Source organism: Solea senegalensis, linkage group LG8, assembly GCF_019176455.1.
Source record: "Solea senegalensis isolate Sse05_10M linkage group LG8, IFAPA_SoseM_1, whole genome shotgun sequence".
Taxonomy (NCBI): domain Eukaryota; kingdom Metazoa; phylum Chordata; class Actinopteri; order Pleuronectiformes; family Soleidae; genus Solea; species Solea senegalensis.
In genome coordinates this window covers 26595020-26655967 of record NC_058028.1, presented here as the reverse complement: position 1 = coordinate 26655967, position 60948 = coordinate 26595020, and the positions used below count along the sequence as shown (strand labels likewise).

At 40.8% G+C, this 60948-nt stretch overlaps 3 protein-coding genes across 3 annotated transcripts; 2 read left to right on the top strand and 1 right to left on the bottom strand.

The window, feature by feature from the left end:
- Nucleotides 1–357: 357 nt before the first annotated feature.
- Nucleotides 358–10963, top strand: LOC122773223 (extracellular calcium-sensing receptor-like). Its single transcript, XM_044031732.1, has 9 exons — nucleotides 358–611; nucleotides 688–982; nucleotides 1146–1232; nucleotides 1431–1700; nucleotides 1950–2156; nucleotides 2233–2508; nucleotides 7359–7586; nucleotides 8696–8819; nucleotides 8898–10963. The coding sequence occupies exons 1-9, from the start codon at nucleotides 364–366 to the stop codon at nucleotides 9806–9808; spliced, it is 2646 nt and encodes an 881-aa protein (XP_043887667.1). The 5' UTR covers nucleotides 358–363; the 3' UTR covers nucleotides 9809–10963.
- A 4884-nt stretch (nucleotides 10964–15847) lies between these two features.
- Nucleotides 15848–28996, top strand: LOC122773226 (extracellular calcium-sensing receptor-like; the record flags this gene model as incomplete). Its single annotated transcript, XM_044031735.1, has 10 exons — nucleotides 15848–15893; nucleotides 21869–22022; nucleotides 22104–22398; nucleotides 22563–22649; nucleotides 22844–23113; nucleotides 23290–23496; nucleotides 23568–23843; nucleotides 24540–24767; nucleotides 27157–27280; nucleotides 27359–28996. Coding segments are annotated over 10 exons (2598 nt in total), but the record flags the coding sequence as incomplete, so codon positions are not given.
- Nucleotides 28997–32060: 3064 nt separating this feature from the next.
- On the bottom strand, nucleotides 32061–34335 carry LOC122773674 (PWWP domain-containing DNA repair factor 3A-like). The gene is made up of 6 exons (XM_044032506.1): nucleotides 34266–34335; nucleotides 33496–33646; nucleotides 32845–32940; nucleotides 32578–32763; nucleotides 32365–32453; nucleotides 32061–32252 (listed from the first exon to the last, which is right to left on the bottom strand). The coding sequence occupies exons 3-6, from the start codon at nucleotides 32860–32862 to the stop codon at nucleotides 32126–32128; spliced, it is 420 nt and encodes a 139-aa protein (XP_043888441.1). The 5' UTR covers nucleotides 32863–32940; nucleotides 33496–33646; nucleotides 34266–34335; the 3' UTR covers nucleotides 32061–32125.
- Between the last annotated feature and the right edge of the window lie 26613 nt (nucleotides 34336–60948).

The window sequence follows — 60948 nt, the reverse complement described above, 5'->3', positions numbered from 1 at the left end:
TTTTGATGTTTACTTAAATTGTTGAAGGACAGAGCAAACTTATCAGGTTTATTACAAACAAAAACATAGTTGCTCAATAATATAAATGGCTGTTATTACAGATATTATGAAGTGTAGATTCACAACATTATCATTATTATTATTATTATTAGTATTTTTATTATTATTATACACTTTTTTATTGATTTCATTAATTCATTTACAAAACATCTTTGTGTGACTAAAAATACTGGATAACAACAAGTGAAAGATAAAACAAAAGTATATGTAAATGACACATGACGTTGCTGAGGACCTGCCCCTACTCCTTGTTATTCTGCCCTGATAGGTGATGTGCAAGAATAAGTTGAACTCAGTAAAGGGATGAACCAGAGCAAAGTCATGAGGGCATTTTTAGAAAACACCTTGCTCTCACTGATGTTGTATTCCTGCTTTTCCTCTGATGTGTCCTCTCTTTATTCCTCCTCTTGTCAGTTACAGGAACAGTTTCATCTAAATGGGATGCACAAAACTGGAGATGTGATTCTTGGTGGACTTTTTGCAATCAACTTCTTTTCTGATGATCTTAGCCTGACTTTTACCTCTAAGCCACAGCTGCCTCCCTGCTATGGGTGAGTCTGACAGTATCTGTAGGTGTCTAACAGACTGCATAACATATTTTGAAAAATAAACGTGTTATATTCTTAGTTTTGATGTTCGAGGATTTAGACAGGCTCAGTCCATGGCCTTTGCTATTGACGAGATCAACAACAAGTCCAGCCTGCTGCCTAATGTGACTCTGGGATACAGTCTGTATGATAACTGCTTTCAACTAGGAATTGGATTTCGTGCAGCACTGTCCTTAGTCAGTGGTCAAGAAGAGCAAGTTACATTAGAGGAGAACTGTGTAGGAACTCCTCCAGTCCTAGGGATTGTGGGAGATACTACCTCTTCCAATTCTATAGCCATTTCTACAGTCTTAGGTTTGTACAGAGTGCCTCTGGTAAGTTTTTAATTATTTCAATTCAATCATAATTGTCATTAAATTGATACATAATTTAATTCAATGTCTGAAACTACATTAATGTTTGACAGTTGACCAATCTACCATAAATGTTTTAAGAAAAAACATTTTTTCATAATACAGTATGTGAATTTTTTTGCAGGTGAGTTATTTTGCCACATGTTCCTGCCTGACTGACAGACACAAGTTTCCATCTTTTTTTAGGACGATCCCAAGTGATGCTTTTCAGGTGAAAGTCTATCTAAAAAAATGAAAAGAGTGTGTCACCAGTCATTTATATTTATCATTGACAGAGTTGTGTGGTGTCACATATTCAACACTTAAAGACAGTGATTAAACATGAGTCTTTGATGAACCTGTTTAACAGGATTTCTAGTAAAGATGATTCCAGCCTGTGCACTAATCCCTCTGCTCTGTGTCCACATAGGTGAATGCTATGATTCAGATTCTAAAACACTTTGATTGGACTTGGACAGGTCTGATCATCAGTGATGATGATTATGGAGTCCATGCTGCCCGATCCTTTCACTCTGATCTGGGTCCAGCTGGTGGAGGTTGTCTGGCTTACACTGAGATTTTGCCCTGGGGTGATGACCCTGCTGAAGTGAGGAGAATAGTGGATGTGATGAGGAAATCTACAGCTCGAGTGGTGATTGTGTTTGCACATAAGAGTCGCACGATTAACTTCATGAAAGAGGTCAGTCATGAAATAGATATGTACCAAAAACATTTTAGCCTTGGAAAAAGAAATTTCATTACTAATGTTTCACCTTTAAATAGTTGAAGCTGTTTTAGATTAAAATTGATTACCAGGACAAATTTAAATTTGTCTGTAATCCAACACAGGTTTGTGAATGACACTGTGGAATTTTTTTTTTTACATTTTGCTTTCCTCGTATTGAATGAATTGAGTGAATTTATAAACTTGTCATAATACAATGTAAAGGTGGTGAGACAAAAAGTGACAGGCCTGCAGTGGATTGCCAGTGAAGCCTGGTCATCAGCTGCTGTGCTTCAGACTCCTCACTTCATGCCATACCTGGGTGGAACACTGGGCATCTCCATCCGTCGAGGAGAAATACCAGGACTCAGAGACTTCCTGTTACAAACACGTCCTGATCTACATCACAACAACACTGATGGAAAAAGCATGGTGAGAATTTCCCTCTGATTTGATATTTGTAAGAATAATATACTGGCATTCCTTTAAAAAGTTAACTACATTGCAGGTGAATCAGTTTTGGGAACACACATTTCAGTGTAGATTTGCACCACCTCCAGCGGGTTGGGTGGAAGCTGGAGGAGAATTATGCACTGGACAGGAAGTTATAGAGAATGTGGAGAATGAATTGGTGGATGTTTCAAACCTCAGACCAGAGTATAATGTGTATAAGGCTGTGTACACTCTGGCGTATGCTCTTGATGACATGCTGCAGTGTGAGCCAGGGAGAGGACCTTTCAGCAACAACACCTGTGCTCATTTACAAAGACTGGAGCCATGGCAGGTGAGATATCACTTTTCACTTAACTCTTAATTTCACTTAATCCTTTGTATTTCTTTGAGAGTTTAATGACGTGTATGGAAATATTAGGAGTGATGTGCCTTAAGAGAAAATGCTTTCATAACGCTAAAGATAGATGTTTATTTCAAGGTACTTCTGTGTTCACAAATATTAACAAGGACTGCACACAAGGTATCGGGTATCAGAAACACAACTTGAACATGCAATAAAAATCCAAGGTTTTGGCAGGAAGTGGGAATCTGAAATGAGGAGATTTGAGCGACATAATATGAAACAGGAAATGACGTTAAAAATATGCAACAAAATCTAACCATCAGGATGAAATATGAAGTTTCCTTATAGTTAAAGTCCATGTAAAGTCTCTTCTCACTGATAAAAGTGTGCTACTAACCACCTTGCCAAATTTAAATGATAAAAGTGTAAAGATTAGGTCTAAAATCATGTAAAATTCAGCAACAATTGCTCTTAGATGGTTGGGGTGTGTTCACTGGATGAGCTGAACATGCAGTTACACACACATTCTGGACTATTCATTTGAATCAGGACAAAAGTTTTTCAGTTTTTGTACCTAAAGTCTCTATAAGTCCATGTCTGCTGACTGCTACACACATTATGGTCTACTCAATTAAATGCAGCACCTGCTGCCTCACAGCAGGAGACTGCTCTTCTTTCTGTTCATCTCTACTTTACATTACATTACATTACATGTCATTTAGCAGACACTTTTATCCAAAGTGACTTACAATAAGTGCATTTAAACATTTGGGTAAAAACAAGAGCTAGAAGTAAGTAAGAGCTTCAAGTAAGCCAAACTAAAGTGCTAGTCATAAGTGGGATGTATAAGCAAGAGTTTTTTTGGGTTTTTTGTCGTCGTCTTAGTCGACGGTAGAGTCGAAATAAATGTGTTTTTAGTCGGCGGCGGAAAATGCTGTCCGGGTGTCTATGGGGAGCTTGTTCCACCATTTGGGAGCTAGGACAGCGAACAGTCTTGAGTTCTGTGAATGCCTTTGTGATCCTCTTAGTGAGGGGGCAGCAAGCCGGTTTGCCAATGCAAAGTGGAGGGGGGCGGTCTGGGGTGTAGGTTTTGATCATGTCCTGGATGTAGATGACTTTATTTCCTAATCCTCAGAAATTTTAATTAGATTACAGCTTTTCTTTGTTTTCACTAGTAAACAATAAACTGATTGTATGTTTTTATATTGTTAAGCTATTTAAGAAGGAGTTATGAAATTATGGTTCCTGTGCATCATGGAGCCATAATTTTAGACACGCCCAAAAATACCTGAACAGAAGATGAAAGAGAAAACTTTTTTATGCTTTACTCTATTATACTTATTTCCAGATTTTGTAAGCCACAATTGTCTATAGGGTCATTAAATAACATACTAAATAGATATAATTTCCATTTGTACCCTTGTTTTCAATTTGAATTAAGATAAGATAAGATAACTTTTTATTTATCTCACAGTGGACAGAAAACGGCGTTACAGCAGCTCAACAATAGATAAGAAACAAACAAATAAACAATATACAAGTAAGTAATACAAGTAAGAAAGAAATTATTTACATATATATAAATATAAATATACATATGTAATAAGGTGCAGTTTCTCTCAATAGTAAAAATATACAATGAATGTAAACATGGCGTTATGGCAGACCAAAAATGAAACATGATTACAACAGGGACATAAACATTGTTATAATATTTATACACTGTTGTTGTAGAGTCGTACTGCAGTTGGAATGAATGACCTGCGGAGGCGCTCTGTCCTGCACTTAGGGTGCATCAGTCTCTGACTGAAGGAGCTGCATAAGGCCCCAACACTCTCGTGTAGAGGGTGTGAGGTGTCCATGATGGCCGGTAGTTTGGCCAGGGTCCTCCTCTCATGGATGACCTGAATGGAGTCCAAAGGACAGCCACAGACCGAGCCGGCTATCTTTATGATTCGGTTCAGTCTGTTTTTTGTCCCGCACAGAACACCCCCCTCCCCAACACACCACAGCAAACAGGGCTACTGACGCGATCACAGTGTCATAGAATGTCCTCAGTAGTTTCCTGCACACCCCAAAGGAACGCAGTCTCCGCAGGAGATACAGACGGCACTGACCCCTCTTGTAGAGTGAGTCAGTGTTGTCAGACCAGTCCAGTTTGTTGTTTAGGTGAACACCCAGGTACTTGTATGTCCTCACCCTCTCGATGTCCAGTCCCGACCCCACCCCCCCGACACACACCCCACGATATCGGTGTCGTTTCAGAACTTTTGGAGGTGGCAACTGTCTGTGGAGTACCTGAAGTTTGAGGTGTACAGGGTGAAGAGGAAGGGGGAGAGCACTGTGCCTTGGGGGGCTCCCGTACTGCAGACCACCATGTCGTGATCCATGCAACCAGCCGGTCGCTGACACCTGCTCTCTCCGTCTTCACCCTGAGTAGTGATGGTTGTATGGTATTAAAGGCACTGGAAAAGACGAAGAAAGTAATCCTCACGCTGTGCCCTCCAGGTGGGACAGGGATCTCTGCAGTAGGTAGATGATGGCATCATCCACCCCGATGCCAGGCTGGTACGCAAACTTCAGAGGGTCCTTGCTTGGGCTCACCAGAGGGTGGAGGTGATTGAGGATTATCCTCTCCAGTGCCTTCATCAGGTGTGATGTCAGGGCCACAGGTCTGAAGTGGTTGAGCTCCTTGTGGTGCGATGTCTTGGGGACGGGGACCACACAAGAAGTCTTCCACAATGTGGGGACATTCTCCAGAATCAGACTCATGTTGAATAGGTTGCAGACAACCTTGCAGAGCTGGTCTGCACAGTCCATGAGGAGTCTGGGGCTGATGCCATCAGGACCCGTGGCTTTCCTTGGGTTTATTTTCCTCAGCTGTGCTCTCACCTCCTCCACCACCGCCGTGATAGTGAAGGGAGGAGTGGGGGGCAGCAGAGATGGGGGTGATGGTGAGGGGCCCAGAGGTATTGGTGATGGTGACGGGGAGGGGGACAGGAAGATAAGGGGAGCTGGGTGTTATCAGGTCAGTGCACAGGCCGGAGGGGGAGGGGGTGTGAGTGGCGTTGAATCTATTGAAAAACAGATTCAGGTTGTTGGCCCAGTCTTTGTCTTCAAGAGCAGGGTCCCTCATCCTGACCTTGCTCTGCCCCGACATGGCTTTAAGTCCCCTCCAGACCTCCTTGGCGTTGTTCTGCTGCAGGTGGTCTTCCATCTGCTTCCTGTAGTTGGCCTTGCACTCCCTGGTCTTCCTTCTCAGGTCCTCAGTTCCTCTCGGTCTCCAGATCTGAAGGCTCTCCTCTTTTCCAGCAGCAGAGCTCTCATTTCTGAAGTCACCCAGGGCTTGTTGTTGGAGTAACACCGCACCATCTTGGTGGGTACGTAGGTCTCCTCACTGAAGTTCAGGTAATCTGTGAAGCATCCCAGGACACCGTTGAAGCCACCATTATCCTGTGGGTCACAGACATGGTGTCGAAACATTACATTACATTAAATGTCATTTAGCAGACGCTTTTATCCAAAGCGACTTACAATGGAATTAAGTACAATCAGCCAGGGGTGGGATCGAACTTGCGACCCTACCCTTCGCACACAGGGTAGGGTCTTAACCACTGAGCCACTCCACCCCCTAGAAACAGTCCCTGAGCACTTCACTCGTCTCCTAAGACCACAGCTTCACACTTCTTTTGGTGGGGGGAAGTTGTTTCACCATGGGAGTGTAAACAGGACGGAGGTGGACGAGGTTGTGGTCTGAACGACCCAGCGGGGGGAGGGGGGAGGAGGTTTGTTTGCATACAGCAGGTCCAGGGTTTTATTGTCTATGGTGGGGCAGTCCACGTATTGATGAAAGTTGGGGAGAGTGGCAGACAGGGAAACGTGGTTAAAATCCCCGGAGATGATGAAAAAGGCTTGGGGGTTGGCTGTCTGTAGCTGCGACACAACACCGCATAGAAGCTTGCAGGCAGCAGCGGCATTGGCCAAGGGAGGGATGTACACAGTCAAAGCAATAACATGTGAAAACTCAATGTCCCTTGTACACAGCTGCTCCTTCACGTGAATGTGTCCAGGGTGGCACCACTTGTTGTTGACAAACATCGCCAATCCTCCGTCCTTCTTCTTACCACTCTCCTGTGTGTCTCTGTCGGCTCTCGCGAGTTGAAAACCATCCAGCTGTACCAGTGAGTCCGGGGTGAGATCGGTCAGCCAGGTCTCCGTGAAATGAATGAGACTGCACTCACGGTACTCCCGCTGTAGCCTTGTTAGCGCCGCCAGCTCTTCCAACTTGTTTTAGAGATACCGCACGTTCCACATGACAACAGATGGAAGGCATGGTTTGTACCGTCTTCTCCTTTCACAACGTTTAACTCCGACTCTACATCCCCTCCGTCTCCTCCGAAGTTCTGCGGGGATGTCCAGTCTCTCCTCGGGTGTTAACCTAGCATTGCTAAGCGCTAACAGCTGATCTCGGGTGTAAACAACAGCACCGTGTCTGAGTGTGTTCGCAACAGTTCGTAACAGAAGTCTCACCAGCGTCACGTGGAGGGTTGGACGTACACCAGATCGACTACTGAACATAAATAAACAATAAAAAAAGCGCTAGAAGTGCACATAGTTCACTTCTAGTTGGAAGAAAGTACGGAACTGCTGCAACAGGCTGCCACTCAGGCGGCGCCATCTTAGAGCTTATTTAACACTCTTCAAATTACTTTTAAGTCACCATGCAAATGTTATATGAGAACATTTGGAACCTGTTTTTCAGCTGAGGCAAACGACTACTGCACTAATTGTAATCGTCTTTCTTGTTTTCCTTATATGTCTGATTCTCATATCCAAAGCTTGTGTATTACTTGGAAAAAGTCAACTTCACAACAACATTTGGTGATCAAGTATCATTTGATGACAATGGGGATGCCTTACCTATATATGACATTATGAACTGGGTGTGGCTCCCTGATGGAAAAACTAAAGTTCAGAGAGTGGGTGAGGTTAAGAGGTCAGCCTTCAAAGGTGAAGAACTCACACTGGATGAAGACACAATCTTCTGGAACTTTGAGTCCAAACTGGTAACTTCATAATTGTATTACAATTATTATCTTTTTGGGGTAGATATGCATGTTTCCCCTAAGTCCACAGAGATTTGCTATGGTCCATCTAATGTGAATGTGAAAATCCACCCATGTGCGTGATGGTACTGGCAAATCCTTCATGAACATCCTCATCCTCATCTACTTTTTTTGACAGTATGCACCAAATGCTCAATCTCCATGTAACACAACTCTTTCCAGTGTAGTGGTGGGACCCTGTTGTTTTGGCTGAAGAAGAAAAAAATAACCATGGACTCTTGTCTGAAGATATGCAAAGATATTTGTTGACCACTGTACATCCCATCACTCAAGAATACAATATTATAAACATAGGGCTACACATACTGTACATTTGAACACAAGATTACACAGACCATTTTTTTGTGAATGGAACCTCTGCCAGACAAAGCAAAGATGGACAGCTAGTTAACAGTGAGTGAAGTGCTCCAATAATCTTTACGGGTGTAACTTTTCTTCTGTTTATTGGAGATGTTGTTATTAATAAGGAACATAAGGAAAACAAGTCCCACAGGACAGCCATTTCTATGACATTAAGCAAAACAAACTGTCCAGCTTTGGTGTTGGGCAGCTCCTTTGTCCATATTTGTTGACTCTGAATAATGGTTAAGTACTTTCTCTTCCTCTTTCAAAAAAACAGCATCTGCGTCTGTAGAATATGGTAGCAGGGGTCTTGCAATTAACTCATTAACTTTATATGTGAGTCGAGTATGCTGAGAATTAGGAAACATTGTGTCAAGGAGGATGCACAGCTTTCTTCTCTGGGCAGCAGAATGTGACAATGGAATGTACCATCTTCCTTCCTTCGATCAGATAATGTGATGGTAGGAGGTAAGAGGTCACGTAAAAAGCTGGGTCAACACCTCACTCTGCACTCAACTCCCCATCAACACCTGGACATGGAGGTGGTACTGTTCAGTCAAGCATGATGGTGGTGTTATGTACAAACACCACCATCCACAAGATCACTTTTCAATTTTCAAAACAACTTTCTCTGTGGACACAGAATATGGACAAGTATGGAGGAGCCCTCATAAGATACAATAACAGACTGATATTTCTCCACATAGCCTCCTCGGTCAGTGTGCAGTGAGAGTTGTCCTCCAGGTACCCGCATGGCCAGAAAGAAGGGGGAACCTGAGTGTTGTTTTGACTGTGTCCCTTGTTCTGAGGGAAAGATCAGCAATACAACTGGTGAGTGTAAAGTTTTAAACACTACAGTTCAGAGATGATGTACAAACATGTATCCCATCACTTTCCCTCTTTTCTCAGACTCCATGGATTGCACCAGCTGTTCAGAAGATTTCTGGTCCAGCCCCCAGCGTGACCACTGTGTTCCTAAGAAAACAGAGTTCCTCTCCTACCATGAGCCTCTGGGTATCTGCTTGACAACCACCTCACTGTTGGGAACATTTATCTGTGTTGTTGTTCTGGGCATCTTCATCCATCATCACAGCACACCTATAGTTCGTGCCAACAATTCAGAACTTAGTTTTCTTCTCTTGGTGTCACTCAAATTGTGTTTCTTGTGTTCGTTGCTCTTCATTGGACGACCCAAATTATGGACTTGCCAACTTAGACATGCAGCATTTGGCATCAGCTTTGTGCTTTGTGTCTCATGTATCCTGGTGAAAACCATGGTGGTTCTGGCTGTGTTCAGGGCCTCCAAACCAGGAGGTGAGTCCAGTCTCAAGTGGTTTGGTGCTGTGCAGCAGAGAGGCACAGTTCTGGTTCTGACTTCTGTTCAAGCAGCGATCTGCACTGCCTGGCTTGTCTCTTCTTCACCAGTGCCTCATAAAAACACTCACTATCACAGTGACAAGATAGTTTATGAGTGTGCAGTTGGGTCCACTGTTGGTTTTGCAGTTTTACTTGGTTATATTGGTTTACTGGCTGTCCTCAGTTGTTTGTTAGCTTTTCTAGCAAGGAATCTTCCAGACAGTTTCAATGAGGCCAAACTCATCACTTTCAGCATGTTGATCTTCTGTGCAGTGTGGGTGGCCTTTGTCCCTGCTTACATCAACTCTCCAGGCAAATATGCAGATGCAGTGGAGGTATTTGCCATCCTGGCCTCCAGTTTTGGCCTCTTGGTGGCACTGTTTGGTCCCAAATGTTATATAATCCTGTTCAGACCAGAAAGAAACACAAAGAAAGCCATCATGGGTCGTGGCACCACAAAGTAAAACTGTCAGCACAGCTGTTTCTCTATCCTCTGTATTTTAGAATTGAGTGGTAATGTTAAGATCCTAATAGATGCAATAAAAAAGTAGATAAAAAAGCAAATCATTTTCTTTTATTTTTCGATAACAGCTCATTTTTTACAATAGAGCTCTGGTAGCTGATGTCAAAAAAAGCAAGGTAACGCCCCCTGGCAGGGTACGACACGGTTCACCTCTTTTGACGTAAATACAAGTGTTGGGGATCAGCTCATTGAAGATGGAGTTGCATGCATCTTGGGTGGAGACCACATGGCCCTTTGCTTAAGGACAAAGAGGGTCATAAAACTCAGTCTCTAAAGATCCCTTATCTTCCACACATCAGTGGGAAACCCACCTCCTTCTTTCTCTTCTCTTCTCCATCTCTCCGGAGGACACATGCTCCTCTGCTCTCCCCTGCCCTTCTGGGTGCAGGGAGGACACAGACATCAGCTCTTCAACTGAAGACCCTTCAGCACAGAGCTCAACAAGCAGCATGGGAATCCTCTCTGCTGATCTTCGAGCAGGCCTGCTCATAGCAGCCTGCTATCCTCCCATTCGAGGCAGTGACACCAGAGCCTGCCTAAGGATCAACCAAGGATCAACCAAGGATCCAGAGCCAGGTTAGCTCCAACTAGCTAACTTTGTAAGGGGGAACCTGAGCCACAGACACCAGAAACACAGTCAACCATCTACCGTTCCTGGACCAACAGACCATCTTTCCAGGACTTGATAAAGTAACTGGGCCTAGCATAGCATCACACTACTTGGCTAAGCATAGATGAAATGTTGTATTGAGTTTGCTTGCTCACACATAGTGTTGTTGCCATGTCTAGATTTAGGTTAATATGATGTTAGTAATGTCCATGCTTCTTAGCTTTCAGCTCTAGATGTGTTTACAAAACTGGTTAACAAAGAAACACAGCAGCCATGCGGTCAAGAAGCCATCTTTGATTCCGCCATCTTGTTGTAGTTTCTTTGACAACCGCCATCTTGATTTGTAGTCTACCTATAGCTGACTTGACCATTTGACCTGTACACACACAGACCCGCTCTCTCTCTTTTTTACACACACACTGTCACATTTAATAGATATTGTTGTTTCAAGCTTTGATGTCTTTTTAATAAATTATTTCTAAAATATACAGTCTGGTCTGATTGACTGGGCTGACGTGAATGACGGGGCGGTAACGTATTGTGTCACTTCCTTTTCTTCCACTGTGTGTCTCCTGCACTCTAACTGAACAAACACTTGTTTTATTACCAATACTAGTACTAAGACTAATACTTTCACCCGCTACTTTTGCTTAAACTCTATTGTTTACGTAGATCACATACGGTGTTTCTTTCTTTGCTAGCGTAAAGTTAGCTTAGCAGTGATGGCTTCCCCCTCTCCCTCTCCTTCCCCTGCTCTCTCCTGTGTTGTGTGCCACATGTTTAGCTACTCCTCTGCATCCTTTAGCAATAAAAGTACTTGTAAAAAGTGTAGCTTACTGTCTAGGGTGGAGGTGAGGCCTCGTGAGGTAGAAACTCTGCTCCGCACCATAGAAGCTAAATCAGTTAGCCAGTCCCTGTATTTGGTGCGGACCACATTGCATTAGCTCCCTCAGTAGCTCCCATGCAGCCGGGAGACAAACAGGGCAGCTGGGTGACTGTCCGCAATAAGAGGCGTAGTGTTAAGCCTAAGGTGACTCTGTCCACCACTCTCTGTCCACCACCAACCTGTTCACACCTCAACCAAGTTTTCCCCTCTCAGCACCACACAGACTGAGAAACCAACTCTGGTAATTGGTGACTCCATCCTGAGGAACGTGAAAATAGCGACGCCAGCGACCACAGTCAGGTGTTTTTCTGGGCGGGCGACATAGAGTGTTATCTGAAACTGCTGGCTACAGCTAATCATAACTTCAGTAAAGTTATTATTCACGTCGGCAGTAATGACACCCTTATTATGCCAATCTGAGGTCACAAAAGTTAATGTTGAGTCTGTGTGTAGGTACGCACAATCTATGTCTGACAGCATAATCTTCTCTGGTCCTTTGCCCAATGTAACCAGTGATGACATGTATAGCCGCATGTCGTCATTCAATCGCTGGCTGTCGAGTTGGTGTCCAGAAAACCACAGATAACTTTTTAGATAACTGGCAAACCTTCTGGGGGAAACCTGGTTTCATGAGGAGAGACGTCATCCATCCCACTTTGGATGGAGCAGCTCTCTTATCTAGCAGCTTAGGGCATTTTATTAGAAACCCATGACAATCCAGAGTTGAGACCAGGACTCAGAGTTGCAGTCTTTCATGCTTCTCTGTGCTTCTTTTTGAGCAGTCACCAATTAAAAACCCCATAGAGACTGTGTCTATCCCTCGACCTAGTAAAAACTAAAGTAAATAAATCAAATACAAACAGAAGAGGAGTTTGACATTCTAACTTAATAAAGATTAATACCAACAATAAAATACAGTCAAATAATACCACTTTTAAATGAGGACTATTAAATATATGGTCACTTTCCTCAAAATCTGTTTTATGATCTAATTTCTGACAATTGTATTGATTTATTCTGTGTAACTGAAACTTGGTTACATGAAGAAGATTACGTTAGTCTAAATGAGTCAACTCCACCCACTCATGCTAATACCCAGAGTCCTAGAAGTTCAGGCCGAGGAGGAGGAGTAGCAGCCATTTTTAATACTAGATTATTAATCAATCCCAAGCCCAAACCAGGATATTCATCGTTTGAAAGCCTTATTCTTAATCTATCCCATTCTAGTTGGAAAACACAGAAACCAGTTTATTGTCCACCTGCACCTTATTCAGAGTTCCTATCAGAGTTCTCTGAGTTCTTATCTGAGTTAGTGCTTAAGACAGATGAAATCATAATTGTAGGGGATTTCAGATGTTGACCGTGATAGTCTTAGCTGCACATTTAACTCGCTGTTGGAATCAATTGGTTTTATTCAACACGTTAATAAACCAACTCATTGCCTTAGTCACAACCTTGATCTGGTTTTAACTTATGTTATTGATATTGATAACTTAAACATAGTTCCTCAAAACCCTCTTCTTCCTGATCATTATTACTCACATTTGATTGTACAATAATGAACTACAATAACATAAATAAGAAATACAGCTACAGCCGGTGCCTGTCTGATAATAATATTAATACATTAAAAAAATAATTAAAAATGCTGCAGCACGAGTTCTGACAGGAACTAGAAAGAGAGACCACATAACTCCAGTGTTAGCTTCTCTACATTGGCTCCCCGTACAGTTTAGAATTAAATTTAAAATCCTCCTCCTCACCTACAAAGCACTTAATGGTCAGGCCCCTTCATACCTGAAAGACCTTGTCTTACCTTATCACCCTAACAGACCACTTAGGTCGCAAAATACAGGTTTACTTGTGGTTCCCGGATTCTGTAAGAGCAGAATGGGAGGCAGAGCCTTCAGTTACCAGGCTCCTCTCCTGTGGAACCAGCTCTCAATGATAGTTCGGGAGGCGGACACTCTCTCTGTATTTAAAGTTAGACTTAAAACTTTCCTTTTTGATAAAGCTTATAGTTAGAGCTGATTCAGGGAAACCCAGACCATCTCTTAGTTATGCTACTATAGACCTAGACTGCTGGAGGATTTTCCTGTGGTGCACGCACATTCACTCTCTCACCCTCAGGGTATGAATGTGACTATTTATATGTCATTAACCTTGTCTCTTTCTCTCCCTAGTTCGTGTCTTTCCTTCCTTCCCTCTCTCTCCCTCTCTCTCTGTATTCTCATCTTGCAGGTTGCGGGATCAAGATCCAGTTTTCAAGGCTACCCATATCATATATATCATTACTATTATTATTGTGCTATAAATAAAAGTCAATATCATTGACTGTATAAACTTGTGACTTGATAAAGTTGTGCCCCTGGTCTCTCAATCTCTTCTGTCTCTACCTCATCTCCCTCTTGTCCTTTCTCTCCCCCCTTTCTGTCCCCCACCTATCCACTGTCCCCCATTTTCCTTTCATCCCGACCGGTCGAGGCAGATGACTGCACATCTCTGAGCCTGGTTCTGTCAGAGATTTCTTCCTGTTAAGAGGGAGTTTTTTCTCTCCACTGATGCCTAGTGCTTGCTCATTGTGTGAACTGTTGGGGTTCTCTGCTCTTGGCTTGTGCCATTACGCACTTTGTGCATTATTTCACCCCACACTTCAAACTCTGTCGTTATGTAAGTCATCCTTTTTTAAATACAGAGAAAAGGGAATTTGAGCATGACAAACCATTACCTTGCAAGTACCCAAGTTTATCAATTGTATTGAATTGAATTGAATTGAATTGAATTGAATTGAATTGAATTGAATTGAATTGAATGACTTTATTCCTCCCCCAGGGGGGAAACACACATTCACAACAGCTCAGTTAAGAAAATGAGAATAGAATAAAAATGTAAAATTTCAAAAAATAAAAAGTAAAAAAGATAAAATTTACACTCTAATATAGAGTAGTATCAGGGGTAAGTAGGAAAGTGAGTGGACATTTACGAAGAGTTAAATATCCGAACGGCAGTGGGGATGAAGGACTTTCACTAGTGCTCCGTCCTACACTGAGGGTGCCGGAGCCTGCCGCTGAAGGAGCTGCCAACCTCCTCCATAGTCAGGTGCAGTGGGTGGAGTGTGTTCTATATGATGGAGGACAGTCTAGATAACGTCCTCCTCTGTCCCACCGATTCCAGCGAGCAGCCCAGGACAGAGCCGGCCCTCCTGACCAGCCTGTTCAGTTTCTTTCTGTCCCAGTCTGTGCTGCCCGCTCCCCAGCAAACCACAGCATAGTGGATGGCAGAGGCCACCACAGAGTCATAGAAAGTCCGGAGTAGAGGTCTGCACACTCCGAAGGACCTCAGTCTCCTCAGGAGGTGGAGGCGACTTTGACCCTTTTTGTAGAGGGTGTCGATGTGAGTGGTCCAGTTCAGTTTATTATTGAGGTGAACACCCAGGTACTTAAAGTTATCCACCAGCTCAATGTCCGAGCCCTGGATGCTCACCGGTGGGTGTGGTGGGGTCTTTTTCCAGAAGTCGATCACCATCTCCCTCGTCCTTCCGGTTTTCAAGCACAAGAACTTGCTCTCACACCAGTCCACGAAGTCCTTGATGACCGACCTGTACTCCAGCTCGTCCCCCTCAGACACACAGCCAACAACAAAGCCACTCTGTCTTTCCGACCGGGCTCAAAGAACCTGAAACCGGACTCTCTGTCCGAAAGTTTGCACCAGAGCAAGCTAACCATGAACCCAAGCCCATCTTGCCTGCCAGTTGTTTTGTGTCTGTCCTTACCTGGGAGATAGAGGGCAAAGGGCAGCGGCTGAAGGTGTCTCTGTTCCCCCCGGTTGTCCAGAGGACAAGCTGTTTGTGGAGGACCTTCGGGGGAGATCTACGATCTCATCCAGAGCATTAACCCACACTCCACTGAAAACTTAAGGAAGGCCTGGGATTCTGATCGCGGAGTAGTTTTTAGAGACGATCAATGGGATTCAATCTTAAACGTGATACACACATCATCTACGTCTGCTAAGCACAGTTTAATCCAACTGAAGGTGGTACATAGAGCTCACTTTACTAACGCCAGGCTGGCAAGGATCTATCCGAATGCTAATCCATTATGCCCCCAATGTAGGGTTCAGCCTGTCTTACCAGCTAAAGCCTATGTTGTTATACCTTTACCACACTCCTTGCGAGACGTTTGATCCTTTTCAGATGGAAACAACAAGCTCCTCTATCCTTTTCCCATAAGGTCAATGATGTTATGTATTTTTTAAAGCTATAAAAAATCAAATACACATTCAAAGGATCCTCTCAATCTTTTTTTTCAAAATATGGAGGCCCTTTCTCAACTTTTATGACTCCTTGCAGGAGCCCCTTGACAATGAATACACGACTGATCGCAGCTGTGGACACTCCCCCTCCCTTTTTATTTTTTGTTTTTATTTATTTAATTTTATTATACATGTGTATATATATATATATATATACATATATATATGTATGTATATATATACATGTATGTATAGATATAGATATATATATATTAGTTAGGCTGTTTTTGCTTTTGTTGTTGTTGTGCTTGCTTCTGTTTCGTTATTCTCTTTTCTCTCTATTTATGTTTTCTTACTCCCCAAGTGTGCTTTATATCCTATAAACCTATGGAAGGGTGGGTTGGTGGGTGGGAGGGGATGGGAATGGTGAAGTCACTGTGTCAATGTATCTGCTGAACAATGCTCTGTATTTTTCATCTCTGTGGGATAATAATTGTAAAAAAACAATAAAACATATTTACAAAAAAAAGTTTAGAGCACTTTAGTTGCCTTTTTAGCCTGCATACATGGATGCAGAACTTCACAACTGCCACAGGAATAGGCTTCATCAGCAACTTTGACTATTTCTGGACAGAACAGGACCTGTTTAAACGTGATGGGTTACACTTAAATAGGATGCGCACCAGCAGGTTGATTGACAGTAATACACAGAAATTATTTTAACTATTCTCAAGTTCCGATTGGCTGCTTCTCTACATTTGAGTGTCTTAGCTGTATTTTAAAGATTAAATGACCTATTCCTGGGTGTCTTAATTTACCGACCCCCTAAACTCATTTACGGTTTTATTCAGGAATTTTCAGACCTGTTATCAGTCATCATGTTACAACATGACAGAATTCTTATTCTTGGTGATTTTAATATCCATGTCTGTTGCCCTTCTTCCTCCTCGTTTACCTTGGATTTTATGAAACTTTTAGATTATTTTAGTTTGACCCAATTTGTGAAGCAGCCCAGCAAAGATAAAGGGCACACACTTGACCTTGTGCTCACCCTCTGTGTAGATGAAGTGAATTTGGTTGATTTTCTCGTCTCCAATCACAAGGCAGTGCTTTTCCAGGTTCCGCTCCTCTCTCCTGACCCCAAACCCCCACACTGATTCACTCCCGCCCCCTAAATTGACTGTCTGTTCCTCGTTTCAGCCAAGCCTTTTTGTCCTCAAGCACGCTTAATGCAGGTGAACTACACAGCCTCACAATAGAGGATCTTGTAAATGGTTTTAACAGCTCTTGCACAAATATTTTAGACTCTATTGCTCCAGTCAGACTCAAAAAGCTGAAACCAAATCCTCTGCCTTGGCTGAACGAAGGACTATGAATTTTAAAACGATAATGCTGGGTGGCAAAAAGAAAATGGAAAAAGGATAAACTCAGAGAGACACTCTCTTGCTTCTCTCAAAGAGCTAATGTTCACTTATCAGTGTACAATTAGAGAAGCAAGGAACAACTATTTTTCTGAGTCATAATCCCAGAATTCTTTTTTAATTATGTGATTGGTCCCCCACCCAGCCAGCCAGTTGAATCCTCTCCAGACAAATGTGAAGAATTTCGTAATGATTTTGTTAACAAAATAGTGGAGATTCGGCAGAATTTTAACACCGACTTCAGAGAGATGGTAGTTGACTCCTGCCCACTCTCAACCTTAACCCACTTGAGTGAAATCTCTGTGTCTACCCTAGAACGTACTATTGCATTTACAAAATCATCCACCTGCCTTTCAGACTGCATTCCTACTTGGTTTTTAAAAGCTGTTTTCCAGACGGTTGGTCCAGACATCTTAGCCATTATCAACTGTTCTTTGTCTACTGGTACTTTCCCCTCCTATTTTAAACATACCACTGTTTACCCTCTTTTAAAGAAACCATCTCTAGATCTCAAAGCTGCCTTTTTTATACAAGATTTTATAAAAAATAGTCTCTACTCAACTGATTTCTCTTATGAATGACAATCATATTTTTGAAAAATTCCAATCTGGTTTCCACTCCCTTCATAGTACTGAGACTGCACTGGTCAAGGTCACCAATGACTTATTGCTTGCTGCCGACTCAGGCCTCTATTCAATATTAATTCTCCTTGACCTCAGCTCAACTTTTGACACAGTGGACCATAATGTCTTAATCAGCCGTCAATTATGTTGGTATCAGTGATGTGGCTCTGGATTGGCTCATCTCCTATCTGTCCAACAGTTCATTCTCTGTAAGGCTTGGAGAAGCCTCCTCTTCTTGTGCCCCTCTCTTCTGTGGGGTCCCTCAGGGGTCTAATTTGGGTCCCCTCCCAATATTTTCATGTTACTCCTGGGACAAATCAGCCTGATCGCTGACTGAAATCCTCCAGCAGGGCCCTCCTAATGGTTCCAAAATCTCGATTTGTTGTCAAGGACTATGGCAAGGCAGAACAAAGGACTCAAATGCAGGATTCCAGACACAATTCAGTCACAGTAAAAGAGGCAGTAACAGAGGCAGAGGTACAATAAACGTCAGGCAAAAGGCTAGGTCGAAAAAGGCAGGCAAGTTTCAAAACACGGAGACTATGGCTGTGGAAAAAGTGCTGGGACGTGAGCTAGAAACTACAACAAACTGGCAGCGAGACAAGACACAGGGGAATATAAGCAGTGCTTGACTGGGGAGTGATTGCATGCAGGTGTGGGAGACACAGTCAGGAATCAGGTGCATGCAGACGAGGAAGGGGGCGGGGCAGACAGGAACCTGAAACAGAGACAGGGGTGAGTGATCACAAAATAAAACAGGAAGGCAAGACATGGAACATGAAGGGAAAAAGCAAAGACACTTAACTGAATTGACAAATCCTGACAGTACTAAATTGGGAGAGGATCGCTCCAACACCAATGTCCGAAGCGTCTACCTCGGGCGGAGGTGAAGCTCCTCTTAAGGCTCCTCTTGGCTCCATACACATGGTCTGTGAGGAGAAGAAAGATCGTGCAAGGGTGAAGTAATGGTGCTGTAATAGCGAATGAATTTTCTGTAAAAGTTAGCAAAACCCAGAAACCTCTGAACCTCTTTATTGGAAGTGGGGGTGGCCCAATCCGCCACTGCTGAAACCTTCTCAGGGTCCAAGGAAGAAGACTGAGGACTTGTGGAACTCTCACTTTTCCGCTTTCACAAACAACTGGTTCTGGAGTAACCACTGAAGCACAGCATGGACATGGTGGGTGTGACTCTCCTCATCGGGAGAAAAAAATCAGGATGTCGTCTAAATACACAAAGACAAAAATATTAATCATATCTCGAAGAACATCGTTAACCAAATTTTGAAAAACAGCTGGTGCATTTGTTAAACCGAAAGGCATGACCAGATACTCATAATGTCCAGTTGGGGTGTTGAAAGCGGTCTACCACTCGTCCCTCTCTCTGAACCTGACAAGATTCAGATTCATCAAGCTTGGTGAATATCTTTGCCCCCTCCAACAGTTCAAAGGCTGTGTAGATGAGGGGGAGGGGGTACCTCTTTTTGATAGTAATGGTGTTGAGACGACGGTAGTCTATGCAGGGTCGGAGGGTCTTGTCCTTTTTCTCCACGAAGAAGAATCCAGCTCCAGCAGGGGAGGAGGAGGGACGGATGAGACCAGCGGTCAAGGAATCCCCAACGTAGTCCTCCATGGCCCTACGCTCTGGGGCTGAAAAGGAATATAACTTGCCCCTCAGGGGGGGTGCTGTCTGGTAGAAAGTCTATGGCACAGTCATGTCATAAGGACGATGAGGTGGGAAGGAGGTGGCTTTTACCTTGCAGAAAACCTCGGGCGTGGGAGCCCCCTTGAAGTGAGCACTCTCAGTCCGAAGTGAGCACTCTCAGTCCAAGTCTCCTGACGAGGAAAGAGTTCATTATGTTTGCATCTGCACCAAGGTCAATGAATACAGGCAAGAGCATAGTGCCACAGTCTGAAATAACTTTTACGTGAGGCTGGTGCAGACCGGAATTATTAATGACAAGGCCCTGACTCACCGTGAACAGTTTCTGCAGCTTTGCTCCGCCCCCTTGATGTGGCAGGCACCCACCATGTGACCCATCTGACTGCAGTGATAGCACCTTCCATCTCTTTGTCGGCAAAGGCGCTCCTCAGTGGAGAGATGGGCGCATCCCAGTTGCATAGGTTCGACATGGCTTGGCCAGTCCTCGGAGCTGCTTCTCCAACCCCAGTGAGGTGAGGAACGTGCCCAAAGACGTCCCTGCTCCTGGTCCCGCTTGGGTTGGTTTTATATATTTCCACAAAATAGATTTAACGATATTTGCATCAAATCAAGAATACACATTTTTCCTCTAAAACAATCAGTCATCGGTCTACTGTCAATCATGTATTCACTTCTCCCTTAAACACATGTTATCTTTTTCTCCTCATCAAAAGAGTATTTTAAGTTCTTACTTACTATAACAGAATAAATCTCCTTTGCAGTTAAACTATTTTTACACATACAAACATGACTGAAACAATCAAAATGGCTGACTCATTGCTTGCCGCTATGATCCATGAACTCAAACTAATCATTGTCGCTGATTCACGTGCGTCCTTGACTAAGGCTAATCTTAATCTGCACATTATCTTTAGTTTACACAGTTCAGACAATGTAACACACACAACTCATTTTCATACATAACCCACAAATGCCCAGGAGCCGACCAAGGCGTCAGACGCCATTTTTCCAATTACACCAGTCACGTACCGTGACACTTACATATTTACACACTTAAAACACTTTTAAGACCACATATCACCGGGGATTCATATGACCATATCCTTGTAAACATCTGAAGTCACATAAAAGGTGAGTAACGGACCTGAAAGTATAATAAAGAAATCAGCGACGCAGGATAACTGTTGCTCATTCTCCATTCAACCGGATTATGAGCTCCATATCCGCGACGCACTATTAGGAGTTCCAGTGACTCTACTCGTCAGTGCTGCCACCTGCTGTCCATTTTGTGCAACAGCATGTCATTGTGTGCTTCTATGTAACTAGTTATGCTGACTGACAATATACAATACAATTACAATAAACCAAAAAGTGACTCTCACAGGAAAGAAACACAAATAAATAATATCTCAACAAAATTATTATCACTTATTTTGTGAGTATCACACTTGCAACAGGCGTGTACATTACTATACTGTAAGAGTATATACTAAGTATAGGAGTGTGGAGTGACTGTCAATACTATTCATAAAACATCCATTTTAAAAAAGTTGACAAGATGATAAACATCCCTATGGGTCTCCACCCTGGACTGGCAACCTGTCCAGGGTGTACCCTGCCTTTTGCCCTATGTCGGTTGAGATTGGCACCAGCGCCACCGTGCAACCCTCATGTAGAGGATAAAAGATATCAATATAAATACAATCCCAAATACAAATAATTTATAGGGAGTCATTTAAAAGGCAACAGGGGCTTTTTGTCTGTCCTGCATTGTATCTGTGGTCCAATAAAGAGATAAACTCTCCCTGTGCAAGGCTTGGTGTAAACATATACACAGGGCTGACATTGTTATTTTAGTGCCCCACATAAGATTTTAATTTGATGCTCTAGCCAGCACAGCACAAAAGCATCACCAAAGTGTTTTCCAAAGACATAATGGGAATTTTTATTTCTCTAAATTCAAATTACTTCTCAAACATGTAAAGCTACTTTCCCATGGATAGGTTTAAAACATATACTGCAGAAAGCAACAGTTTCCTTGACATTCATGGTTCGGAGTGTTTAGATATCTCCCGATGCTGAAGCGCATTCGATATTTTTGATGTTTACTTAAATTGCTGAAGGACAGAGAACGCATATCAGGTTTATTACAAACAAAAATATAGTTGCTCAATAATATAAATTACTGTTATTACAGAAATTATGAACTTTATATTCACAATATTATTATTATTATAATACACTTTTTGATTCATTTCATTCATTCATTTACAAAACATCTTTGTGTGACTAAAAATACTGGATAACAACAAACACATTTACGTAAAACTCAACAAGTGAAAGATAAAACAAAACTATATGTAAATGACACATGACGTTGCTGAGGACCTGCCCCTACTGCTTGTTATTCTGCCCTGATAGGTGATGTGCAAGAATAAGTTGAACTCAGTAAAGGGATGAACCAGAGCAAAGTCATGAGGGCATTTTTAGAAGACACCTTGCTCTCACTGATGTTGTATTCCTGCTTTTCCTCTGCTGTGTCCTCTCTTTATTCCTCATCTTGTCAGTTACAGGAACAGTTTCATCTAAATAGGATGCACAAAACTGGAGATGTGATTATCGGTGGACTTTTTGCAATCAACTCATTTACTGATGATCTTGACCTGACTTTTACCTCAAAGCCACAGCTGCCTCCCTGCTATGGGTGAGTCTGACAGTATCTGTAGGTGTCTAACTTTACAGACTGTATAATATATTTTGAAAAATAAACGTGTTATATTCTTAGTTTTGATGTTCTAGGATTTAGACAGGCTCAGACCATGGCCTTTGCTATTGATGAGATCAACAAAAAGTCCAGCCTGCTGCCTAATGTGACTCTGGGATACAGTCTGTATGATAACTGCTTTCAACTAGGAATTGGATTTCGTGCAGCACTGACCTTAGTCAGTGGTCAAGAAGAGCAAGTTACATTAGAGGAGAACTGTGTAGGAACTCCTCCAGTCCTAGGGATTGTGGGAGATACTACTTCTTCCAATTCTATAGCCATTTCTGCTGTCTTAGGTTTGTACAAAGTGGCTCTGGTAAGTTTTTAATTATTTAAATTCAATCATGATTGTGATTAAAGTGATATATAATTTAATTGATTGTCTGAAACTACAGAAATGTTTGACAGTTGACCAATTTACCTTAAATGTTTTAAGAAAAAAAGAAAAAACTTTTTTATAATATGTGAAATTTTTTGCAGGTCAGTTATTATGCCACATGTTCCTGCCTGACTGACAGACAAAAGTTTCCATCATTCTTTAGGACGATCCCAAGTGACGCTTTTCAGGTGAAAATCTATCTACAAAAAGAAAAGAGCGTGTCACCAGTCATGTTATGTTTCATTTACAGTTGTGTGGTGTCAGATATACAACACTTAAAGACAGTGATTAAACATGAGTCTTTGATGAACCTGTTTAACAGGATTTCTAGTAAAGATGATTCCAGCCTGTGCACTAATCCCTCTGCTCTGTGTCCACATAGGTGAATGCTATGATTCAGATTCTAAAACACTTTGGTTGGACTTGGGCAGGTCTGATAATCAGTGATGATGATTATGGATTCCACGCTGCCCGATCCTTTCACTCTGATCTGGGTCCAGCTGGCGGAGGTTGTCTGGCTTACACAGAGATTTTGCCCTGGGGTGATGACCCTGCAGAACTAAGGAGAATAGTGGATGTTATGAGGAAATCTACAGCTCGAGTAGTGATTGTGTTTGCATATAAGGGTCACATGATTAACCTAATGGAAGAGGTCAGTCCCTTATAAAGTTATGTGACCAAAACCTTTTAGTTTATTGACATACATGCCTATAATTTCGGATAGTTGCTGCAAAGGTTTTGCTTATGAAAACAAATAGAATGTTGCTTGTATACTGTGTGATCACAATTTACTGGTATGAATTTAGTTATTTATAATACAATTTACAGGTGGTGAGGCAGAATGTGACAGGCCTGCAGTGGATTGCCAGTGAAGGCTGGTCAGCAGCTGCTGTGCTCCAGACTCCTCACTTCATGCCTTACCTGGGTGGAACACTGGGCATTGCCATTCGTCGAGGAGAAATACCAGGACTCAGAGACTTCCTGTTACAAACACATCCTGATCTACATCACAATAACACAGATGGAAACAGCATGGTGAGAGTTTTTGATTTGATATTTGCAAGAATAATATACTGGCATTAATTTAAAAATGAACTTCATTACAGGTGAATGAGTTTTGGGAACACACATTTAAGTGTAGATTTGCACCACCTCCAGCAGGTTGGGTGGAAGCTGGAGGAGAATTATGCACTGGACAGGAAGTTATAGAGAATGTAAAGAATGAATTGGTGGATGTTTCAAACCTCAGACCAGAGTATAATGTGTATAAGGCTGTGTACGCTCTGGCGTATGCTCTTGATGAAATGCTGCAGTGTGAGCCAGGGAGAGGACCTTTCAGCAACAACACCTGTGCTCATTTACAAAGACTGGAGCCATGGCAGGTGAGATATCAGTTTACACTCAACTATTTATTTCACTTAATCCTTTGTATTAAAAGAGAAATGAAGAGTTAAAGGTTTTGATTAATGAATAAAAACATTGCACTTTCCTCATAAAGTTAAGAGATAATGAGCAGAAGTAAATAATGGTAATTTGATGTGACGTAAGTTAAAATGCTTTCATGGAAATGATCAAACACATATAGTATAGTACTATACATGTATAGTAACATGTATAGTAATTAATAATACTTTCTTTATAGTCCATGTAAAGTCTCTTCTCACTTTGTCAGCCCACAGAAAAGTGTGCTGCTAATCACCTTGCCAAATTTAAATGGTAAAAAAAGTTCCTAAGTGTAAAAATTAGGTTGGAAATCATTTAAAATTCAGCAACATTTGCTCTAAGATGGTGGGGGTGAGTCCACTGGACGAGCTGAACATGCAGTTACACACACATTCTGGACCACTTGCTTAAATGAGGTCAAAAGTTAGCCTATTACATATTAAATAGATGTAATTTCCATTTGTACTTTGTTTTTAATTTGAATTATTTAGTTCTCTTCAAATTCCTTTTAAGTCACCATGCAAATGTTATATGAGAACATTGTGAATCTGTTTCTCAGCTGAGGCAAACAACTACTGGACTAATTATAATTGTCTTTCTTGTTGTCCTTTTATGTCTGATTCTCATATCTAAAGCTTGTGTATTACTTGGAAAAAGTCAACTTCACCACAACATTTGGCGATCAAGTGTCATTTGATGAGAACGGTGACGCCTTACCAATATATGACATCATGAACTGGGTGTGGCTCGCAGATGGAAGAACTAAAGTTCAGAGAGTGGGTGAGGTTAAGAGGTCAGCCTTCAAAGGTGAAGAACTCACACTGGATGAAGACAAAATCTTCTGGAACTTTGAATCCAAACATGTAACTTCTTAATTTTGTTTTAGATTATTTTGTTGTTAGAGATTATTATCTCTTTGCCTCACTCATTGGACTAGATTAATATTTTCCCCTGAAACCACAGAGGTTTGTTGTGGTCCATTTAATGTAAATCCACCCATTTGCGCGATAGTACAGTACCATTGTTGTTGGTGAGACCCTGTTGTTTTGGTTGAAGAAGACACATCATTTGGTGATCACTGTACAACACATCACTTAAAGATTACAAGAATGTAAACATGGGGCTGATCTGATTGTGAGAATCCACTGCTATTGTGATGGGATGTGAGATCAACTACACATACTGTTTGTTTGAACACCGACCCACATATTTATTTTTGAATGGAACCTCTGCCAGACAAAGCAAAGCTGGACAGCTTGTTAACAGAGTGAAGTCCAATAGTCATTAGGAGTAACTTTTATAATGTTTATTGGAGATCCAACAAAAGACAAAAAGCAAAAAAAAGCAACAAAACCAGACATTTTTTTGCTAAAAATGAAGAGCAACTAAAGCAAGCAGGGGCATAGGCAGTGACTGGTCAGGATGAGTTATGGCAGAAAATGTTTGTTTCCAGGCTGAGAAACAGGCAGGAAGACTGCATCAGGCAAGGCTTGTTTACCAAACAGGAACAAAAGTGAGCTGAACCAAAAGATGAGCTCTAAAGCGCAGTAAAAAATGTGTAACCATCACAAAATCTGACTAAATCTTAAACTAAAATCACTTGTGCTTGACATGTACGAGATAAGGTAGCTGAATGATTTGGCGAATTTTGGAAACTGAGAGCCGGGTATTTGAGCAGAGCAGGAGTGGAGTCCTGACAGAATGATGAACTGCAGGTGTCATGTTCAGGAGGGTTTTTAGGATATAGGTCAGTCCATAGCTCAACCACTGAGCAGAGATGGAAACACATATATGGAGACATATATACAACAAAGAGAAATAAAAAAAACACAGAAAAAAGGGAGGCGAACCCTAACTAACCATGACAGTCTCATGAAAATACTGACATGCAGGGCAAAGCAGGCAGTTATGAAGCTATAGTTGCTAAACTTAATTAAACTTGCCAGAATCATAAACATAGCAAATACACATTAAACAACAAAGGTGCATAAAAATCACCAAAATATTGATGAAATGCAGAAAATTAGTGGCCAAGGCAACAACATATCACATGATTTGCAGCAGTAGCAGGAACAGCCCTCTCAAAGACTAAGGGCCACTCCGCACTCAACTCTGCATCAACACCTGGACCACGGCATTGCACAGTCCCACAATCACCCACACATTACGTAATACCATGACCGTCCACATGATCACAGGGCTGAACACAACCCCCTAGGACAACCATATCGGAGATAGGTCTCAGTAATGGCGTATTTCCACCAGCTCTACACGCCTCGCCTTGCCTCGCTCGGCACAGCACAACACAGCGCAATTGGATTCATTCTCCACTACAAAAAAAGTACCTACTTAATGTGGGCAGAGTCATCACTGCACGGCTGAGTGAACTGCGGTGACGTTTTATACACGATACACACACACAAGTGACTAGTGGCTTTACACCAGACTCCTAGTAGTTTTTGGAGATTAACCCATGTTTTTGGGATTGTCAAGTAGTTTTAAGTGATCTACAGTTTGGCGCTGTTCGGCTTGACTTGTGTGCGTCTCTTCCTGTGACGGCACTCTGGCCATTCACCTACAGCATGCTTTTGGAACCTCGCTGGAGCAGGTACTAAAAATAATACCTGGTACCAGGTACTACACTAGTGGAAATGCTACTTAAACTGTGCCGTGGCATAGCAAGGCGAGTAGAACCGGTGGAAATGCGCCATAACACCCTCACAGTCTCGTCTTTTACTGTCCTTCTTTGGAAGCCTTGTTGTCATTAATAAGGAATATGTGCACAAGTGCCACAGGCCAGCCATTCTGGTGACCTTAAGCAAAACAACATGTTGGGTAGCTCCTTTGTTCAAATTTGTTGAGTCTGAAGAATTGTAAAGTACTTTCTCTTCCTCTTTCAAAACAACAGAAAAATGTTGAACCTGGTTGAAAGTTTTTTTTTGGAGCTCAAAACTACAATAAGGTGCTGTTAGAACAATTGTCCTTTCAGTTAAAATAATTGCAGGTATGAGGTCAGTTAAAAAGCTGGGTCAACACCCCACTCTGCACTCAACTCCCCATCAACGCCTGGACATGGAGGGGGTACTGTTCAGTCCCACATCCAGTGAAAATTCATGTACAAGTACCACCATCCACATTATCACAGACATGCAACTAAATTTTCAAAGCAACTTTCTCTGTGGACAAAGAACATGGACAAGTATGGAGGAGCCCTAATAAGATACAATAACAAACTGATATTTCTCCATACAGCCTCCTCTGTCAGTGTGCAGTGAGAGTTGTCCTCCAGGTACCCGCATGGCCCGAAAGAAGGGGGAACCTGAGTGTTGTTTTGACTGTGTCCCTTGTTCTGAAGGAAAGATCAGCAATACAACTGGTGAGTGTAAGGTTTTAAACACCACAGTTCAGAGATGTTGTATAAACATGTATCTCATCACTTTCCCTCTTTTCTCAGACTCCATGGAGTGCACCAGTTGTCCAGAGGATTTCTGGTCCAGCCCCCAGCGTGACCACTGTGTTCCAAAGAAAACAGAGTTCCTCTCCTACCACGAGCCTCTGGGTATCTGCTTGACAACCACCTCACTGTTGGGCACATTTATCTGTATTGTTGTTCTGGGCATCTTCATCCATCATCACAGCACACCTATAGTCCGTGCCAACAATTCAGAACTCAGTTTTCTTCTCTTGGTGTCACTTAAACTCTGTTTCCTCTGCTCGTTGCTCTTCATTGGACGACCCAAATTATGGACTTGTCAACTAAGACATGCAGCATTTGGCATCAGCTTTGTGCTTTGTGTCTCATGTATCCTGGTGAAAACCATGGTGGTTCTTGCTGTGTTCAGGGCCTCCAAACCAGGAGGTGAGTCCAGTCTCAAGTGGTTTGGTGCTGTGCAGCAGAGAGGGACAGTTCTGGTTCTGACTTCAGTTCAAGCAGCAATCTGCACTGTATGGCTTGTCTCTGCTTCACCAGTGCCTCATAAAAACACCCAGTATCACAGTGACAAGATAGTTTATGAGTGTGCAGTTGGGTCCACAGTTGGTTTTGCAGTTTTACTTGGTTATATTGGTTTACTGGCTTTCCTCAGTTGTCTGTTAGCTTTTCTAGCAAGGAATCTTCCAGACAGTTTCAATGAGGCCAAACTCATCACTTTCAGCATGTTGATCTTCTGTGCAGTGTGGGTTGCCTTTGTACCCGCTTACATCAACTCTCCAGGCAAATATGCAGATGCAGTGGAGGTATTTGCCATCCTGGCCTCCAGTTTTGGCCTCTTGGTGGCACTGTTTGGTCCCAAATGTTATATAATCCTGTTGAGACCAGAGAGAAACACAAAGAAAGCCATCATGGGCCGTGGCAGCACAAAGTAAAACTGTCAGCACAGCTGTTTGGTAATTTTAAGATTACAAGAAAGAAATCGATTTAAAAATAGTAAATAATTCTTCTATATTTTTCTCTAACGCCTATTTTTTCCAATAGAGCTCTGGTAGCTGATGTCAAAACCAAGGTAACATACATACATGTATACACATTAAAGTAATATAATATGATATAAAAGAGAGTGGGAGAGAGTTAGTCAGTGTGTGTACAGACCAACAATGGCAGAGTCAGGTAGAGGTAGACAAAGATGGCTTCCTGATGGTTGCTGTGTTTCTTCAAGGCCACCTTTGTAGGATGAGGTGCCAGCTTAGTAGAATGCATGACCAGAGCTGAAGCTAAGAATCATGGACATCACTAACATCATATTAACCTAAATCTATACATTACAACAACACTGTCTAAGCGAGGAATCTCAATATAACATTTCATGAGGTAAAACAGTCTATTCTTAGCCAAATAGTTTGATGCTATGCTAGGCCCAGTTACAGTACATACCAAATCTTTGAAAGACGCAAGATGTGTCCTTTTCTGTGATTCTGGTGTCTCTTGTTCAGGTTCCTCCTTACAAAGTTAGCTAGTTGGAGCTATTATTTGGCTCTGGATCCTTGGTTGAAACTTAGGCATGCTCATGCACCTCTCCAGTCTCCGTTTTTGCTTTCACCATAACCTGTCTTGGCAGATGCTGCACATCTTTGAGTCTGGTTCTGTCAGAGATTTCCTCTCCACTGATGCTTAGTGTTTGCTCATTGGGTAAATTGTTGGGTTTCTCTGCTCATGATGTTGTAAGTACAGTGCCTTGGGATAATGTATGTTATGAGTTGGCGCTATACAAATAAAACTGAATTGAATCGAAATTAATATCTGTTAGTTATGCTGTTTGTTCTGTGGGGCACTCACACGCACTCTGTCACATTCACTCTCTCACACAGAGTATGAATGTATTTATTTTCTTGATATTCACCTTGCCTTTCCCTTCCTAGTTTTTGCTGTTCTTTCCTGTCCTCTTTCTCTCTCTCTCTTACAGGTGACCCCTAGGCTGCAGGATCCAGATCCAGTTGTGAGGCCATTATTATAATTAGGGTTTGAGCACAAGGTGCGCAGAAACTGTAAGTTATTCTTATTATTATTATTCCTCCAAATGAAGCTGAAAATGAAATTGAGCACCTGAACATACCCCAAAACTCACAAATTTTTGCAACCGCATCAGACCTGGTGAAAATTTACTGAAATTGGTTTGGGGAATGCGCGTCAAAAAATGAAAGCGCGCGGGGCTAAAAACTGACTCAAAAAAAACCTGTATTAGGTCATCTGCTTAGGTCATGTTTAACATACATGAGTGAAACTTGGTACACACGTTCATTAAGTGGGGACAGTCAAAAAAGTCGATGATGACTTTCCTGTGAAACCTACAGGAGGGCCTCCCATCTTGGATTGCACGCCAAATCGGAGGCGATTTTGGCTATTTCGCAATGGTATTTGAACAAACTTGTCCTACAGCTTCCGTGTAAACACCTTCAAAGTGCAGTCACTGTGGACAGCTTACGATGCTTATGGTTAGTAAAAATGACACATGGCGTACGAGAACAGGGCCAGCAAAGTTGCGAAAATTTCGAATTTCTTGCAACACACAACAAAACTCTTATAATTTCGTAATGGAGGTCCGATCTCAACTAAACTTGCGATGATTGATAATGGGTCATTGCTGGAGATGTCTATGCAAAAACTGTCAAGTTTGAAAACATCACTCCCTGGTGGTGGCAGAAAATAAACAAAAAAAAGTTACTTTACGATTTCAGGAATAACTTTGAAAGAGATTATCATATCAAACGCAACATTGGTGCAAACTCTCTAAACACATGGTAGATGGGGCATGCTGAATATGATTAATATGCAAATTAAGATTTTTGCGACAAAAAAACACACTGTCACAACTTAGCGAATTCTGATGCAATCGGGACCAAACTTGCTAGGATTGATGATAGTCCGGCCCAGAAGACGTCTGTATGAAAATATTTAATTTCGAAAAAAGCGCCCCCTGGTGACGGCAGACAACATGACATTTGGTATTTGAACTAACAACTCCCAGCTTTTGGGCGATCACCTTCAAACTTGTCAAAGTCACAAGTTGACGAGCTTAAGTTGCTGAAAGTGTTTTAAAATATCGCACGGCATACAAGATAGGGAGCGTCAAAGTTGGGGCAAATTCAGATTTTTCGTGACAGACAACAAAACTCTTATAACTTTGTCATGGAAGGTCAGATCCCAACCAAACTTCATATGATTGATAATGGGTAGTTGCTGAAGACAACTGTGTTGCAGAAAACGGTACATTTTTACAACAATGCCTCCTGGTGGTGGCAGAAAATACTAAAAAAAAGAAATTGTTACAACTTTGCGAATCCTGGTCCGATCTGAACTAAACCTGCTCGGATTGATGATAGTCCGGCCCTGAAGCCGCCTATATGAAAATATTCCATTTCAAAAACAGCGTCCCCTGGTGATGGCAGACGGAATTACACTTACAGTTTGTTGTGTATTGTTGTGTCCACCTGAAAACTTGTGGGACCCCAGACCCGTCCTGAACATCTTTGTAAAAGATGACCTCCCTACAGGAAGTGGAACTCCTGAAACAGGAAGTAAAGTCTAACATTGTCCGATCTGCACAAGTAGGTCCAGCTGCAGACCCGCAGACCACTCAACGAAACGCCCCTTCACTCAACGAAACGCCCCTTCACTCAACGAAACGCCCCTTCAAACTACACGACACTCTGATTGGCTCTCAAGAGACTGCGTCTGAAACGTGATGACGTTTACTAACGTGATGACGTTTACTAACGTGATAACGTCTTCTTTTATTGAAACTTTATTTACACACGCGTATCTCATAGACACTTGTTGACAAGAGACTTTTATCCCGGTGTGCGACAGGAAAAGAGAAGAATAAATACTCGTGTTGACTTTTATGAACACAGAAATGTACTTTGTGTGAAATTTGTGAATAATTAATGTCACTTTGTAATGTATGAAATGTTATAGCCAAACTGCTAAAATATATAAATGCCGATTGGAAAAGTTCTTTGAACATCACGTTTACACAATATAGTATCACGTTTTTGTAATATAATTATCACGTTTATACAATATAGTATCACGTTTATGTGATATAATTATCACGTTTATACAATATAATATCACGTTTATGTGATATAATTATCACGTTTATACAATATAATTATCACGTTTATACAATATAATATCACGTTTATACAATATAATATCACGTTTATACAATATAATATCACAAATTCCACTTCGAACTCACACTTTGAATAATTTCATTTGTTTTTGCAAACTTCCAACATCATGGCAACCTGTATGTTACAAAAAGGTGTGTTTAATATAGGCCTACATTTATTGAATGTCTTATTAGTCTGTAGTTTGACATGTTGTTCAACTGGACAGAACAACGATTAGAACTAATAAAAGTCTACTTGATCAGGTTTTTAACCTGAAAGAAACCCTCCTTAAATTCTGTGCTGGTGTGGTCCAGGTGGTGGTAGACAGAAGTTAAGTAGACAAGATCTGCTGAGTATGTCATTAAGGAGATACCTTAGAGTTACCTATTTCCAGGAAGATATGTGAAACATTGGTATCTGAATCAAACCCAGCCAGTTGGACATCAGTAGGTCTTTTGATGAAAGTAAAACAAATGCACTGAAACCCTTGATTCTGCACAGAAAGTTGTATAACTTTCAAATCCATGTAATGAATACAAGTGATGAATGATATATTTTCTTTATTTTATACACAACAGACTATCCAGCAGACACATTCACTACCCAGGGATTACAGGCGCCTGAGGAATTCCTCACACTCCAAGGCTTTCTTGTAATTGCTCAGGAAGCTATCCAGTTTCTGCCTCGCTTTTGAGGAAATGTGGCTCTGAAGCTGTTCCCCAAGCTGGGTTATCTCGCTGACAAGACAAAATGATATTGCAAAATAATGAAGTCGTTAAAGACACTCAAATACATAATAAGATATAAACAGAAAATTGGATTAACAGTTTCCTAAACTATCCGGCTTACCTTGAGTCAAACTCTGTGCCACGCATGTACATCTCCTTGGCTTTGTCCAGGGAGATGGAGTGAACAGCTCCGAGGGCGTGTACTGTTGCCTGTGGCATGAAGATTAAGATTTAAGATTGTGTTAGACAGTGACCATGTGTTAAAAGGAGACAGACATATGCAGTCATATAACACATGTAGTCTACAAATCAGTGTCAGTGTCTGAGATCTCACCTCTGGCAAAAGTACATCCATTACAAACGCCACTGGATCTGCAGACTTCTTGTCTGTCTCAGTACGTTCAAGTACTTCAGACAAGAAGTGCATGACTTTGTCCACTTGTTCATCATCTTCAAAAAGAAGGATGACCCTGTCCTGTTTCTTGGCCCAAGGAGACACCGTGTTGCCTGTGATGATGTTCTATAAAAATTGTTTAGGATTTTAGTTTGGGTATTCAAATACAAATACACAAACACCACACTAAATGCCATTGTCACTCACTTTAAGGTGTTGCAGCATGCCCTGATCCTCTGTGATTACACTGGTTAACAGACAACATGCCTCGCGTCACTTCTGTTGGGATTGTTGGGCCCTTTCCTAAAATTAAATTACACATAATATGCAACACTGAATACATGTGATTAAGAACTTTGAATAAGACATTTTCTTTCCCTGATTATTTGCACTTCCTCTGATAAGAGGTGTCATCCTGGCTGGCAACTTGTTTGGCCACAGTAACATCACTGCCCTAAATGGATATACAGATAAGCCTGTCTGAGAGGCAAATTGTTACATTACTTCTGAGAACAATCATTATTATCAGGGGCATCTATAAAAATGCAGGAATCTTGAAACTTTTTCTCAATATCTAAATTCTCAACAAGAGTGAAAATAAAATACACATTGACTTAAGATTCTACACACATGAAGTACAGTACACATAGATGAAATGGCTCCAGCATTAGTTTACTTTACTTTACTTATTTTGAGTTTCTGATACTCAAATGGATGAGTTGAATAGTTTGATGGTCACAGTTATCCATGGTCAGGACAAACAGAAATAACATCACATTTAATAATACATAAGGCTCATGGGGAAATTAAAGCCTTTCAGCGTTGAAATGAAAAAATATTTGATAATTTAGGACTTACCACCGTACTCCACCATTGACCTTTGGTGTCCCTGCAGATGAGACACAAGCTTTGCATAGCTCCCCTTTTTTGTGCAGATCAGACACTGATAAGTGTCCGAGTCGCATCTCCTCAGCTCAGGGTCTGCTCCTTCACTGAACGTAGTGTTGCTCTATAAGAGAAAATGTAAATGTAAATTAAAATTGTATTTTGTATTTTTAACATGGAAACATTTTCAATCCAGAATCAAGTAGTAATACACTGGACTGCATTAGCCTGTAAGACTTTCCCTGTCCTAAAATATATGCAGGCTAACTGAAATAAATCAAATCAAATGACACTGTTGACTGTGATTCAACAGAACTTCTCATTTCTAAACATGAAAAATATTATTCATCATCAAATCTTTTATCTTAACAATTGTAGAACTGAGGTTACACGTTTTCAAATGAGCAAAGCTGTGTGCAACTTGTCAGAGTCATTTAAAGATTAAAAAACAGATAAATACTAATATATAGAGATCATATAGTTTATCTTATACGTTTCTTGGTTGAAAATGAGACAATGTTATATTGTCAATGTTATAACCTGTACATATAAATAAAAGAAAAAAAGGAAAAAAAGAAAAAAAAGGGAGAAAATCGCTGCGTCTTGCTTACTGTTACAGTCGCTATCGTTACAGCATGCAGACATTACTGGTTAATAAACTGCACTTAATTGATTTAACGGATACAAATAATGACTATTCATCCAGTGTTCAATATCAAAATGTGTTTTTTATCCATTCTTACCTTTTCCTCCGTCATTTTCCCGTGTTTTTCCCGTGTTACTTTTTCGGGTTCTCCCTTCATACTCGGTCAACGTAAACTTCATCACGTTTCAGACGCAGTCTCTTGAGAGCCAATCAGAGCGTCGTGTAGTTTGAAGGGGCGTTTCGTTGAGTGAAGGGGCGTTTCGTTGAGTAAAGGGGCGTTTCGTTGAGTGGTCTGCGGGTCTGCAGCTAGACCCTTCTCGATCTGCACAACACTTGATACGCACTTGTTCCCTGAACACGTTTACGGACACACCTTCCAGCCAACAGGAAGTTGGCCATTTTAAACAGGAAGTGCTCTCTAACTTTGCTGTACATTGACTGAGCATCATAAAACCTGATATGTAACACCAGGGACCTGTCCTGAACATGTTCTGCAAAAGAAGACCATCCAACAGGAAGTGGAATTCCTGAAACAGGAAGTAAGCTAACATTGTTCGATCTGCACGGTATTTGATATATCAGACAAGGGTACTTCCCTGAACATGTTAACAGACATTTCAAACAGAAAGTGCCCAACTCCTTCCAAACTTGGAACAACATGCGCAGGGACGCCGCTGAAAACAACTAGGACCCCAAATAACTAGTACTGCAAGTGGTGTATGAACGGGAGATGAGCTAGTGGCACGCGTGTCGACGTGGGCACACGGAGAGTAATGAGAGTTGAGTGACAAATGGGTAGCTTACATTGCTGAAAGTGTTTAAAAATAATGCATGGTGAACGAAATCGGGCAACAGAGTTGTCGAAAATTCTGCATTCTTTGCAACACACAATGAAACTCATAACTTTGGTGTTGACAGAAAATAAACCAAAAAAACATACTTTTATGCAGTCAAAATGCAATAATTTTTGCATTTTGACTGCATGAACATACTCCAAAACTCACAGATTTTAGCGATTGCATCAGAACATTTAGTCATTTAGTGGTTTGGTGAGCCAACTAGTATAATTTTGCAAATCATAGTCCAATCTGGACCAAATTTGCTAGGACTGATGATTGGCCATGAAGACGTCTATATGAAAATATCATTTTCAAAAACAGCACCATCTGGTTGCTGGAAATAACATTACATTACAAACCTTTTCATTCGTCAAAACAGAAACTGTTGTATTCACCTAACACGTGACATGCAAGACCACAGACCTGCCCTGAACATGTCTTCAAAACAGATGGAACACATTTGCAAAAAAAACAAGAAAATGAAAGGATTACAATATGACCAACTTTTATTAACAGTTGTTAATGTTGGTAATGCATGTATTTATTTATTGAATTGTCCTCATGATGTCATATAAATACAAATTCAAATAAATTCAACAATCACAACTTCATATGGAACCTGCAGCCCAAGACACATGGGTATCTGCACAGCAAGGACAAATAGGTAATTGCACCGACAATATTAATACAACACATCATCACGTCACATACAACAAATACAACAGCAATTACATATGGAGCAATAACACATTTCATAATACAACAAAGACAACAGCAGTTACATATGGAGCAATAACACATTTAATAATACAACAAAGACAAGCGCAACTTCATATGGGGCAATAACACATTTCATAGTACAACAAATACAATAACAAATTCATATGGAGCAATAACACATTTTATAATACAACAGCAATTTCATATGGAGCTATAACACATTTTATAATACAGCAAATACAATAGCAACTTAATATGGAGCAATAACACATTTCACACATTTGCATTCACTATGTAGTAACAGATGTCCAGGAACAAACTATCCATCAGAGACTAAAAACACAACTCGAAAATTGTCGATTGATGTGTCGTTCGTGAACGATTCGTTCAAAATGAACTAATCTTTTGTATGACTCGGGAGTAATGAGTGAGTGATTCGTTCATTTTCATGCAGTACCTTCCTTCGCCACATGGCAGGCACCTGCATAAGTTCAGTCAGCAGGACAGGAAATAGAAATGATTAGTTCAGGATTCACTCAACCGAGTGGTTTGTTCGTTCATTTTCATGCAGTACCTTCCTTCGCCACACAATGGCAGGCAGCTGCATAAGCTCAGCAGGAAAGGAAACAGAAATGATTAGTTCAGGATTCACTCAACTGAGCATCGTCGTCAGGTCACGTGACAGCTACCTAGTCACCGTCGTGCTGTTAAACAACAATGGCAGGGAGGAAACAGGACACAATTCACTTTATTGTGGTGTGTATTTGCTTTCCTAGGGTTTCATATGGGTTGAATTGCTTGTGGCATTTTGTTTATAATACTTTGTCAGCTGAAGAAAACCATGTTGCCTTCAGTGTTAAGTGTTTGAGAACCGCAGTCTTTTTTACAATGCCCACAACAGGGCTACAGCGCCACCGGCTGTAAAAATGAGTAAAAGATCCGAGTCAGTAAGAAGAGTCAAACTTCCCATCACTAACGGCTTCCTGTTTTTCCTCCACAGCCTCTAAACGTTCCAACTCTTGCTCTGGACACAACTGACACAACGCATATTTTCTAACATGTCTGCATCTACTGCTCCTGCTCCTATTCACATCAACCACTGCTTTTACTGGATGTACAGATCCATTACAAAACACAACATTACCATTGCATAAAACTGTTGGAACGTTTCAAAACCCTCTGGTTTTAACCGATCATCAATACGATACGGCATGAACAACTGCAATCTACTCAAATTAAACAATTCTGGATTTTTTGTTTCAGAGAACCGAGCATAACACACTACAGCATGTTGTGTTCTGACTCTCTTTGTGACTAAACCACAATTATTGCTCAATGCAGTTTTTACTTACAACACGATACTCAGAAGCAAACGTTACAATACACATGTCATTAAACGTACTGTCATTGGGCCTGTTCTTATACCTGTCAACTAAACTTGCCATGCACATCTCTTCTGTGTTAATATCGTCTATAGTTGCCCTTTGTTTTAACACATTTAAAGGCAAAATCATCTTTACTACATTCTCCCCTGTCGGTACAAACATGACCGTTCTAGAACACGCCTTCAGATGCATGTTAGTCAACCTATACACTGCTTACTGAGCACACACATCCCTGTTATGTAAATAAGCACCACTTAGTTTCTTCAAAGCCTCTTTACCACTAACATTACCATCTTTAGCTGCTTCCCTTTGGGCATTTGATAACAACAAACCCTTTTCCTTTTCTGCCTTTGAAATGTATGAAATTATATACACAACACATGCATAGGCATCCACCACATACTGGATGTCCAAGTTTGCATTCCAACACTTTAAAAGTTGCTTACTATACTGGTTAACCCAAACCTCTTTCACCTGCCTCTTTAACACTACTTTGGTACATATAGTTTGTTAGATTGAATGCATCTTCAAATGCTTCCTGGGTTATATTTAAACTTTCAAACAACTGTTCCACTGTATCAAAGCTCTGATTTTCATCTGAGGGTGCTTTCTTACAACTTTTTAATCATTTTAATACTTATATTTGGGACTCTGGAGGCCCTACCAGTCGCCTCAGTCATGTTTTCGTGGTCCCCCTTAGTGTAAGTATAGGAGATAAAACATGCAATGTTGAATTCCCTGCATTTCACCGCGAATGTTGCCACCCCACCAGGAGGGGCCGAGCGTTCTGAAAAGGTGTGTTTTGGCAGGGTTATTGAACTGCTATGGTGCTTCATCCTCATGGTATTTTGTCCAAAGCATGTCACAGACATGTTCATTAGGACACCAGGGAACTAGTTTAACTTGGAGAAATAGGGTATAATATGGGACCTTTAATTTCTTCAAAATGTCATGAGCCCTTACTTTATGCGCCTTTCTTTCTTCAAAATCACACTTTTTACATTTGAGACACACTATCTCGCTGTCACGCAGGGGGTTTCTGAGCACAAATGCAGACAGAGAGGATGTAGTGAAAGTTCCACAGTTTATTGTGCACTCGGAGCAAACATCAACTTAAATTCTCAACTGAAAGAGTTTGAACATAAGCAAGCAAAGCTTGATGAGTCAGTGTCTCAACCAAAAGTGTTTGAGCGTTCAACAAACAAAACTTAAAGAGTCACTGTCTCAACCAAAGGAGTTCCAGGAAAAAGGACGCTCAATAGTACACAAAACAAAAGTAACCACAGGAGGTTAGTTCCAAGTTGAATCTCCAGAGAGTGGTCCCCAACGCCGAAGGTACATCCACGCCAACATTTGATCATGTCTGAGCACTGAGGGAGAAAATCAAACATTCTTGCCGCAGTGACAGGATTACGACGGAACAACTCACATTTGTCTGCCCACTCTAACTCCTCAGCTGTCTGTTCTCTCCCTTCCTGTTTCAAAATACTAAATCAAGTAAGTAGTAAATTAGTCCAGTGCATGTCTGGTGCAGAAAATGAACAAAACCAAGTGGGTACACCAAGATGATGCACGCACGCAAGTAGATCACGCTGCGCGTCATCATCAAACTCAAACAACACAACCAGCTCCAACTCTGACATGTACTGTGCAAAAAATATATATTCCACATTCAGAACAAATGTTATTACAACCTGTCCTCCAACTGAAATGTACATATAGGTCGTTTTCTGAAAACGTGACTATGGGTTGTTTTAACATACCCCTGAATGCGACGTAAAGGTATGTTTTTACTAGTATTTTCCAACTCAAATATGCACAGATGTTACTGAGGTTATGGGTTGGGGCAAAAAAGACAGGGTTAGGCAGTAAAAATAAAAAAAAATATTAAAAAGGTGGTATAATTAGGAATTGAACCATTGTTGACAGCACTCCGCTAGTGGCGCTGGTTTTGAAAACGTAAACATAGGTCGTAATTCCTGTATACGACCTCTATGTACGTTTCATTGGAGGACAGTCTCGGTTATTAAGATAACATGACAATGTCAAACTATGGTCTCTACTGTCATGAAACACAGGATGTCCCTGTGGAAACAACACCGGAAAACACTTAGCTTAACTTTCACGATCAGTAAGCAACTTCACAGGGCTGTTACCTTCTGCTGGAGCCAGATTCAAAACATCCTCAAAATATTCCTAAACAGCTCATCCTCACCTTACCATCAGTTTCCTGTACTACACTGTCATTCTCTTGTTTCCGCCAAAACTCATTCAGCCACTTTTCGATAAAATCTACATCTTTATAGTACATGTTATTCTGTTTCAAATACAACAAAGCCTGCCTTATGCACATTGTGTCAACAAACTGATACTCATAATGTCCTTCATAGGTTAGCTTATGCTAACAAAGATCCTACCACATTGGAGCGAGGAAGCAAATTATTTGTCTCTACAGTATTTGCTGGAACGCACGTCACCAGTCCATTTACACCATTTTGTACTCCTTGGACAATGCCAACACTTTCATAAATGGGATATGCAACACAATCAAATTGCTCTAAACTGTTCAAACAAGCCAATTCAGGAGGAACAGCATGGACACCTAAATTATTAACTCACTGCTTCTTGAGAGTTGGGACAAAACATGTCCCACCAAGAAAAGTCTAATTTATATCAAAAATGAAGAAATTTATCATGATTGACATATTTACAAAGTTAAATCTAAAGGAATTGTATATACCTATGTATTTCTTAGAATATACTTTTTTATCCTTTTGGGGAACTTGTGTAAATGTATGGTCTGTGGTTAGAAGGTCCATGTTATTGCACAGTATTAACCATCCCAAAAAACTTTAAAAAAGCTCTACAATTGTGAAAACATATATATAAAATGAAAAAGAAGGGGTATAAATATAAAAAACAATGCATGAATTGAACGTCAAACAACGACTTCATAGAGTGTGAGCATGTCCGACGCCTGTTGCTCAGGCATAAGCACAGGTTAGACAAAAATTAAATCTTAAGTAAGATATAATATAATAGTTGGAAACGGTGAATGTGCAATATGTTAATTATAGTTGCTTTACAGTAAGTTCAGTACTCTAATAACAAGGGGTAGTTTTAGTAGTGTTTAAAAAGCACATTTGTTCAATAATCAGCAATGCACACACAGTTTGTGTTGTTTTTGTAATAAAGGACCATCTGATCTACATCCTCTTATGTCTTATTTTTTTTTAAGAAATGTAATATTATTGTATATATTGTATTTGTTTTACATATCAGAGTAACTAAACACCATTACAACATACTTCAGAAGTTTAGATTCTTGTTGGATTGGAAGAATTATGATTGTTTACTTTCTAGTGTGTTTTTATTTAGAACCTTTACCTTTACATGGGTAAATAGCTAAGACCTTTCTCTGCTGAAACATATAACTGTAATTGATATAATGTATATCTTTAAAAAAGATACACACTATATCAATTACAGTTTTGGTTTGTCCCGACTCTCAAGAATCAGTGAACTACACACTCAGGAGGAGTCTCTTTTCTATTGATCTTGTAAAGACAAATCCACAAATGTCCTCTTGGTGAATCCAGCAACTGACATGAACTTGCACAGTTGTCATTACATTTATGTACAGTGGGACAAAACAAAAAGTAAAATGATGACAGAGGTCTGTAATTTTCATCATAGGTACACTTCAACTGTGAGAGACAGAATGTGAAAAAATCCTGGAAATCACATTGTAGGATTTTTAAAGAATTTATTTGTAAATTGTGGTATTTGGTCAGCTACAAACAAGCAAGATCTCTGGCTCTCACAGACCTGTAACTTCTTCTTTAAGAAGCTCTTCTGTCCTCCACTCGTTATCTGTATTAATGGCACCTGTTTGAACTCGTTATCTGTATAAAAGACACTTGTCCACAGCCTCAAACAGTCAGACTCCAAACTCCACCATGGCCAAGACCAAAGAGCTGTCGAAGGACACCAGGAACAAAACTGTAGACCTGCACCAGGCTGGGAAGAGTGAATCTAAAATAGGCGAGCAGCTTGGTGTGAATAAATCAACTGTGGGAGCAATTATTAGAAAGTGGAAGACATACAAGACCATTGATAATCTCCCTCGATCTGGGGCTCCATGCAAGATCTCATCCCGTGGGGTCAAAATGATCATGAGAACGATGAGCAAAAATCCCACAACTACACGGGGGGACCTGGTGAATGACCTGCAGAGAGCTGGGACCAAAGTAACAAAGGTTACCATCAGTAACACACTACACCGACAGGGAATCAAATCCTGCAGGTCCAGACATGTCCCCCTGCTTAAGCCAGTACGTGTCCAGGCCCGTCTGAAGTTTGCCAGAGAGCATATGGATGTTCCAGAAGAGGATTGGGAGAATGTCATGTGGTCAGATTAAACCGAAATAGAACTTTTTGGTACAAACTCAACTTGTTGTGTTTGGAGGAAGAAGAATGCTGAGTTGCATCCCAAGAACACCATACCTACTGTGAAGCATGGCTGTTTTTCTGCAAAGGGGACAGGACAACTGATCCATGTTAAGGAAAGAATGAATGGGGCCATATATCGTGAGACTTTGAGCCAAAACCTCCTTCCATTAGTGAGAGCATTGAAGATGAAATGTGGCTGGGTCTTCCAGCATGACAATGACCCCAAACACACCGCCCGGGCAACGAAGGAGTGGCTCTATAAGAAGCATTTCAAAGTCCTGGAGTGTCCAGACCTCAACCCCATAGAAATTCTGTGGAGGAAGTTGAAAGTGACAGCCCCAAAACATCACTGCTCTTGAGGAGATCTGCATGGGGGAATGGGCCAAAATACCGGCTACAGTGTGCGCAAACCTGTTGAAGAACTACAATAAACGTTTGACCTCTGTCATTGCCAACAAAGGTTATATTACAAAGTATTGAGTTGAACTTTTGTTATTGATCAAATACTTATTTTCCACTATAATTTACAAATACATTCTTTAAAAATCTTACAATGTGATTTCCAGGATTTTTTTTCACATTCTGTCTCTCACAGTTGAAGTGTACCTATGAGGAAAATTACAGACCTCTGTTATCATTTTAAGTGGGAGAACTTTTTTTTTTTAGTCAGCACAATTGGTGGCTGACTAAATACTTTTTTGCCCCACTGTAAATACTCCTCTGAAATACATTTCTCTGCAATTAACGCCATGTTTGCACTCTTGTTATAATGAAGTTTTTTTACAATTCAAAACCTGATACTTAAACAATAAACTTTGACAACCAAAATGTACTGCTTTGTCTTTCAATAACTGCCTTTTCACTTTGTTACCTGCTCTAACACTCCCCTGAAACTCTTTATCATTGAAGATTATTTTGGTACTTCCTTACACTAGTGCTTTTTTTCTACTGTCTGTAACTAACATTTAAACAGTACTTATTTTGGCTCATTTGTTTCTTTTTATCTCTATGACTGACATCTTGTGTATATTTTACTTTACTGAACTCCTTTTTCTCTCTATAGCTGACATCTTGTGTATATTTTACTTTACTGAACTCCTTCTTTTTCTCTCAATCTTGTGTGTGTGTACTTTACTGAACTTCTTTTTCTCTCTATAGCAAACATCTTTTCAGATAATTATAGTCCTTTCCTGACATTTTAACTTCTCTAACATATTTTCTCTATATTTTCTTTTATTTCAACTTTTTCTTTTTCAAATGTTTGGAAAAACAATAGTTTACATTAGTTGTACACATCTTGACTGTTGCCTGTGCCTCTACTGTGCAGTCTAAAATTGTAGCCTGTTGTAGCCTCACTCACCTTGCAGTAACCATAACAAAACTGTGTCTGTGGCTGATGAACACAAACAACAGCCTCATAGTGGTTACCACTGATATTATCTAAGTACACTGCCTGACTGAAAAACTGCATATTCTCACAACTATATTTAAGCCAGCGATCACCAATGTAAGTAAAAATAGAAACTCCTAAACAATCTGTTGCTGCTTAAATCTCGACCTCTGTCGCCCAACTGCCGACATAATGCATCCTTGATTTAGTGACATATTCTGACACAGAAGATAACTCACTTATCAAAATGCTCTCATAAGCTGCAGTATTAGCTTTAAATTGCTTATCTACAGCTAATCTAATTTTCTTGTTTTTATTTTGTGAACCACACACAGCTTGACTGACTGATCTAAAAAAACAGTTGCCATCACCAACTATATCACTACTATATCCTTTTTGCACGGAGCCTTGAAGACACAACATCAAAATCAACATTTAATTTGTCACATACATATCGAGCTACATCATTACGAGCAGGGTTAAACACCAACCCTAAACTGTAACCTCACTAACAAATGCTACATCTGAATCAATTGGATCACTCTTTTAACCCTTGTGTGAGTAGGCATGAAAACCTTGCACTTTGCATCAATTTTACCTGAAGATGACTGGCTAGCACCACCATCATCTTTCAGAGTGACACGAACACCAGCAATCTCAAACAATTTCTGTGTTTCTCTGAATCCTGCAGCAAAACAGCTGACATGGTGAATCAAGTGTTCAAGACTACTAAAATACACAACAGCACTCTTTCCTTTGGGATGGACCATCCCATATGCACTGCATGCATGAGAGTCATCAACAGTAAACTGTTCACCTTCCCCAATAATCCCACAAGTACGGGATAACAATGTGAAAAAGCATGTGTCATATTCCATACACATCTTTTTCAAACTTTCCTTCAGAGTTCTGCACACACCTGCATCAATAAACTCTCCCTCATCCTTATTGTAGTAGCCGTTTGTCAAATAAATGAAAATCAAATCAAATTTCAAATTATACCAATCAAAAGGGGACACACGGTGTTGTAGTGGTTAATGCAATGCAATGTGGGGATAGGTAAATTGGACACTAAATTGACCATAGGAGTGAGTGTGAGAGTGAATGGTTGTTTGTCTCTATCTGTGTGGCCCTGCGATGGACTGGCGAACTGTCCAGGGTGTACCCCGCCTATCACCCGATGTAGCTGAGATTGGCACAGCACAGCACCCCCCGCGACCCTCTGGTGGAGGATAAAGCGGTAGATAATGGCTGACTGACTGACCAATCAAAAGGCTGCATGGGTTTTTGCATTGGAAAAAACATGAGGTCCAAACATATATCCAAAGTCAACAAAAAAGGTGGTTTATTTAACCAAAAAAACCAAACAAAAACCAAACAAAAAACAAAGAAAGTCCCATGCTAACCCGCTGAGCAGTAAAAAAACATCATTCCACCCAGGTGCATGCTGGGTGGAACTAACACAAATATTAAACTAGAATACTAATAAAAAGGTAATTATAATTAAATCAAATAAATTGATTTAAGATAATTAAGAATTACCAAACTAAATACTCACTAAACAAAATACTAAACTAAACAGCACTAAATACTAACAATAAATAAATAGCTCCAACACTTATTGACATCTCCAGTCACAAAATCACCATATTCAAACTCATAACTATGGCCATCTCTATCTAACTGTTTTGCTAACTCAGGAATACATAGCATAGTGTGCCTGCCACAAATAGAATTACTGTCAAGCAAAGATGTGTAGATCTTGTCACCAGAAACTACAGCATTGTCCAGATCGCTCGTTTGCCAAGAAAACACAATCTTGGTTTTATGCACCGCCATGGCAGCCAAACTTACTGCCATACAATGTACACCTCTATATTTGAAACGCCGATCCCCCTGATGAAAGGATCCCCTCCCAGAACACACCACAAAACACAGTACAGTATCAGAGCACCCAAAAGAAATGGAACCATCACTGACTGTATCAAAGGTCACTGTTACCTCCTCTACACCTGTACCAACAGACCCAGCATCAAATGTTACCAGCAAAGTATCAAAATTAGTAGCGACCTTACCTAGCTGTGAAGAGCAGAGCAGGGACGGTCTTCAATGGACTGGCAGGTGACAGGTGTACTTGTGGTTCCCACAGTCTGTAAGATCAGAATGGGAGGCAGAGCCTTCAGTTCAGGCTCCTCTCCTGTGGAACCAGCTTCCAATGACAGTTCGGGAGGCGTAGCCTCGCTCTGTATTTGAAGTTAGACTTAAAACTTTCCTTTTTGATAAAGCTTATAGTTAGAGCTGGTTCAGGGAAACCTGGACCAGCTCTTAGTTACGCTGCTATAGACCTAGACTGCTGGGGGATTTTCCTGGGGTGCACGCACATTCACTCTCTCACACTCAGGGTATGAATATGACTTTTTACATGTCATTAACCTTGTCTCTTTCTCTCCCTAGTTTGTGTCTTTCCTTCCTTCCCTCTCTCTCTCTGTATTCTCATCTTGCAGGTTGCAGGATCAAGATCCAGTTTCCGAGGCTATCCATATAATACATATCATCACCATTACTATTGTGCTATAATTAAAAGTCGATATCATCGACTTTTAAACTTGTAACTTGTTACAGTTGTTGTGTATCTGCTCCTGGTCTCTCTCTCTCTTCTGTCTCTACCTCATCTCCCTCTTGTCCTTTCTCTCCCCCGTTTCTGTCCCCCACCTCTCCTCATTTTCCTTTCACCCCAACCGGTCGAGGCAGATGACTGCACATCTTTGAGCCTGGTTCTGTCAGAGATTTCTTCCTGTTAAGAGGGAGATTTTTCTCTTCACTGATGCCTTGTGCTTGCTCATTGTGTGAACTGCTGGGGTTCTCTGCTCTCCTTGATGTTGTCTATGTACAGTGCCTTGAGATAATGTATTTTATGATTTGGCGCTATACAAATAAAATTTAATTGAATTGATGGTCCAGTCACCACCTCCAGAACATCTGCAGCTGCCCCCTCCTACAAAACAAAATGAATGTTAGACTCATAGATGACTTCACATAAACTTGACCACTATGTTACAACTGCCACAATCTTTGAGCACTATCAACATTAACTAAATTCATTATGAAATCATAATCTAAATAATGACAAACCTGCTGATGAGTATGCCTCTTCTTGGAGCCGATGCACCTGCGTGGACGCTCCACAGGGACCTCCTGATGAAAGAAAAAAACAGATGAAAGTTGTTACGCATTGTAAACACAGCTGTATTTGTACATTTATAACAGCCTGGACTTGTGATACTTTTCAGTGAATCAAATATTAACAGCAAATTGTCATATGCAAGTAATTATTGACCATCAGCTACTAACCTAAAAATTAGTTTTAACTTATTTAAGAACAGAATAAATTTATATACATTTCACACAATCTGCCCTTACCTCCACAGCCTTGGGAACTCCAGACCAATCCCCCACCTCCACCTTAGACAAAAACAATAAAAACACATTAACTGCATGGTCTTCCACAATTAACTGCCAAACGCCAGAAATAAAATATAACTTGCCAAACCGTCTGGTTCCCACAGCTCTTCCAACTTACAGTATGAAAATTAAAATAACAAGGTGTTGCACACTCCCTTTACTGCCGAACACTTGAAAAAAATATAACTTGTCAAACTAATGTTTCCTACAGCTCTTCCTTGGAGCAGAAGGGCTCCTAGGATGCTTCACCCCCTAAAAGAAGAATAAGAAAATGCTTAAAAGGCAACAACTTTGGATAATTACAGCTGTCTTGACAGTATGGGTGGGCGATACTGCAATTTTTTTTACTACTGCAAAGTAATTACAGGGCCAGTATTGCCGATACTTTGGGTTGGTTTGGGTTTGAGGAGCTCCCTCCTTCTCCCTCCGTTTGCTTTGCAGCTCAGAATTTACGTTTAGGTATACAGCTTTTAAGTGCTTGTACAGGTTTGTAGTTTTACCACAGGATCTAATAGCTTTACTGCATGTGTAACAGCTAGCAGTTTCTGTCTGACACTGTAAAATAGCTCCACACAGCACTCCTCTTCCTCTCCACCAGTACTTGGAAAATGGAATAACTGGCTAATAAACATTCTTTGCATGCACATTACCGTTGGTCCCTTGGCACAAGTACTTGGCTCTTCCCGATTAAGATTGCCCAGGCGAACACTATCCATCATCTCCAAAATTGGTGGGCCAAACCAGAATGGAGTGAGAGGAATGGAACACAAAAAAGAAAGACTTTTAGCAACAACTTCTGTTGAGAAAACCAAACAGATACATCAATCAATAAACATAGATTTCAAAAGGTGAATTAAAAAACAAAACATACCATGAGCTGAACCTTCCCTCCCTTAGGGGGCGAGCTGCTCCCATGTAATGAAAAAAAATATAATTTTTATACATGTACATTTTGACCATTTGTGCAGTGAATTGCTTGGAAATTTCTATGTTTCTCTTAAAAAACAGTGTGCAACACATGTACCGTCCTGCATGGGTCAATCAGCTTCCAATCCAATGGGTTGTGCAGCAGACATGGAGAGCGGGCCTCTCCAACCACAACCAACCTCGGAGCCGGACGAGGAGCAGGAACAGCTGGCAACATGCTACGCGACTCCTCCTGTGCAACAGCCATCTCTACCTCCTGACGGGATTTGTCGCATAACAATGTCACCAGCTTCCTCATCCCAGATCCATCGCTCAGGTGCACCTGCAGAAATATGAGATCAACCTCAAATTAACAACAATGTCGTACTAGTTGTTTATCTGCAAAACAAACGTTGTTATATCAATTTATTAATAATGGTAATACTAATAATACATTTCATTGACACAGCACTTTAACAAACTCTCAAAAAAACTTAGTATACATGTAAACGTAAAAAAGGAGAATAATCAAATCTGATTGTGGGTGACTCTACTGTTAAAGATATGAGAAGCTTTTGCAGTAAGAACACTAAAGTTCTTTGCTTTCCTAAGGACATGGTGGGCATGAGGGCATGAGGGGAAAAACCATGGACATCGTGACCAAGCACCCAATGATGAAACACCTCATATTGCACATAGGGTCAAATGACGTTGTGAAAGAGCAGTCTGAAATACTGAAGCAAGACTTTTACTGGGTAGGTCTCTCTGGCACAGCATTAAAATGGTTTGAATCCTACCTGAAGGACAGGGACTTCTTTGTGTCTATAGGCAATTACACGTCTGAGCATGCAAAAATTACATGTGGAGTTCCTCAAGGCTCCATTTTGGGGCCTCTTATGTTTAACATCTATATGCTCCCACTGGCTCAGATCATGAAAAGCAACAAAATATGTTACCATAGCTATGCAGACGACACACACATTTACATAAACATATCACCAGGATACTATAGCCCAATACAAGCACTTAGTAGATGCATTGAGCAAATCAATGATTGGATGGAGCAGAATTTTCTCCAATTGAATAAAGAAAAAACAGAAATGATCATTTTTGCAGCCAAGTGGAACGATCAAGTTAGTACCCAGCTTCAAATGGTAATGCTAAAAACCACAAACCAAGCCAGAAACTTAGGGGTTGTCATGGACTCAGACCTGAACTTCAACAGCCACATTAAAACAGTTACAAAGTCAGCCTACTACCACCTAAATAATATATCAAGGATTAAAGGACTTATGTCTCAGCAGGATTTGGAAAAACTTGTCCATGCATTTATCTCAATTATTGTAACAGTGTCCTTACAGGTCTCCCCAAAAAGTCGATCAGACAGCTGCAGTTAATTCAGAATGCTGCCGCTAGAGTCCTCACTAAGACCAAAAAATTAGATCATATCACTCCAGTTCTGAAGTCCTTACACTGGCTTCTTGTGTATCAAAGAATTGACTTCAAAATATTATTGTTGGTCTACAAAGCACTGAATGGTTTAGGGCCAAAATACATCTCTGATCTTCTGCTTAGCTACGAACCATCCAGAACTCTTAGATCGTCTGGGACAGGTCTGCTCTGTGTACCCAGAGTCAGAACTAAACATGGAGAGGCAGTGTTCAGTTTCTATGCACCACATATCTGGAACAAACTCCCAGAAAACTGCATGTCTGCTGCAAATATCACCTCTTTTAACCCAAGACTGAAGACTTTTCTGTTTGCCACTGCCTTTCAGTAATTTCTAATACTGCACTGTAACCTCTGTCCCTTTGATACTCTTGATTTTATAATTTTTATCTTTGTATTTTATTTGTAATTTTATTTTATTTTTTTAATATTCTATTACTTAAAATATTTTATATATATTTCATCTGTTTTGTTTTCATCTGAATGCCATTTTATAAACGTCTCTTTTCTGTGCTTTTAATGTTTTATGTAAAGCACTTTGAATTACCTTGTTGTTGAAAGGTGCTATATGCCTTGCCTTGCCAAAGTCCACTGCAGCCTTATCCAATGTCCCCCTGGCAGTCAGGTTGTTGCTGGGTGCAAGAACACAAACAAGGTTAGGTGTCCTGGGAAGGACAGCACTCACCAACTCAGTCCTCAGTTCCTTGGCGTTGGCCCTCGGCGTTGACATGAGACAGGAAAGCAGAAGGAAAGCAGTTCATGCGAAATCTTCACATGGCCATTGACGATGGTGCGCAGGTGGGAATCACCAAACTCGAAAAAAAGGAAAGATTTATTTAAGAACATTAATAATTATGTCTCACGTCAATCATTATGTTTGTAAATTCAAAAACATTACCTTCTTATATAAATAATTTAAACCAATTCCTGTTCCTCTGTAACTTTGTGATATCACTGGTGATTCAATCCACTGTAAAAAAAAAACAAAAAACACATACAATTGTAAACACCACAATTACATCAAACACAACCTATCTCTATCATATACAACACACTCCCTTTAAATTTAGACACAAACCCCCAAACACAGTCATAACACAGTCAGAGTTTTGTGAGATTCTCACACAAGCAATCAAACACACAGTCACAGACTGTTACACTTTTAACAAGTTGTTATTGTTCCTAATAATATGCTCATGAGTCTGCTGGTTTACTATATCGACTGCACTTTAATAATTTATGGCCATTATATACTTTATTTACTAAGCTTGGTAAAAATAAGGACTAAATAACAATTAATTTTCATAACTGCCTAGGTAGGCAATCAGCCAGAGCGAGTGTTTTCACACATACCGATGATATATCGAGATATGTTGTTTCATTTTTCTGCTCGTACGTTTGTTTTCACCCTGAACCAAACGCAGCAGCACTGGCAGTGTGTCATGTTTCCATGACAACTAACCCGGAAAAGATGCGTGTGACATCATGTTCACATGACGCCCGATTGTTAAAATGAGTTTCAGAAGTAACACTAAACTTTAAAAAAAACAAACAAAGGTACACATACGCAGGACACAGATACACTGCTCTTTTCTATGTTCTATTATTTTTTCTAATAAACCGCTCCAACAAACCGCTCCAGGTCGCCTGTAAATGCGCTGTTTTAGATGTGTGACTGTGGTGGACTGACATGGGCCGACAGGCATCATGAGTAACAGCACTGCCCAAGGGCTATGCTCTATTCAGAGCATAACCAACTGTAGCATCTGCAACCATATTGTGGTTGCTCTGCATCTGCTGCACTGTGGCATCGAGGCAACGCCACAGTCTGTTTCCTGAGAAGCATAAACACATTGTGTTAGAGTCATAATTAATCAAGACTGACCTTAAATTCAAGGAAATACAATTACCAGGTCTTTCAGTTCTAGGATCCTGTGATGATGTGGATGCTGATGCTGTAGCTGGGGATGACGTGAACCTTATAACAGCAGTGCATTCTGCTTTCAGACGTTTCACTGCATCGTTGGCCTTTGTTGGGCTCAAGACAGCAAGTTGCTTAAACCGAGGATCCAGCAAGGTGGCCAGCGACATGATGCTCATGCTTTGGACATTCTGGAGCCTTTCCCTGAGAAGCCTGATGAGGTGCTCGCAGAGTTCCCTCACCAGTGGGATTGACGCCTGTCGTGCCTCATCATGGATCATCTGCTCTACCATTTTCAATAATGGTATTACTTTGGAACCAGAAACCCGTTTTTCTTCTGATAATTCGACAGTGGCATCATGGAAGGGTGACAAGATGGACAGGCATGCGGTAACATCGCTGGAGCATTTGAAAAGTACTGTTCCACCTTGTTTCAACTTCCTGCAGCATTTTCAGTTTGGGTCTGCCCATCTGCTCCTGAATAAGAGCATGTTTCTCCTTTAAAGACAACAAATAAGTTATATTATTGTGATATGCAGAAATATAAAAACAAGTAATACATTAAAAGATGTGAAAATAACCTTTGCAGTTTTGACGCTCTTGAAATATCCCAGCCTTCTTGCCTTCGAACGAATTGCAAACAGGACGGGGTTCTGATCTACAGCCTTTTTTACAATGAGATTGAGGACATGTGCAATGCAAATAGCATGTCGCAGCCGCAGGTCCCTACCACATGCAATCATGTTGGCTACACCATCAGTTACAAGGCAAGTTGTTTTCAAAGTGATTCCCCATTCCTTCATGAGGGATGTCATCATACGTTCCAGATTTTCCGCTGTATGTGCCAGTGGGAAATGTACTGCACTCAGTACAGCTGACTGCAGACAGGTGTTCTGTCACAGCCAGATATGCGTCCATGTTCATTGACGTCCACATATCGGCAGTCAAAGTGACTGTTGCAATATTTGCAACAGTCACAAGCAGCTTTGGCTTTGGCTTCCTCACTCTGGTATCTCTCCGCAACCATTGCCTTTCCAGTCTAAAGAAAAAGAAGAAAATAAAGGATAAAAGAAGAAAAAAATAACCACTGTGTGACATTCAATAGTGTTCTTATGCTTCATCGATGTCACCAAACACACCTTTCTTGTTGGGAGGATGTACTGTATGTAGGATCCAGTTTCTCTCCTATATCCTCTACTATGCTGAACGGCTGGGTGTCTTTGACAATCATTGTCACCAAGGCCTCATCCAGCTCCTTCTTTCTGGTCACTGGGAGAAAAGAGCCAATTTTTCTTAAAAACAGTACTAGCCTACTTGTGTTCATTTTAGGTGTTTAGGAAATATATCATTTTACATACCTGGGCTCAGCCCAGCCACATTCCCCCCACCATTATTTTCATTTTGAAAATGACGGAGCATGGATGACATTTTGTTGTTGTACCCCAGTTCCTTTGCACACAACAAACAATTCACGTTGGATTATGAGAAAAGACAGTGAGAAAAATGTTACTATTATTATTAGCCTATATGTTGTATAATAACATTTTTAAAAAATGTAATAATATTACAAAAAGTGTACTTACCTTATTGGGAGAGATCAGATCAAAATATTCCCACACGGGAGAAAACTTTTCTTTCGTGTGTGAGTGGATCCATTGCGGTATATATGTGTTCAAAAATTGTGCCAATACTCTTCCTGAACCAGCGAGGCTTCAAACGTCATCAGTGACGTCACTCTCCCCGCAGGACGCAAGCGGCGAGACTTGCTTCACTAAACACTTCCAGGATTTCTCGATGCATGCTTCAAAGCATCAGCACGGTACGACCCATCACTACTCACCACCTTTATGGACCCAGCAGATGATGGTAAGATAGAAGCTGTCATCCTGCGGCAGGAGGAGCGCATCGCCACGAACAGTGCTCATCTGGAGGGCTTGGGTCGCAGCATGGAGCAGATGGCTGTCCACCACGCCACCATTCTCTGCTCGCTGAGCAAACAGCTCTCTGCCATTGGCGTGCAGTGCACTGGCCCGAGTTCCCCTCCTGCACCACCACCTCCTCTCAAGTAACACTATAACTAGCTGTGGAAAGGGCTGCAACCAGGGGTGTCTCTCACCTGTCTCTTTTTCTTCTCCTTCTAAATCTCCGTAGGTTACTGCAACGACTCTTCCAGTCACCGCCACAGACCTGTCCCAGATTACATCCTGTTACCACGATCTTACTGATGTATTCAGCAAAACCAAAGCCACTGCTCTCCCTGTGGTCGTCTCTTTTCCCTGTCTCAACCTGAAGCCATTTTCAAGAATAACTACATCTAAGAGTCACTCAAGTCTGGTATCATCCGTCCGTCTTCCCCACCGGCCAGTGCCAGCTTCTTTATTGTGGGGAAGAAGGACGGGTCCTTGCGTCCCGGTATAGATTATCGTTCCCTAAATAACCTCACCATCAAGAACTGTTATCCTCTTCCCCTTTCGGTCAGTCCAAAAGACACAACCAGGAACTTGAGATATCAGTCCAGCATCATTGGTCAAGGCTCTTCCCTGGGTTGAGTATGCCCACAATTCTCTGGTCTGTTCATCTACTGGATTTTCTTTGTTCAAATGGTGTTATGGTTACCAACCCCCTCTGTTCCCCTCACTTAATCATGATGTCTGTGTTCCCTCTGTGCAGGTTCTGATAAGGCGGTGTCACTATGTCTGCTGCTCTCTTCGTGTGAAGTTTTCAAGAGGGCAGCTGACCGCCGTCACTCCATGGCCCCTCCCTACCAGCCCGGGCAGAGGGTTGTCCTCCCAGGATCCCTGTCTGCTTCACCCCTGCAAAAAGCTCCCCCCTTCATTGGTTCCTTCCCCATCAGTAAGGTCATTAACCCCAAAGCTGTCCGTCTCAGACTTCCCCCTTCCATGCGTGTTCACCCCACTTTCCATGTTTCCCGAGTCAAGCCTGTCCATGTCTCTTCCCTCCTTCCTGCACCCAGACCCGGGTTCTCGACGGCGAGCCAGTCTATACCATTCGGTGGATTTTATACTCGACTGGGAGGGTTATGGTCCTGAGGAGAGGTCGTGGGTCCCCAGCTGGGACATCCTCGACCTCTCTCTCATAAGGGGGACTTATGATACCTTTCAACTCCCCTTAAGTTTCACAAAGGACAATACTCTTCCATTAAACAATAACCAAACCTTAGAAACAGTCTACTTCATGTTTTCACTTCAAATACCAGGACTCACTTCAGTCAGAAACTCAGCTAAAAGCTTATTAAAAAAAAAACCTTGTTATGTTCACCACACACACATTAAACACCAATTGGTCAAACCAGCAGGAGCTTAACACACTGTAACAGTGTCAGCGTTGAAACACACACTTGAGAATCTCCATGATTATGTTAACGTGTTTGCAAGACAGCACAGACTAACATTAACATTTCTTATCACTTGACAACCAAGATTCATAAAACCAAACACACAATAAAATCACACCTCACTTACAACAAGTACAACCAAAAATGTTAACTTACCTTTGCTACTTATTACAATAGCATATGTCCACCGACACAAAACCACTTCTAATGCGCAACTACACTTCCCAGCATGATTTAGGGACCATTCAATTCAATTCAATTCAATTCAATTTTATTTGTATAGTGCCAAATCATAACATACATTATCTCAAGGCACTGTACATAGACAACATCAAGGAGAGCAGAGAACCCCAACAGTTCACACAATGAGCAAGCACTAGGCATCAGTGGAGAGAAAAATCTCCCTCTTAACAGGAAGAAATCTCTGACAGAACCAGGCTCAGAGATGTGCAGTCATCTGCCTTGACCGGTTGGGGTGAAAGGAAAAATGGGGGACAGTGGAGAGGTGGGGGACAGAAAATGGGGGGAGAGAAAGGACAAGAAGGAGATTAGGGAGAGACAGAAGAGAGAGAGGGAGACCAGCAGATACACAACAACTGTATCAGGTTACAAGTTTATACAGTTATTGATATTGACTTTTTAATTACAAAATAATAATAATGGTGACGATAAGCGTAGCCTCGGAAACTGGATCTTGATCCTGCAACCTGCATGATGAGAATACAGAGAGAGAGAGAGGAAAGGAAGGAAAGACACAAACTAGGGAGAGAAAGAGACAAGGTTAATGACATATAAAAAGTCATAATCAAATCCTGAGTGTGAGAGAGTGAATGTGCGTGTACCACAGGAAAATCCCCCAGCAGTTTAGTTCTATAGCAGCATAACTGAGAGATGGTCCAGGTTTCCCTGAACCAGCTCTAACTATAAGCTTTATCAAAAAGGAAAGTTTTAAGTTTAACTTTAAATACAGAGAGAGTGTCCGCCTCCCGAACTATCATTGGAAGCTGCTTCCACAGGAAAGGAGCCTGGTAACTAAAGGCTCTGCCTCCCATTCTACTCTTACAGACTCTGGGAACCACAAGTAAACCTGTATTTTGTGACCTAAGTGGTCTATTAGAGTGATAGGGTAAGACTAGGTCTTTCAGGTATGAAGGGGCCCTGACCATTAAGTGCTTTGTACGTGAGGAGGAGGACTTTAAATTTAATTCTAAACTGTACGGGGAGCCAGTGTAGAGAAGCTAACACTGGAGTTATATGGTCTCTCTTTCTAGTTCCTGTCAGAACTCGTGCTGCAGCATTTTGAATTAACTGAAGGATTCTAACAGACTTGTTGGAACATCCTGCTAATAAGTAGTTACAGTAATCTAATCTAGATTAACAAAAACATGAACTAGTTTTTCAGCATCCTGTAAAGACAGAATGTTTCTTATTTTCATAATGTTCCGCAGGTGGAAGAAGGCTGTTCTGGAAATGAGTTTTATGTGTGAATCAAAAAACATTTCCTGGTCAAAAGTAACTCCAAGGTTCCTCACAGTGGAACTGGAAGCCAGGGTGATGTCATCTAAAGTGACAATGTGATCAGAAAGTTTTTCTCTGAGGTGTTTAGGGCCGAGTATAATGACCTCAGTTTTTTCTGAGTTTAAAAGTAGAAAGTTACAGATCATCCAGGACTTAATGTCTCTGAGACATTCCTGGAGTTGAACAACCTGATTTATTTCATCCGGCCTCATTGATAAATATAGCTGTGTGTCATCTGCATAACAATGAAAGTGTATGTTATGCTTTCTAATAATGTTCCCTAGAGGAAGCATATATAAGGTAAAAAGTATAGGCCCAAGCACTGAGCCTTGTGGAACTCCACAATTAACTTTTGTTTGTAGTGAGGCTTTATCATTAACGTGAACAAACTGGAATCTATCAGATAAATATGATTTAAACCAGCAGAGGGCAGCACCTGTGATACCAAGAGTCTGCTCCAATCTCTGCAGTAGAATATTATGATCAATGGTGTCAAATGCAGCACTAAGATCTAACAGGACAAGTAAAGAAACTAGACCATTATCTGACGCCAAGAGAAGATCATTACTAACTTTAACTAGTGCTGTTTCTGTGCTATGGTTTAATCTAAAACCTGACTGAAAATCTTCAAACAGGCCATTAATGCGCAGATATTCACATAATTGATTGGCAACTGCCTTTTCTAAGATTTTAGAGACAAAGGGAAGATTAGATATAGGTCGGTAATTAGCTAAAATATCTAGGTCAAGGGTCGCTTTTTTTAGAAGGGGTTTAATAACTGCTACTTTAAATGTTTGGGGCACATATCCAGTTAATAAGGATAGATTAATTTGAGTTAATACACAGGAAATTTGTCAGAGTAAATTTTACTCAAATTGAAGAAAATTTTACTCTAAAAAAGATAATATTTGATCCCAGTCTAAAAAATTACTCTTCCCAAAGAGTGAATTTTACAGAGTAGTTTTTACTCTATTTAGTATAGTTTACTCTATATGATGATAATTTACTCCATGTTGTATAAAATTAAAATAACTCTACAGTCACTTTCCTCAATGTGGTGATGTATTTTACTCTATACTGAATAATATTTCACTCAAAATAGAATTAGAATTCACTACAGAAAGAACTATATTCTACTCCATACCGATTCATATTCTGCTCTTCACCAGATTGTATTCTGCTCCATATACAATAGTATGATACTCTTATTAGAATAATGTCACTCAAAATAGAATTCTATTTCACTCAAATACGATTATATTCAACACTATAGTTTAATATTATCTAACCCTTTTTTTCTCAATACAAAATTGTATGTTACTCCATTCAGAAATGCATATCACTTGTCTGTAATGACATTTGTGAAGTTTCTCTGAACACAATAAATCCGAAACAATTAAGCAAAGCACCTTAGCACATTTAATAATCACAAAATCAAAACATGTTTGCATTACACTAACTAATGCAACAGATAAAAATATTGCAAGATATTTAAAAAACACATCCACCATGTTACCAGTCAATTCCAGCAGATTTGTTTGAGAAGCACCACGTCATACCATCAGAAATCAAAATTGTGGCCTGTTCAACAACAAATAGAATCCATATATTCAAATAAAATACAATGAAACTACATAAAACATGTAAAAGAAGACAGAAAAAAGCCAATGGACCCTATTGACACAACAGCCATATTCCCTTGATGTGATGCTAAGAGTGGGAAGTTTATTGTTATTATGCACCTTTACACTTCACAGAAAATGGTATGGAACAATGAACAGATTTGAATTATCACTACCATATGATGTCTGTATGTCAAGTGCTTTATGACAAAAAAGCTCTTTGACATCAACTACATGAGGTCCAACTTTTGTACACACCACTTTAAAAGCATTAAAATGCTCATCGAGACATATTGTTTGTAAGGAAATAGTTACCAAAAGCAATTTCTCATCTTTGACAACAACATGGTGGATTTGCTGAAAAACTGGCATCTCACAATGAACTCTCACACAAACAACTAAACCTGGACGATACACAGTTCCATTGTGTTTGGCCCATCTCACATTTAATACCTTGGTGTCTACAGGTAACTGAAGGATCCCTGCCATCTCATAGCCCCATTCCATCACTTGTAAAGACAACATTTTACCAGGGCCTGTTGTCACTCTGCTGGGGTCAAATGTCTGCCACTTGTATGCCATTTGTGTTTGGTGTTTCCTTGCCAATGTTTTAGTTATATTTTTGAAACTGTTAACTCGTTTTTTAAAGAAATTATGTTTTGCTTCATAGCGCATACACCAGGTATGCAAAAGAGGTCCGATTTTCAAAATACACATAGGGTAATGCACCATGAAATGATGCTTTGGTATCAGCCTCTTGTTTGGATACAAATGTTTGAATAACCTGTGGTGTTCTGCGATCAAGTGTTTCAAAAAAATTGTAATACCTTTTGATAAAATTGGGGAAAATACGATGTTTACAATTTGGAGTAAAAGCAAAAACAAATACCAGTGCTGGTCAGTTGGACAGATTAAATCTCCAAAAATGAGTGGTAGATTGCAAAGTAAACTCCAGGATTGAATGGCATTCAACCCCAAGTCATTTCTGTCCTGTTCCAACTTCACTTCAGGTGGTTTGTTGGCTTGCTCAACATAGCCATAGTTAAAATTCTTTATTCTTGTGTGTATTTCCTCCAGTGTTGTGTAGTTGTCTATCAAGTGATGTAAAAGCAGCTTCATTTCATATTGTGCCACCCCTTCCAAGATATCGTGCATAATATCAACAGAGAAATTATCACAAGTATTGAAATACTGCAAGGAATTCAGAATGCAAGACCGTTTAACACCCATCACATAGGGAAGCCTGGGATTTGTCTCCATTTGTTGGCAGTGTTCCTCATGAAGTGCTCGAGTTCGCAAAACTATCTTAGGTGAATCTTCATCAAATTCTGTTTGAAAGTCCTCTTTCTCAGCAAGACAAAAGCGACAACAATATCTGGCACTGAATGACTCAACAAAACCAAACAAACAGTGAAGACCAAGGTTGTCACCTGTAACTTGAACAATAGTTCCATATACTGGCTGATCATAAAGGGGACGCTTAATGCCATCCCTCTCCAGTATTTTAATATCCTGCACAATCGGATCTAGTATTTTAGAAAAGCCATATGTTTTGATATCTTGGGCATGAAATAAAGCAACCAAATGAATATTGCTTAAACTTGAATTGTATTTTGGAGAAAAATTCCGCAAGGTGAAATAGATTGCACCTACTTTATATATTCCCCGTTTGGATCCTAAAGGATTTGAAGTTTCAAAATCATCATAGAAAATCTGAATCTGAATGGCATTTTTGTGTTTTGAAATCAGAGGATGACTTTTGAAAAGTTCCCCATCACACAAGTCCTTGAGAACATCTTCCCCTGGACTGGAATCAGCCTGCACCATCTCCTTTACATTAGGGTGACTGTAAATGAACTGTAGTGTTTTCAAAATTGGAATGTACATAAATACTAGTACTAGTCCGATTGCGCAGGGTATCAAATCTTGTACCAAGAACATATTCAACTGGGTCCACACTTCCCCACTTCATTTTGAAATACTTAGTTCTCTTACTTTCGGAGTTCAACACACAAAAAGGATTTTCCATTTTTTCAAAACACTCATCGATTTTACACTCAACTTCACTTTTGTTTAGCTCTTGTAATGACAGACACTTCTTCACAGATTCTTTTGCTTGATTGTAGACATCATCAACAATCTCTTCCATTGAAGTCACCAAAGAGTTAATGACCGTTTCAGCTACACCTGCCTCTTTAAGTTCAGCTACTGTTGTAGCACAGCTGTCTACAAGATTCTTACTGACAAGAAGGGGGTAAGAAGGGGGAATTGCTGATGGCAAATTTTCTAAATTACTTGATATTACATCTTCAGTTGTAGAGGGGCCTTCGCCAGGGTCAGAACCAGGATCAGAACCAGGATCAGAACAATGATGATCATGTGCTGTATTAAGGTGCTTTCAAAAACCAGAGAATGTTCCATAAACCTGTAAACAACCAGCTTGACCACACTTAAGACGAAGAGTCTTTCCTGAGCAAAGACCATGAACCAACCTAAAGTGCTTTATGAGGGAATTAACATCCACCTGGTGACATCTGCAGAGAAAACACAACATCTCATCTCAACTCAGTGCAGCATCCAAGCCCTCACTTCAGCAACCCTGGGACTCACTTTAGTGGTAGCAACATCTATTTCATAGATGGTGGTTTGCAAAAAGTTGTACACATTTGCCAGATCGTGGTTGTATGACGTACCAAAGACAAAATTAGCTTTGAAAAGCTCATTAAAACAGGCGAGAGAGTCCGGTGACTTGCATGGTATGGCATGTTTGTCAATGATGATGAAGTACTTGCGAATAACGTTTTTCTGGGTTCCCACAGCCAGTAGATACTGTTGACGGCTTTCTGTGATGCTGTCTAGATGCCCTTGGATGCTGGTCCCAGTCTGTGACATGAGAACCTCATTTAGTTTATTAAGATGAGTAGCAGTTCACTAACAGCTTGAGAAAATATATTTTATCATGAGTGCAAATCTTCCAAATTGCATTAAACTATAACCTCACCTTAATGAACTTCACAAGATGGTCACTGGCTTCTCTGGCAGAGAGCTTTCCTGGTCTCTTGCGACCATGAGGTGATGGTGGCAGAAGGTGGACAAGGACCAGAATAGCTGATATTTCACTGTCCCATCCTGAAAAAAAGAAAATTCAGGAAGGTGTTTTTACTAATAACAGTGATTCCATTTCTCTAGCAAAAGCAATCACCACTTCTATTATAGTACTTTCCAGCTTACCATTTTCTACTTCATTTTCTAGTTCAGCTGTCTGCGTGAGGCCACGGCTTTGTTGAAGGACTTTTCTTTTGTAGACTGTGGGCGACTTCTCCAGGAACCTTGCAGAGACGGCATCACCAAACATCAGACTGAAATCTTGCTCAATCTGCAGACAAGATGGAATAAGTAAAGACAGAGCAGTGAATATTTCTAATACTATTGTTATGAAGGATATTCACAGTTTCAAAGTGAGGGAGTTGAAAACCACATACCAATCCTGCAATGTCTAGAAATCTTGGAAACGCTGTGAATATGTCAGACGACCTCACTGGGTCATGAACCATCTTTTGGCGATAGGTGAAGGTCTGCTTCATCTTCTCCTTGACAACTGCTTCATCTACTGTATGCTTCATCAGTGCAATAGCCTCTGAACACAGGGTGTCTGTGTTTAGCCAGTTTTCCTCCACAAAGGGTTCTCGATCACCTTCTGGACCACCTGTATCATTGTAGACATTTTACAGATTACTGACAAAATCTGACCCAAATTTAAG

Excerpts from the sequence above, each read along its gene's own strand:
- LOC122773223 (XM_044031732.1), top strand. The coding sequence starts at position 364 with ATGAACCAGAGCAAAGTCATGAGGGCATTTTTAGAAAACACCTTGCTC. Across the intron at positions 983-1,145 it reads GTTTGTACAGAGTGCCTCTG|GTGAGTTATTTTGCCACATG; the intron begins GTAAGTTTTTAA and ends ATTTTTTTGCAG. Across the intron at positions 1,701-1,949 it reads CGATTAACTTCATGAAAGAG|GTGGTGAGACAAAAAGTGAC; the intron begins GTCAGTCATGAA and ends TACAATGTAAAG.
- LOC122773674 (XM_044032506.1), bottom strand. Across the intron at positions 32,454-32,577 it reads TGGATGTACTTTTGCCAGAG|GCAACAGTACACGCCCTCGG; the intron begins GTGAGATCTCAG and ends TTCATGCCACAG. Across the intron at positions 32,253-32,364 it reads GGCACAGAGTTTGACTCAAG|CGAGATAACCCAGCTTGGGG; the intron begins GTAAGCCGGATA and ends TTGTCTTGTCAG.